Below are 71612 nucleotides of genomic sequence, written 5' to 3' on the forward strand. Positions count from 1 at the left end.
GCAAGTTGATTAATGTGTCCATGGCTGGGGAGAATGGTGGCAATCTCTTTCTGGACCAGAGCATGAACCAAGAGGCATAAAACATTCCCAAATAATTGTTTTATCTGTCAAAAGCCATCTTCTACTTCTCTGAGACCGTGGTTAGTCATCCTGGTGCCTGTTTTCCTACCCTGCCGCCGGAACTGCTTTTCTGCTTGTTTTGAACAGACTGTGACCAGTTCACCAAGGATTGGAACACGGCAGCAGTTGGTCTGAGAGGAGAGACTTGCAGTCACTGACTGTTACCCCACCCTCAGCATCCTCTGCAGAAAAGGAGAGGCAGGATCTCCAAGGTCATTCCCAGAAATTGTGCCTCTAAAAACAAGTATTAGTGGTCGTTAGACATCAGCTAGGCTCTCAGCATCCTCCTGGCCTTCAGAGAATTAGAATGGTTATGTTCGACGGGACTTGAGTGAGCATTTGGCTCACCTCCCTCATTGTGGAGATAAGGAAAGTTAACTTCATGGTAGGTGACAAGGTCCAGAGCTCTGCAGCTCAGCGAGTGGCCTCCCATTCCTCCTCCCCAGTGTGTTATGTCTTTCTCGCTCACTTTCACTCCAATTTCTCAAAGTCCTCCACTCAAAACGAAAAAAATGACAGAAGGCAGGGCTGAAGTTAACAAAATGAATAAAAGCATTCAGGGGAGAGCATGCACGGCACACTGCAGACTGAAGTGTACACGAAGGGAGGGTCCTCGGCTGTTCTACTTGTTCTTTCCAGGAAAAACTCCTAGGACAGTGGTCGGCAAACCGCGGCTCGCAAGCCACATGCGGCTCTTTGGCCCCTCGAGTGTTCTAACACCACTTCTTCAAAATAGATTCGCCCAGGCTGAAAACCGACTTCAGTGCATGGGCCACGAAGTTTCAATCGCACTCTATGTGCGCGCCCGCATGTGGTATTTTGTGGAAGAGCCACACTCAAGGGGCCAAAGAGCCGCATATGGCTCACGAGCCGCGGTTTGCCGACCACAGTCCTAGGAGACACGAGCTTTGCCATCTTTCTAAAGACAGGTGCATCCAGAGTATCCCAGTTCAGTGGGATACTCACTAAATATTACTAGTGATGCCCCAGTTCCTTCAAGACTAAATAAATACTAGTAAAATCTCAAAGTAAGAATTTAATAAAACTCCATCCAACTATCCTAAAGTAGGCATAAACTGTTTCACATGTCCTTTCTTTTTACAGATAAACTGAACTGAGGGTCGAGAGGTAACTGGCACAGGAATCTCTGGATTGTAAAGGACTTCAAGAGACTTATGGCACTATTTTTAAGTAATAGCCCCGTTTGATAGGTACACTATCCTAGGGTTGTGTACTTACATGATGTACACAGATCCCCAGCCAATATGTGTTGAATGAGTTAAAAATAAAGAGCAAAGAACAGGGCTTTGGAATCATAAGTATCCTGGTCCCATCATTCACTAGTTGGTGAACTTGGGCAAGTTTTTAATTTCTCTAAACTTCCGGTTCCTTATTCGTAAGATGCAGACTGAACCACCTCTTTTTCAGGATTGTTGTGAAGAGAAAATGGCATAATAAAAGCACTCAGTGAATGCCAGCTATTATTATTGTACCTGTGAATTAACACAAAACTTAGTAACATTGTGGCACTATGATTTTCTAGTCTTTTTCATGCAGTCCCATTTTGAGTTAGTTGCTTTGTGTAACTGCCCACTCTGGTGGATACTATTTGATCCCTAAGAGTGTTTAAGGAGAGGCAACAGTCAACAGTGGAGTGCATGCCAATTGTTTTATTTATGATGCCTATGTGATGACAAGGCCAGCCAGCGTTTGGCCCCCAGGAAGAAGCTTATGGCCCATCCATGTCATTACTCTACAACGCGGCGGAAAGACTGGACAGCTGGGGAAGCTGCACCCCATTCGATGGGCTTCCGGTACTCCTTCTTGTCCAGAAGGTACTGCCTGCCGCGATAGTTGGGTAGCTCGTAGAAAATCCAGGCACCCTCCAGCACCTTACAGGAGTGGACCTCTCGCATGTGAAACTGCTCCATGATGGAAGGACAGTCTTCAGTGGTTTCATACATCTGACCATTAAAATCACCTTTCTCAAAGATCTGAATCTTATACTGGCCTCCACTAGACTAAAAAACACAGAAGGAAACGAACAGTAAGCATTATGGAAATCACCAGCAGGTCACAGACTGAGAGAAGAGGATGGTTCAGAACCCACCCTCTTGAAATCTAGATGATCCGAACTCCCATCCCCACTGTGCATTGACTGAAATAGCTGACTTAAAAACTTAATTCCTTAAAATCCCCAAGAGGTAGCAAAAGGGCTATGGAAATAATTAGTGTATTCAGTCTTAAGATGAACTGACCTAAGATTTTACTTAAGCCTCCACAGCCAAAAAAGACAGCTTCCCATTAAGAAGTAGAAAAACCTCAAAATAAACTTTCAGGTAAAACGAAGTGTGGGGATAGGGAGAGCGCCACCAGGCTCACCAGATGAACAGCCCTGCAGGAGCCCAGGCGATCGTTGAGGCCCATCCAATGCTGGTATTCCGGGTACTCGCCCCGAGGTAAGATGTACATGTACCCAGCAAAGTTGGGCCTTTCATACACAGCCCAGGTGCCTCCTTCCACTCTAATGGAGTTGCAGCGATTCAGGTACATGTGGAAATCTGTACAGTCGCCATCACAGTCATAGTGGCGGCCTTGAAATTTTTTGTCTTCATAGAAAGTAATCTGAAGTACAGGGCAAACAAAGAGAACTGAGGAGTTGGGTGGCATCATTCATACATAAGATAAAAATTAAGAGCATACTCCCCACTTCAGAAATTCCTTCCTTCTCTGTTTTTGCTCTACCTCACCTTATAACATTTACCTTCTGACAGACAACTTTGGTTGTCAACAATAGGAATGAGTACTTTCTGAGGGCTTAACATAAAAAAACAAAAAGTGCTCTAATATAAGCTGGCAATTTCAGACTCCAGCTCACTGCTTCCTGCTTTGTGTTCCCACAGCTCACTGTACTTATCACATTACATAATAAATTATCTACTAATATGTCCATCTCTCCCATCAGACCTCCTAGTGGACTTCTTTCAAGGGTGAAGACCAAACCTCATTTGAGCTAAAAACCGCTGTGCCTGGCACTTGACAGACCCTCAATAAATGTTTGGTGAAGGCGAATGAGTGTAAATGCAGACATTCATTCTAGGTGAAATGGAAGAGACATAGGAAAAATAAACATAGACCTTAACTTTAGAGAACTTATTTTAGATGGATACAGAGCATGAAAATATACCATATTATTTTCTGTATTATTTTCTTGCCAAGAAAATTGTTGCAAAGTAACAAAATGTTCTGTTTTAAGCTCTTCCCCAGTTTCTAACAGAATGTTTGGGGCACCCCCTTGGATCTGTGATGGCCTTGGAAAACACGCAGCCCTGCAGAACTGGAAATGATAAACCTGGGCTCTCGAGCTGCAGCTCCATAATCAGCCCTACTACTACCTTAGTCAAGCCGTCTCTCGGCTCCAAGTTCCCATTTGTCAAATGAAAGGAATAGACTACATTGGATGCCCTGGCTGTGAAATAAAACTCAGAGCTTTTCTGGTTGAAATAGGGGATAGAGTTACCAGAAATAACCCAGGGTTTCATGAAACAGTGTCTGACAACCACTAGACCAAATGGGCTAGAATTCCTCAATCCAAGATCAATGCTAGGTTATCATTTAAAACTGAAATCACAGGCGTCATTGATTCAAGACGTTAATTCCCTGGCGTTATGCCGCCACCTTGTGACTATTTGCTCTATTGGATTAAAAGGAGAAAACCAGGAGGAGCAGAGCCAAGTAGTCTGGAGAGGATCTTCTAGGTGAGGCTTGAAGGATTAAGTAGGGGTTTTCTCCATAGGCCAGTGATGGCGAGCCTATGACACGCGTGTCAGCACTGACACGCGTAGCCATTTCTGATGACACGCGGCAACATGCCGAGGATGAAACATCTGCTGCTCCTGAGGATGAAAGATTTGCGACTAGAGTCTTGGAGTTAGTTTTTTCCTCAAAGTGACACACTACCCGAGTTATGCTCAGTTTTTTGGCGAAGTTTGACACACCAAGCTCAAAAGGTTGCCCATCGCTGCCATAGGCAAAGGAAAAAGGATAGCCTGTTCAAAGGAATAAAGGAGTGAGAGATTATGAGCCACTGTAGGGACCATTATATTAAGTATTTGTGAAGTATTAGGAAATAAAGGCAGAAAAGAGAAACAGGAACCATGCCAGAATCCCTTTGGCGATAATGTGGAAGATGTACCTGGAAATAGATGGTTATTATGGGCAAGGTAAGTGATGAGGGCCAATGGAAAAGTAATGGCAATGTGAATGATGATGAGAAAACAGGCAAAAGAAATTTAGGGTTTGGTGACTAATTAGATGTAGAGAATAAAGGCGAGAAGAAACCAAGAATGACTCACAAATGGACATAAAACCTCATTCTCTTCCACCCCATGTAGTTCTTTCTAGATGGTTCCCTACTAATAATTATTTCCTTCTATCTTAATCTCCCCTCTTTACCTTTCCCATTTCTTTCAACTCTTTTATTTCCTGTTCCCTAAAAGCTTCCTTCCCACCCCTAATCATCTACTTTATCTCCTTTCACACCCTCCCAAATTCATCTCTTCCAGCTCCCTTTCCCATTTTAGCGCAGCACATACTAGTATTTAAAGATACATGGTGCCCCTGTTTACAGATAAACAAAACAAAACAAAACCCAAACAAAATAAAATAGCAGCACCACTAGTCACTGGCTCTGTGACTTGAACAAGCCATTGACTCTCTCTGAGGCTCAGTCTTTTCATTTGTAAAACTGGATCCATCGTATCTACTGCACAGGATTGCTCTGAGGGTCCAATGGGATAATGTAGATAAAGCAATTAGTTTAATACCTAGTTCAAAATTGCCAATAAGCTTTTCCTATAGTTGTTACAGAAAAAATAAGTTAATTAACTTGCTTAAGGTCACTATCCAGTGACCAGTTAGTTGCAGGCAAGTGAGTGGACTGCAGTGCAAATTCCTGGTTAGTAATCTGTGGTTCATTTTATTTTACTTTATTTTCCCTTTTGCTGTCTTCCTACCTACACAGCTATCCCTGTTTGACAAACAGCATTTACTCTCTTAGAAACAGAACAAGACTGATCCTGAGTCTGAGGGGTTTTTCCCAAAACCTGTGGAAAGATCTTTAGAAAAATCAAGATAACATTTCTATGAATAGATAGACCCAAAGTCCTTAATTCAATTACCTTTGGTTTTCAGCCAACTAATCACAAGAGGCTTTGCAAGGGATATTTTATGGGAAATTAAGTTAGTATCATCTTTTTCCTTCATTGTTTCTCATATTTCTGCCCTCTGCACATGTGCCTAACATCAATATCTGAGAAGTTAAATATACGCAATATTCTACAAGGTCACCTTGCTGTCCAACCTCCCAGCAGAGCAGCTAACCATCCCAAGATTGAAACAAAGCACTGATGTTGCCATGGAACTATTACTGAGCTCCAGGACCAAGCTCACCTTTCAGGGAGACCTTCTAACTCTCAGGGCCCAGAGAATGTTGCAAATCTACTCACTTTCCATTTGTAGGTCTTGGTCAACTAATAAATAGAAGGTTTTGACTCTTGGGGGTGGGAGGGAAATCTGCAGAAAAGGCTAAGAAATGTGCAGAAGATTTGCCTAAAATTTCAAAATTCCTCTTGTTTTCATGTTGACTTTTTGAAAAATAGACTACTAATCCAAAGTGGCAGAAAGAAAAGTGTCTCAGGTATTCCAGAGGCAAGAATTTGCCAAGCCCTTAACTCCTCTGATTAAACTGCTAGCAAGATAGTAGGAAAGGGAGAATAAGAGAAAGAGATGCTGTCTTCTTTGGTCTAGCAAACAAAGGTTATTTAACTTAAGCAAAAGCCCAGCCACAAGAAATGAGAGAGCACACCATTACTACTTCGGAAATCTCTGAAAGCAGGGATGTTTTCATCTAAGGTGGTTTTGTACCTCAAGGTACATGGATATCTCTAGGCCTGCACATTCTCAGCGAGATGTGCTTGGCATATTATCAAGAAATTCAGAGCACTAAAGACACTGTCGCATTTTTCTCCTTCTGAATAACAAGTATGATTATTAGTTCTATTTTCCAAAAGGAAAATAATCAGGCACTAACCAGTTCTAGAACACATTAATAGGTGCTCTCTAAAATGATGTAATGGGTTTGAAAGTTTTCCAAGTAAAAAGTCAGGGAGGCAAATCAGGAACCAATGGCTTTGCTTTAGTCCCTGGTCAGTGGAAGAGCTAAAAAGAGAATGAAGGTACATTCCCTCATTCCTTAAGCCCTACCTCGGGATCAAATAGCCAGTTCAACAATTGTAAATCACATATTTAAAGGCAATTTTCTTAACTTAATAACCTCTTTATTTGGGGCAAAGGGTAAGAGTAACTGCTTGAATGAAGAGGATATGTAGGATTTAATTCTCTTGATTGTTCCATCTACCTTGGCCTTTTAAAATATTAATGGTTGAGCCTAAATTTCATAAAACAAAATTTTCATTGAATACCAAAAGCTTTCTACTTCACATAATCCTCTGATCAGCATTCCTATTCCTGTGGAAGTTCATGGAATATTAGTTGCTGGAAGATAGAAATCATGAAATTTACATGTTATATACTTGTACAGTATTCAACATAGCACCACACATACTGATAACCCCTTAACAAACTGTTTGATAATTCTGTTAGAGTAGAAAATATAATAAGTATTTCTTAATCTTCTCTCCCTATCCCAACCTTCTAAACACTATCATACTCACCTGCAGGGAAAGTAGATAAAGCTTTTCTATTATGTTTTTTTCAATGTATCATTAGGTAAAAAGAAAGCAGTTAGGCTAAAAATCAGCATGACCATTTACTTACCTTTGTTCCAGTTTTAGACATTTTTTGATGGGTTTCTCTAGCGCTGAAATCCAGGAATAGATTCAGAATTAGAGGCACAGAGACATTTATACTAGGCTGGTTTCAAGTCAAACATTTGCTTGGTCATGAGAATAGAATCCAAAAATTGAGTCAGTCATTCAGAAACTATTGATGGTTTCTAGAAAAACAATTGGGATTATGAAATAAAGGAAAGCTTCAGTACCCACTTTCATGCTTACCAAGCCTTGATGAACGGCAGACTTTGCTGAGTCAAGACACCAAAACTCAGCCAAAGTTTTTAGAATAAAAAATAAAAATGGCCCTCTTACCCAGCAAATTTGGTTTTCTAGAAAACAGCCACCTTGAAATCCCAAATATCTTATTTTTCTTCAATAAAACTTGCAGAAGATGAGTCACAAGGATAAACTCTATTTCTGAACAGCAGTGACATGTTGCAAAGCAACAAAATTTACATAGCTTAAAAGCAATGCATGATCTTGTTTGAATAAAAAAATCACAACAAAGGACATCTTTGTAACAATTAGCAAAAATTTTAATATAAACTGTAAATTAGATAATACTATAGTACCAATGTTAAACTTCTGAAATTTTATCATTGTACTATGACTAGCTAGGTAAGAGAATGTCTGTGTTTTTTATGAAGTACATGCTAATGTATTTAGGAGTAAAGGCCCCAGATGTCTGCAACCTACTCTCAAATCATTGAGCAAAAGAAAGTAATCTATATATATAAAAGACTAATATGCAAAATATCTCCGTGGGAGTTCTATTGCTCGCTATGATGTGCGCTGACCACCAGGGGGCAGTGCAGAATGAAGGAAGGCCCCGATTGGCCCTGATTGCCGGCCAGGCCTTAGGACCCCACCTGTGTACAAATTTCGTGCCCTGGGCCTCTAGTAATACTATATAAAGAGTGGTAGAGTGAATGTTGCAAAATGTTAACACTTGGTAAATCTAAGACAAAAAAATATGTAGGAATTCAGATTCTTACAACTGTTAAGTTGAAAATTTTTTAAACACACACACACACACACACACACACACAATTCTAATCCACAAGAAAGGGTGCTACATATGTAGCCTGACACAGAAAGCTACTACAGGGACTCTTGAATTTGCAAAGGTTTAGCTAAGCCAGGTGGCATTTCTCTGCAATATCATACTGGGACTTATTTAGAGAACATGTTGGCATTTAATATACCTCTGACTTTAAGAATGAGATTACATCTTATATATGCTAAAAAGACCACACACACACGAAAAAACCCCCACCTCCATTTTCTTTTCCTGGTCAAGTATATTTTTCTCAAAAGTCCAACTTCCTCATCTTTCTACTAACCAAGTATCCAACAAATATTTTTATAAATGAGATGCCCCAAGATACATTATGGCCAATTCAGAAAACGATAAATGTGCCTTGATATGAGAAACAAAATATTAAGTTATATGTGTAGTTTTGAGAATTTTATAAACTTTAAAGAAATTAATACCATTAATTTTATTAACCAATAGCAACTTACAAAATACACTTCTATTACTCCAGTGTTTATTTGATAACACTCTGATTGGTCACATTTCACCTTAAAATAAAAACTATGAAAACCTCAATTAGAATTAACAGAGTCTGAGGTTTAATTTTCATTTTAGAAATAAAAGATCAAGCCCTTTTTTTTATATAATTACTAATTAAATAGTCAATGAGCAGATAAAACAACATTTATCAGCAACCAGATTCATTTTACTAACTTGATAATTGTTTTACATTATCTTAAAGAACACAGCTTTCCCAATCAAATGTAAACTTTATTTTGATATCACAGAATAACATTGGGAATCTTTTTAAAAGTTAAAAGTGAAGCTTAACTTTTTATCAAAAGGAGAAAATTACTTTTTAGAGCTTTGTTTATTGAAAATCTGAAGCAAAAAATGAAAAATAAAGATTTTACAGTTTCATTAAGTTTCATACTTTAAGGACTAAAATGTCTTTGTATAAAACTATCTCTGCTATATTTATATACCAACAATCATACTTTCTTTCCAACTATTTTTTAAGAAAGTAGCTATTTCCTCTTAAATAGTTACAAAGAACTACAGAACTCTTAACACCAGAAAGGATGAAACCCTTTTATCAAATTAAAATGTGAAGTTAACTTTTAAATCTACATTCAATCACTGTAATATGAACATACATACAATGGGACTGACTTCATCAACTTTTCATTTTGGCATCACAAAGATGAATCTTCTGATATTCTATAAACAGTACATTTATATGGTAGTCATTTTACCTAAAATTCAACTGAAATGGTAATAAATGAGTATAGAATGGAAATCAAGGAAGAGAAAGCCCCAAAGTCATTTAAAGTAGCAAGAGCACCTTCCCAATGAATAGCTTCCATTCATGTTTCCAAGGCCCTGAAGATAAAAGAAAAATTAAAATTAACTGCATTTTCTATTGCCTTCCTGAAAATAATTAGGAAAAAAAACTTGTAATTATAAAATCACATAAATTTTCAAGGTCTGAGATTAATTAGGAGTAATAAAATACATAAAGTTTAAAGATAATTATATTCCTTTTTCTCTGAGGAACACATTAGTTCATAATAAAAAAAGAAATTCATACATAAAACCTTAAAAATTAGCAGGTTATGGGGATTAGTTTAAACTAAAATTTTACCCTGTTATAGTTCCCATCCTATATAATAAAAGGCTAATATGCAAATGACCAAACTGCAGAATGATGGGTCGCTATGACATGCACTGACCACCAGGGGCAGGAGCTGCCCCCTGGTGGTCAGTGCACTCCCCCTGTGGAAGTGCCACTCAGCCAGAAGCCGGGCTCACGGCTGACAAGCGCAGCAGCGATGGTGGGAGCCTCTCCCGCTTCCGCGGCAGCTCTAAGGACCCCTCGGGGTCCCGGACTGTGAGAGGGCGCAGGCCAGGCTGAGGGACGCCCCCCTCAGTGCATGAATGTTCTGCACTGGGCCTCTAGTTTCCTTATAATCTTCATAAGATTTCCAATTCTTTGTGTGTGTTTTTTTTTAATTTGGGGGATAGAGAGAAACTTCATCGATTGGCTGCCTTCTGCATGCTCCCTACAGGGGATGGAGCCCACAACCAGGGCATGTGCCATGACTGGGAATCGAACCAGTGACCTCTTGGTTCATGAATTGATACTTAACCACTGAGCAACACCAGCCAGGCAGATTTCCAATTCTCAATCTTAGCATTTACTAACTAAATATTGTAAAATTCCTTTTTAACAAAAATAACTTTTAAAAATGCAAACAATATATAAAGTAAACAATAAAGAATTAGTACACAGCTTTAGAAAATAGTTGAGCAGTTAGTCAAAAGTTAAACATATGACCTTCCACTCCTAGGTATATACCCAAGAAAAATAAAAACATTTCTGTACTAAAACTTATACACAAACGTTCATAGCAGCATTATTCATAATAGCTAAAAAGTGGAAACAACTCAAATGTCCATCAACTGATGAACAGATAAAGTGTGGTATAATCCATATAATGGAGTATTATTCAGTCATAAAAAGGAATGACATGCTACATGGATAAACCTTGAAAACATTATGCTAAGTGAAAAACACCAGTTATAAAGGCCACATGTTATATGACTTCATTTATAAGAAATGTCCAGAGTTGATAAATTAAGAAATATTACTGGTTGTCAAATACTGGGGGAAGAGAAGATATCCACAATTGGAGGAATAAGGAGTAACTTGTCTATGTGTATGGGGTTTATTTTTAGGGTGATGAAAATGTTCTGGATTTGTTAAAGGTGACGGTTGTACAAACTTGTGAATATAATAAAAGCTGCTAAATTTTTCACTTTAGAAAGGTGATTTTTATGTAAGTGAATTATAAATTATAGTTCAATAAAAATTTTTAAATGTTTTCCCACTCTAGACACCCAGTCTCATTTCTCAAAGACAACTACTGTTAATAATTTATTATCTTTTAGAAATTTTAAGGCATATAATTAGCATATAAATATGTGTGATAATCTTTTCCTTTTTTCAAACACACAAGGGAACATTTTACACACATAGTCATCCTACACCTCCCACCCCTGGCTCAGCGATCATTCAATATCAGCACATTCAGATATATCTCATCCTTTTTAAAGAGCATTCCATGACATGAATGCACCAGTTCATTAGGCATCAGTCCTCTATTGAGAAGCATGTGGGTTGTTTCCAGTCTACAGCTATTTCAAACAATGCTGCAATGAACATATTTTTTACAGAGATCTTTCCATACATGAGTGTATTTATAAGATAAATCTAAAAAGTGAAATTACTAAGTCAAAGAATACGTGTATTTTTAATTTTGATTTTGCCAAACTATCCTCCAAAGAGGTTGCACAAGTTTACACTTTCCCCAATGGTAAGTGAAATGTCTTGCCAGTGTTGCATATCATCAGTTTTTTATCGTTGCCAATTTGATAGATGAAAAATAGTATCCTATATTTCTTTAATTTTAAGTGAAAGTGAACATCTTTGTGCTTTGTATTTTTTCTATCTATTTATGTCCTTTGTTTTTCTATTGTCAATCTTTAAAATGGCAAAGTATACTAATGTCTATAAAAAGAATACTACATATTTGGATTAAATAATTTCCATTAAATTTGTCTCTATCCATCTTCTCCTCCATTGAATCTATGATCTCCTAGAGTTCAGAATTCAAATCTTCATTTGGATTAATTCTGGTAACTTATTAAAGCTCATGTGCAATGAACAAAGACCACCTAATTTATTAATCGGTTTGTGTGTGGAGTGATGGGAAAGAGGAAAGATATGTTATGAAGGTGGAATAAAATTCCTAAAGCTATGTATGGGGAAAGCAGTATCTTTGGACAGTACAAATTTTTCCAGGCAAGAGGCAAAAAAGACAAAACTTGGCTATTATGTTTGCCCATAATTCAATAGGTTCCACCTAAGTATTTTGTTGGTCTTCTCACTATAAACTGTGGCAAACATGGGTATGTAAAGGTCTGTATATGCTGATGGGAGTGGTGGAAAATTTTTGGCAACAGTTGGTAACAATATTCTGTGCAGTTTTTTTGTGTGTGTGCTTACAATATTTCCCCAAAGTAATCTGTTTTAAGTCGTCTGTATTATAAATGCCTACCAGTGTTTTGATGTAGGAGTCTTATCCTGCTGCTTGTTTGGAACCTGCTGCAGGGGGCACAAGGCTGTCCAGCTGTTGGAGATGTCCTGTATTAATCAACCACTCATAAAACTTATTCTCCACAAGCACCTGGAACTGCTTCCTTTGATCCCTAAAATTTCAGTTGAGAGCAAAAAGAATGTAAAAACACTAATTTATATTAATTTTACTCCGAGTGATTAGAAAACACGTTAATGGAATAAATGTTAAATTATTTCTAGTTACCCATTTGTTCTCTCCAAATAACTGTTCTGTTCAGTTCTGTACATTAGACCATCACCCTCCAAAATTAATTTAGTCAAATACAATGCCCTCCTTATAAAGAGTTATCAATAATTACATACTTTGTCCTACTGTGGTTATTTACTCAGATATTTACTGAGGACCAAGTAATGCTGCGTAGTGTTCTGACTCATGGGGATAAATGTGCAAAGGAGAAGAGACAAGGTTGCTGTCCAGGAGGGTCTGTACTGTACGACTCCAGAGGGCGTCATTCACAATGTATCTGTGTAGTCTATGTGCTTTATAGATATATATTCTAGTACGGAAGAAATAAAATAAATATATGATATGAACTTAAGTAGTTGTAAATGCCTTCAAGAAAAATACAGCAGAGTAAGGGAATGGAGAGTACTGAGAATGCTATTTTAGAAAAAGAATGAACAAAGAAAGCTTCTCTAAAATAACACTTAAGCAGAGGTATGAATGAAGTGATGGATTGAGCAAATAAATATCTGGATAAAACATTCCAGGCAGAGGAAACAAGAAGTGCAAAAGCTCTAAAGTGAGAGCATATTAACATGATCAAGATAAGAAAGAGAAGAGTAGCTTCTGACAACCAGGAGCTGGCTTAATACTATCAGTTAGGTCTTAATGTAGCTGTGTTGTTCGTTTGTTGAACATAAACAATTCCACAGAAGATCAACATTACACAAAACCACTCTGGGATGATAATAGATCAAGGCAAGAACTCGATCACTCCATAATCTTATCTCAGTCCAGACAAAAGACAAAACATTTTGTGGTCCAAACCACAAAAATAACCAAACATTACCCTTTCCTGGCTAATGAGTAATTGCTGCTTTTTTTTACAATTATAGTTTTAGCTCCACTTTATTCTTCCCGCCTTTAGTACAAAAATTATTAAGCCAAATCATAGAATCTCTTGCTTCCACATAGCATCCAACCCACAACAAAGCCTTGCTTCCTAGAACCCTCCCCCAAATCACCCAACACAAGTCAAAACCCAATAAGTTCTTTTTAACACCTGTTTCCTGAAATGAAACACAATTCTCTCCCTACTTGCAATGAGTAATAAGACCCAGCTTTGTTCTATATATCCATTCCTGGTGATCTTTGGTCCAAGGACAATGGCTAAGTGATAGCAAGAAGACTGTAGCATGGCAGAAGGGGAATAAATGAAGAAAAGAACAGCAGAAGATGAGGCAGGAGGGCTGGTAGTATAGTCAAGATTTTAGATTTTATTCCAGGTATAATGGGAAGTCATTAGAGGGGTCAGAGCAGAAAAATGATACTATCTAATAATTTTTAAAAGACCATGTTGGCAATTTGTTTCAAGTTGATCAATAACTCTTCTGTTTTCCTATATTCCCAAAGTTAAATTGAGTGCTTTTTCTTGTTTGTAGTGTTATCCTGGATCTTACCACCTGAATACACAATGATTCACAGTCAATGTTTATTAAACACTCACCACATGTACATGTGTATAAGCTTTTCATGTGTGCAAGGAAAATCTAGGCATATATATAATAGAAGCTTTCAAACAATAAAATTACCTTAAAAGGATGTTTTCCCAATTATCATTTTTATATAGCATCATTATAAGTATCTATTATATTACATACTAGAGGCCCGGTGCACAAATTCGTGCATGAGTGGGATCCGGCTGGTTCGCCCCATGGGGGCCCATTGGGCTGGGCCGGCGGGGGGTGGCGGGAGGAGCCGTAGGAAGTTGGCTGGCTGGCCCCAACCCTGATCAGGGTGTTGGGGGCCGATCAGGGGTAGGGCTGGCAGGAGGGAGTGGCTGATCGGGGCCCGGATCAGGCTGGTTGGCTGCTGCAGTGCACGTCATAGCCACCAGTCATTCTGCTCATTCTGCTCTTCTGGTCACTGGGCTTTTATATATATATATAGATTACATATCCTATATAATAAAAGCCTAATATGCTAAGTATCTGTCCGTTCAACCAGTCAAAGTATAATATGCTAATGATATGCTAAGGCCGCTCAACTGCTTGCTATGACGTGCACTTACCACCAGGGGGCAGACGTTCCAACCGGTAGGTTAGCTTGCTGCTGGGGTCCGGCCGATTGGGACTGAGTGGGACGGGCCAAACACGCCTTGGAGCCCTCCTGCGGTCCCTTCCCAGCTGGGAAACCTCCCACATCCCTCCCCGGCCCCAATCATGCACTGGTGGGGTCCCTCGGCCTGGCCTGTGCCCTCTTGCAATCCGGGACCCCTCAGGGGATGTTGGAGAGCTGGATTCGGCCTGATCCCACAGGCCAGGCTGAGGGACGCCACTGGTGCACAAATTTGTACACTGGGCCTCTAGTTATATAACACAATAGTTCCCAGAAAATAATAGACACTAAGAACCCAGGTTCTAGAATCAGGCTGACTAGTTGTGAATTCCAGCTCCTGTGTGACTTTGGGTAAATTACTTAATCTCTTTGTTTCTCAGTTTCTTTTTCTGTAATAGGGTATTGTTATAAAGAATAAAAGAGTTAATACATAGAAGGTGCTTAAAAATAACACTTGTTACATAGTAAGTGCTCAATACATATTACCTGCTATTATGGTCATCATTATTCTATGATATGAGACTGACTAGTTTGTAGTATTATCTTGGTGGCTCAATTTATGAGGCAAACCAGGTGGAATGTTTGCAAAAGATAGCAGCATTATCACAATGAATTCCCAGGTAAAGCATGAGTTCTATTAGTGATCTTTATATTTTTTGGCATGTAGCAACTGTGTATGGATATATTCAGGGTGGGGCAAAGTAGGGTTACAGTTGTGAGTATGCAAAACAATTTATTCTTATATTATTACTTATTCGTTATTGTATTATATTCCATAAAAACAACTATAAACCTACTTTTGCTCCACCCTGTATTTCTTTCCCTAATCCATATCATAAGAACGAAGCCATAAGAATGCATCCAGAAAATCCTATGGCTGGATCAAGTCTTTTTTTTTTTAATCCTCACCTGAGGATATGTTTGTTTTTTATTGATTCTAGAGGGAGAGAAAGGGAGAGAGAGAAAGCATGGATTAGGGAAAATTTTGACAAAAACTGGCATTAGTCCATGGACTAGCATAAGAAATAAGTCTGCAGTGTGGTGGACCCAGGAAATATGCATTTTTAACAAGCCCTTGGATGATTCTGATGCATGACCAAGCTTGAGAACCACCATCATAGTGTAGAAGAGTAAATTAAAAACTAAAACTAATCCATTTAAGTATAGGATTATGTGGCATATGCTATATATGATCTTTCATTCATATAAGTTTTATATCTGCCAATTAAACTTAAGCTTCTTTGAAAAGGGAAGTCTAATACTTGAGTATCCATTCACTCTCATCTCCCTAATCAAACTGTACCTGAAATACTGACCTGAAAATACAAGCCTTAACTAAAGACATGTTTTATATTTTTATTACTTTAGCACAGCTATAAATACATGCAGATTAATTTGCTTTCCATGGAATTTTACATAAAAGACAAAGTATTACTTGTAGAAAATACTTACTTTGTCAAACGAGCCTCCTTCACAGTTTTCTGCCAGATGTGTATTTTCTGTTCTCTATGACCCAGTGCTTTCTGATATGAAGATGGAAGACCCCCAGGTATCTCTGTTGTGTCCCCTTCCATTTCAAAGGGAATAATAAATACATAGAATTCACAAGGTGGTAAGAGTCGGAAGACACTTGTGTCTCTGTTCTCTCTGCACACAATCATTGGATTATCCCAATAGTTAGGCACCGTAGCAAGGCCAGTTTTGGCCATATGGTCCTCCAGCATTGGGTAATGGGTATGAAAAGGGGCAAAAGTTACTGTGTGGTTCCCAGAGAGAATGAGTGGGCGTGTAGGTGTCAAAATGTGAAAGATGCAGCCTGTTGTAGAAGAGATGGACAAACGATGACAAACGGCAATGACTTTAATGTTGTCACAGCTGTGGAGGTGAAGAGCAGTCTGTACAGGGCCAAGGACAAAGGTACTATTTCTGCATTTCTCAATTGTCACAGACCTGAAAAATAAAAAACTGAGGTAAATTCCTGTGAATGAGAATATGGTAAAAAATATTTGAATACAAAATTATTCTCTGATGGTAAAAAAGAGTTCAATTCTAGTCCAAAGAAAATGTCAAAATATCAGAACACTATGAAGACTGTGCTTACCGTAAGGGAGAGAGCAGATATATAAAAGATTCGTTGCAACGATGAATCTTTACATGTGCCCCCACCAGAGTATCTGAGCTCTTGGCCAGTGTCTGCTTGTAAACCTGGCTCATCACCACCATGCGATGCATCCTAGGGGCCACATGAGTATTACAAGCAATCTTAGCTCTTTTGGTCATCCCTTCAACTATTTAAGAAAAATATAAATGAGATAGTTTCAAATGAAAGAAAAACATCAACCATATGTTGTTATACATTTCTACATGTGTATATGTCTAAAATTAGATACATATAAGATTTTAAAAATGTTAGATCTGAGTATTGGGTAAAAAGGTGTTTGCTGTACTATTCTCTGTACTTTTCTGTATGTTTGCAGTATTTAATAAATTAAATTTTTATAAGGAATTTTAAAACTTATAATCCATTCAAGATTGCCTAGATAGAGCTAAGATATTTTTTATGTCTACCCTTCAAATTAAGTAATGTGTCTAAGGTCATATACTAGTAGCTTTGGAGAGCTGAGCCAACTCAAATATCTTCTTCTCTAAGAGACCTTAATTTATCATCCCTACCCTTAAATAATCTCTTTAAATTGCCATAACACTAATACTGAACCTCTCCTAAGTTATTTACCATATCATTTCATGAATTCTTTTTTGGTTTATATCTTTACTCCCAAGATCATACTGAAAACACATCTTCCTCTCAAACACAGTGCCTTGAACAAACTGACACTCAAAAAAATCTGTGCAGGTTGTCCTCCTAACACAGTCCCGCTATTATGGGACTGGCTTTTTAGACAGCACTTCCCTGCAAGCCATCAGGACACCCTTGTAAAGAATACTGGCTAAATGTGAAGTATGTTATTCTTTGTCTTTTAAAATAATTCTTATTACCTTATATTAGATAAATAATATGGTTGTTGTAGAAAAATTTTAAGTACAAGTGGCAAAAAAAGATAAAAATTACTTGTTAACCTACTATGTACCATTGTTAATATCTACACTAATAAAAGAGAAACATGCAAATTAACCATCACTTCGCTACACCAAGCCATGCCCACCAGCCAATCAGGAGCGAGTATGCAAATTAACCCAACCAAGATGGCAGCCAACCATGGAGCTGGAGCAAGCAGGGGGCTTGGGTTGCCCCGGCAATGGAGGAAGCCAAGCTTCCAGCCCGCCCTGGCTGGCCCTGGCCCCCACTCAAGGCTACCAAGTTTCAATTATAGAAGATAAATAAATCCCAACAAAAATGGTGGCAGCCACAGAACTGGAGCTAGCCGGAAGCTTGGGTTGCCCCCGGCGATGAAAGAAGCCAAGCTTCCTGCCCGCCTTGGCCTCCGCTCAAGGCTACAAAGTTTCAATTATAGAAGATAAATAAATCCTAGATACTTGCTTCCAGCTGACCCTGGCCTCCACTCAAGGAGGCGCTGGGAAAAAAAAAAAAAAAAGGAGGGGCTGGGACCTTGGGTCGCTGTGGGGTGATCAGGCCAGGATGGGACGGCAGGGGCCGTTGGGGGTAAGCAGACCAGCAGGGGGGCCAGCTGGGGGTGAGCAGGCTGCCAGTGGGGGTCAGTTGGAGGTGATCAGGACAGCGTGGGGGAGGGGCAGTTTGGAGTGAGCAGGCAAGCAGGGGAGCTGTTGGGGGTGAGCAGGACAGTGGGGAGGGAAAGTGGGGGCAAGCAGGCCAGCAGTTGGGGGTGATCAGGCTGGCAGGGGGGCATTTGGGGGCGAGCAGGCCAGTGGCGGGGGGGGCAGTTGGGGGCGAGCAGGCCGGCAGGCAGAGTGGTTAGGGGCAATCAGGCAGGCGAGCGGCTAGAGCCAGCAGTCCCGAATTGTGAGAGGGATGTCTGACTGCTGATTTAGGCCCGATCCCTGTAAACCAGCAGTAGAACATCCTTTGAGGGGTCCCAGATTGGAGAGGGTGCAGGCCGGGCTGAGGGACACTCCCCTCCCCCCCCCCCCCCCCCGTGCATGAATTTTGTGCACCAGGCCACTAGTCTATATAATAAAAGCCTAAGCAACCGTCATGATGCAACGACCAGAACAACTGGTCGCTATGATGCGCACTGACCACCAGGGGGTTGACACTCAATGCAGGAGCTGCTCTCTGGTGGTCAGTGTGCTCCCACAAGGGGAGTGCTGCTCAGTCAGAAGCTGAGCTCACGGCTGGCAAGTGCAGTGGCAGTGGCAGGAGCTTCTCCTGCCTCCGCCGCAGCACTAAGGAGCAGCGAGCCGAGTGGTAAGGAGCGAGGGGTCCTGGACTGCGAGAGGGCGCAGGCTGGGCTGAGGGACACCCCCCCACCCCAGTGCATGAATGTCGTGCAACAGGCCTCTAGTATAATCCTAAGAGGTTAGATATCCTTTTTTTCTACTAGTCTCTACTCTAACATTTAAAAATTTATTTGCACCTATATTCTTTCATCAACATTAAGAATTATGTAATATCTCCTATGTATTTATGGGAGACTTACATATCTGAGAGTCTTTGATATCATACTAAAGCAATAACTCAGTTGAATATAGAATTCTTAGATCACTATGTTTTTGCTCCATGTTCTGTAGTTGTTGATCAACCATTGTTTACATTATACAAAACTGGTTTTTTTCTTACATTTGTTGCACAGAACCTATTTTCTCTTTATCTTTAAAATTCAGAGATTATGAAAGTATATTCTAGGTGTTTTTTTCATTAATTTTGTCTGACATTTGCCTGAATATAGGCACTTACTTCTCTTAAAACTTATAACTGGGCCCCAAGAAGTCACATGGCACCTGAACCTATCCCTTTAACCATTGCTGGACTATTGAAAATAGATAACGAATGCAACCAAAGCCAGATTCTATGATAAATTTAAATTTCCAATTTAGAGATATCTAGTCTGCTTGTGTCTGTAGAGCTAAAAAGGACCTGTGGTTGTATAACTGCAGAATGGCCAAATTCTGCCATAGTGCATAATAGGAAAACCTGAAGCAAATGAACCTATGAGTATGAGAGGAAGAAAGAGTCGAAAAGAGAAAAGCAGAGCAAAAAGAGGACTAACTGAAGTTGGAGTTTCTGTTTACTAAAGTCAAAATGACCTGGACTAATAAATCCTGTGAGACTATTGCTGCCTTGAGAGAAAAAGACATATATTCAGAAGAAAAATGCTCCTCTTTTCGCTTTTATAGTAGCAATATTTTTTAGGTCTTCTACGTTAGATGTGTGATCATTAATACATCAGAAAACCCTAAGTTCTCTAAGTTGTCATTCAAATTTAATATAGATTAAAGTATTAAATACCTTGGTGAGCCCAAGCCAATTTCTTTCCAGACTTGAGGCAAGCAGAGGTACCAAATGGATTCGCAGTCAAACAGGCTCTCAACCAGGCTTCCAGCTTATGGAAAGAAAAGGTCTTAGAAATCTTTGAGAAGCCACTTTCTGCATGTAGTGGTTGCCACAGTGCAAGCTCATGAAGTGGGTATATCTTCCTGGTTCTCCTCACTGCACCTTCAATAAGAAAGCTGAGTGCCACCACAGCTTCTCTAGAGACTAGACTACTATTAGTCGAATGAGACGATGCAGTGAGTTGTTCTGGATCTAAAAGCAGCTCAAGGAGATCTGACAGATGATCATAGACAAACGTTTGGTGACTGTAATCATTCCAGTTCTAAAAAACATTAAAAAAAAACACTTAACAGAATAAAGAGATTCTATTAAGACCTGAAACTTTTATACTTCAGTTATTTTGTATTTCTACTTTGCCTCATCCTCAAAAAAGAATTTAAGGTGCCAAATAAACCTTGTAAGACTTTGTGTGTTTATGTGATAGGTATAAAGAGATTCTCTCTCCACCTTAACCAATTCAAAATACTAATAGTTAACCCTTAGTGTGTGCCAAGCACTAAGTATTACACAAAATTTAACATATTTAATCCTAACAACAATCTTAAAATAGCCCATTTTACAGATGAGGAAATAGAGATATAGAAAAGTTAAAAAGCCCTGGCTGGTATGGCTCAGTTGGCTGGAGCCATATACCCCATATACCAAAAGGTGGCAAGTTCAATTCCAGTCAGGCATATACCCAGGTTAAGAGTTCTATCTCCAGTTTAGGCACATGTGAGAGGCAACCAATCCATGTTTCTCTCTCACATCAATGTTTCTCTCCCTCCCTTCCTCTTTCTAAGACCAATGAAAAAATTTTTTAAATGTTAAAAAACTCACCCAAGGTCACACAGCTAGTAAATACTCTAAAAGTTTCAGATCAAACATAAAAATAACCACCTTGAAATCCATTCAATGAAGCATTGGGTTTCTTCAGTTACCTACTCAAATTACAAAATATTTTAAATTCCACTGGATGAAACAAGGCACTAATCTTACAGTAACTAAATTTGAGAGGCTATAACTTTGGGAATAAGCTTTGAGTTAGCAGATGTCCCAATGAAGTGGCTTACTCATTTGACAGATTTTTTTTGTGTGTGTGTGATACAAGCAGTGTTAAGTGATGAATTATAAAAACTGAATAAGACATAGTTCCTGCTCTCAAGGAACTCAGAGTCTATGAGTGAAAAGACAATATAAAAAAATAATCATAACACAATGAGATAAGACCTGTAGCAAAGATCTGTAAAGACGTTCTATGAGTATGAGAAAAATGAATTCCACTTGGGGAAAAAAAATCATAGTGGGTGCAATGTGAACAGATTCTTGATTGATGTTGTTAGGCAAACAGACAAGGAAAAAAGGCACTTGAGCATAGGAAACAGCATATGCCAAGGCCCATAGAAGTAAAATTACCTGCTGTGTTCAAAGAACGGGAAATTCTGGGTGAGGTGAAGAAAGCATGCTGGGAAGTGATAGGTTAAAAAAAAAAGTTAAAATACTAGCCAAGACCAATCATGAAAGGAGTTGTATAAAACATTAAGACATCTGTGCTTTATTTTGTGTGCCATGGACTTAAACCTATTTTCTCAATAGCTATACCATTTTTTTTTTCTTTTTCATAAACTCTCATTTGGATGCCAAAGGACATATCGAAGTAGGGCTATCCACAGCCTCACCTGTTCTTCCTCCCTTCTGTTGCATCCCCCTCCCCTATAGTAGGCACTGTGGTGGTTCCATAGAGTACAATACAAAAACGCCAATGACAATGAGAATTCACTGATGGAGTTTGTATAGAAGTGAGATATAATCCTTTTGCATTTGAGAAATTCCAGTATAGTGGGTGGACTGTAGACTAACAGCAGGGTGACAAAGTAGGACCTAATTATAGAAATTAAGCCCCCCCCCCCCCAAAGGGCATTAAGGCCTATATAAAAGGAAGAAAAGGGACAGACTTTTAAACAGTTATTTGGAGGCACAATCAGTAAGACGATAACTAAAGAGGTATGGGTGATGAGAGAGAGAACATGGGTGGCTGGTGGACTTTCACTGGCATGGGGAATACAAATTAATTCAAGAAAGGGTGATTGAACTGTAGGGACACACAATCATCTCCAAAACTGCATACAGGTAGGTCTCATCTGAACTATAACTGGAAAGCCATCTTGAACCTGGTTCTTTCTCAGGGGCCAGTGTTACTCTGCATGTCTGTTCCATTCTCTTCTTTTCCTCTGATTACCTCAGAGTTTCTAATCCCTCATAACTCCAGGTCAATCATGAATTTAATGACTATTCTGGTCCCAATGCCACATGAGCTGTCAACTGAAGCACCCATCACCAACTGGTTTTCTTTGGTTCCTGGGAATACTGATTAGGCCAGGTCATCATTTCGAATCAGACCAATTTTAAATACATACCAATGAATTGGCTACTCTAGTCAAGTGTCCATACCTGGTCTAATCAGTTGTTGGGAGAGGTCACACTATAGCACAAACTAGAATCACCACTTACTGGTGTGCAATAAATCTCAAGCTAATATATTACTGAATTCTCACAGCCATTAAGAAATAGGCATTATCACCCCCACTTGGAGAAGAGAAGCCTAGGAAAATTAACTGAATTGCCTAAAATCGTGTGATATTAAGTGGCAGAACCAGATTTTACTAGTAATACAGGCTACTTAGTTCAAAACACCATCTCTAAATGGTGCTCATTCAGCAGGCACTATGATCTCTATGGTGTGGAAATAGCAGGCAATGGTTGGCATCTCTAATACATCTGGACTTGCACATTCTGAATTTAAAGTAGAGATAGGGCATCTTATGTCAAGAGAGAAATCTAGAATGGAGAAAAACTTAGGACCACTGAGATATATGAAGTCCTGGGGAGAAAAGGAATTATGCTGAATAACTATGTCAAATGAGAAGACAAAATTTGCAGAATCCTAAGCAACAATGGCTTGTTAGGGCCAGAGGGAAAGAGGCTCATGAAAAGTGAGAAGAAGCGAAGCAGAACTAGGAGGCAATATCATCATGAAATATAAGAGTGAACAGATTTCTTTGAAAAAGGAGATTAATGAGCCTGCACACGATAAAAATATTGAGATCTACACTTAAGGTTTTAAAAAATACTTTTACATAAACAGATAAAAAACTTTTTTTATAAAAACAGAAAGAAGAAATAAGATTTTCTAAAATTCACAATGTGAGACAGTTAACCATTTGTACACCATAAGCGTCTATAAATGCAAGTGGCGGATCTTTTTAAATTAAATTCAAAATATCCTGGCAGTTACCTGGTTAAATTTAACTTCTAGAATATCACATCACAAATAATTACTTAAGCATGCTGCGCTTAAGTATACTTAAGCATATTACCTAAACATAAGATATTTTTAGAAATTTTTTCAGTAGATTTCAACAGACTATGTAAACACTCCACCTTTTTATTTATCCTTAGTCAAATAAGCAGATTCAAATTCATTAACATTTTCGAAAATGGGAATGCTAATAAGAGTACAGTGAATGATATGCCTGAAAAACGTGATTTTTGTGTCAATGAAGGAACTGAAGTCACTTCTCTATTTTAAGATTGCACACCTTGATTTTGTTTTATAATTTGGAAAAAAAAGTGAAAAGCAAAGCAAAACAAAACAAGTCAGAAAATCAATGGCTTTTATAAGTAATCACAACATAATTTTTAATGAAGGCAAACAATTTATCTTACAAACAATCTCCCTTTCAGAGAAAGACACCAAAATTAAACCGTACCTTATTATGACAACTGGATTTTTCAGTCAGGTCTGGAGATTGAGATCTGTTTCTGGGACTAGGCCACTCTTCTCCAATCAAAGATGTCCTCAGGGAGACTTTATTTAACTGTTGTATGTATAAGAAGAGCAGAAATTGTAGGGTGTCCACTGAAAGCTGTCCAAGAAAAAAAATAAATGATGAACACAGGTCCTAAAACCATATCAATCACTAGGTTTACAACTAAACAGACATAGTAAAAAAAATTCACAACAGTTTGCTGATCCTAGGAAGACAAATGTAGAAACATTGCTAGCATTTGCTATGTATGTCTCTCATATACAGATGTAGCAGTGTCTAAATCTAATTAAACTGGAGTCACCTTCTTGGAAAGCTGTGTAGCATCTATGGTCAGATATTCTCTCCCAAAACTTATGAAGAAAAATGAAATACATACTTTTTAAAAGTATATTATTGCAGAAGTTTAAAATTACAGTTAAAAAAACACCTTAGCAAAAATGAATAAATAGATTGATAGATAAAACAAAGGAAGACACAGAGGTCAGTTACCTAAGGCTAACATACAGACTTATTAAGAAAGTTTAGGATATCAGTGCAACATCTAAAATTGTATGTAATCTTTTTGTGCATGTACATTTTGTAGGGAGCAGGCCTCAGGTTTTCATCAAATTCTTAAAAGGATGTTTGTTTGACTTAAAAAAGCAACCAGGGCTGGTCTGATAGATGTTTATAAGTGATTTCTTATTTGAAGGGTGTGGTTTGAAACTCAGCTTTTGAAGCTCATGATTATCCTCATATATGCATTTCCATACACATACAGGAGAGGCAAAAAAGTAAAGTAATACACCTGGCTAAAAATACTTATGTTTACCCTGATTCCCAACCTGGCTAAAAATTGCTATTGCTAAGGAACTGAAGAAAAATCGAGGTGAGAGAGACACATTGACTGGTTGCCTCCCACACAAACCTGGACCCAGAAGCAAACCTGCAACCCAGGTATGTGCCCTTGACCGAGACCCTTCGGTGCATGGTGACACTAACCACTTAGCACCACCGGCCAGGGCAAACATTTTTTATTTTCCTAATTAAATTATCTGAGATAACTGTAGATTCACATGCAGTTGTAAGAACTCAAAGAGAAATCCCATGTACACTTTACCCAGTTTCCCATCTTGCAAAACTATAGTAAAATATTACAACTAGGATATTAACATTGATAGTCAAGATACAGAATACTTCCACCAATGCAGAATCCCTCATGTTGTCCTTTTATAGCCATACTCAATTCTCTCCCACTCTCACCCCCACTTCCTTAATCCCTGACAACCACTTATTTGTTCTCTATCTCTATAATTTTGTCATTTCAAGAATATTATATAAACAGAATCATATAGTATGTACACATGATGGACTGGCTTTTTAAAATCAGCATAATTCCCTAACTTTATATATATTTCCATTAACTATTTGTTATATTGTCATTATTCTTTCATATACCTCCTCCTCAGGGGACTACAAGATCCTTCTCTTTTTCATTTTTATATTCCTAATAAGAATAGAATGTGGCACATAGTAAGCACTCAAAAAATTTGGAGATTTTGTTCATCTCTGTGTCTACAGTATCCTCTACTAGGGCTAGCATATAGTAGGCACTCAATAAATGTTTGATTAATGAATATCGTAATGCCCTTCCCCTCTTGGTTGCTTGCCAAACTTCTTTTCAATCCTCAAAACCTTGCTTATATATTACCCTATGTGGCAAAGACTGGCTAGATGCTAACTAAATACCTTTTCTTTTCTTCCTGGGCACACAATTAGATGGCATTTCCCAGTCTACTTTCAAGCCTCCCCAAAACTCTCCCCCGAAAAAAGTAAAAATAGAAGAGAAAGATTGTGAGGTCCCAGTGGGGAAGGATGTGGCAAATCCTACCTAATAAAAGAGTAATATGCAAATTGACCATACCTTTGCTACACCCACAAGCCATGCCCACCAGCCACGCCCACCAGCCAATCAGAGCGAGTATGCAAATAAACCCAACCAAGATGGCTACAGCCACAGAGAGCAAGGTTTCCCAGGCAACGGAGGAAGCCAAGCTTTCCGCCTGCCCTTGCCGGCCTAAGCCTCCTCAAGCTACAAAGTTTCAATTATAGAAGGTAAACAAATCCAAACAGAAATGGCGGCAGCCACGGAGCTGGAGAGAGCAGGCCAGGGTTGCCCCCGGCAACGGAGGAAGCCAAGCTTTCCACCTGCCCTGGCTGGCCTAGGCCTCCACTTCAGGCTACAAAGTTTCAATTATAGAAGGTGAATTAACCCCAACAGAAATGGCTGCCGGCCACGGAGTGAGCAGGAGGCTTGGCTCTGCTCCAGGCTACAAAGTTTCAATTGTAGAAGGAAAATAAATTCCAGATACCAGGGCCTCTGCTTGGGTCGCCAGGGGGTGTGGCAGGCCTGCAAACCACCACAGGCCCCTCACTCAGGCCGCCCCACACCCCAAGGGAACCCCCATCCTGATCCAGGACACCCTTCAGGGCAAACTAGCTGGCCCCCATCTCTGCACCAGGCCTCTATCCTATCTAAGAAAAGAGTAATATGCAGATTGACCATCACTCCAACACACAATATGGCTGCCCCCATGTGGTCAAAGATCCTGCCCCCATGTGGATACAAGATGGCCACCACAAGATGGCCAGCAGGGGAGGGCAGTTGGGAGGCACCAGGCCTGCAAGGGAGGGCAGCTGAGAGGGACCAGGCCTGCAAGGGAGGGCAGTTAGGGGTGACCAGGCCGACAGAGGAGGGAAGTTGGGGGCAAACAGGCTGGCAGGGGAGCAGTTAGGCATCAATCAGGCTGGCAGCGGAGTGGTTAGGGGGTGATCAGGCTGGCAGGCAGAAGCGGTTAGGGTCAATCAGAAAGGCAGGCAGGCGAGCAGTTGGGAGCCAGCAGTCCTGGATTGTGAGAGGGATGTCCAACTGCCCGTTTAGGCCCAATCCCACCAGGATCGGGCCTAAACGGGCAGTCGGACATCCCTTGAGGGGTCCCAGATTGGAGAGGGTGTAGGCTGGCCTGAGGGACACCCCCCCCCAACCGTGCACGAATTTCGTGCACCGGGCCTCTAGTTGTATTATATTTGCAAATATTCACTTCCCTATCCTTCAAGAGGTTTATATGAACCATGGGATTTTCCTTACTTCCTGTGAGATAGTTTACTTGCCCCCTTCGTTGATTTTAGGCATGGACATAAGACAAAACTTTAGCCAATGGAATGAAAGTAGTCATAGTGTATGTTACACATGAGTTTCCTCCTTTGTTGCTCTTCCCTCTGTCACAAGAATAGAAGAGTTACCCAGAAGCTGTTTCTTCAGCGTGGGTCCTCAAATAAGAACAGAGAGCCAAGCCACAGCCTGGAAGAGAGCCATAGCTAAGATGTAGTCTACATGTAAAATAAGCAAGAAAAAAAAACCTTTGTTACTGTAAGCCACTAGAATGCCATTTTTGCTTGTTTGTTTTTAACTACTGTAAAGCTGACTAATATAATAATGGCTCCAAAAGATAGAAGAAGCCTGGGTCCCTGAGTCATTGCTTGGACAACAAAAGCCTAGAGATGCTGTGTCGCATAAATGAGAGATAAACTGTTATTGTGCAAGCCATTGAAATGCTGGATTGCTTGCTACTGTAACTAGCCCATTCTGATTAATATACTTTCTCTGTGAAGTCCTTCCTGATCATCAGAATCAATCATTCTCTTCTCTATTCTATTTCTGTATGTTATGTATACTTTTAATTATTGTACATTTCACACCATTAAATAGCACTTTTTTACATACCAGCTTTCCCTACTAGTCCATGAGCTCCATGAAGCCATGAAAGCAGAGATGCTGTTCTAATCTTTGAAGTCCAGCACATAGCAGATGATCACTTTAAAAGTCAGGTGGTTCATATCAGCACTCATTGACCTCAACATACTTTTTTTTAAAAGATGTTTTTATTGATTTCAGAGAGAGGAAGGGTGAAGAGAGAGATAGAAACATCAATGATGAGAGAGAATCATTGATCGGCTGCCTCCTGCACACTCCACACTGGGGACCGAGCCCCAACCCAGGCATGTGACCGGGAATCGAACTATGACCTCCTGGTTCATGGGTTGACGCTCAACCACTGAGCTACACCAACCGGGCCACCTTTTCAAGTCAATGAAAATATTTCCCTCTTTCAATTACAGGGTTCCTGTAACATTGCTTTGGAAGCAGGTGAATACGGATTGCTAACTAAGGACTAATTCATTAAGTACTGCCAAATTGGTTTTTAAAAACTTCAAAAACCCAAAGGGCCCTTTGGGATTACAATGGTCATTAACCTAAAAACCCCCACATACTATACAGCTAGTATATACATTAAAAATTTAAAAATAAAATACTTTAATTTAAAAATTAAAAGTTAAAAAGTTTATTTCCCAAAGTAATTAAACACACACATATATAAAGCCATACCTGATTTCTCTGCCTTTCGACTTCATCCTCAGATGTGCAGTTGGATAGAATCTCAGACCATTCCAGGCGCTCTTCCGCTGTCTTCACTGCAAGACTATCAAATATTTCAAAGTAAAGCCACGCCAGATCCTTAGCCAACTGCAGCTTCCCACATGCAATGTGCCTCCACGTTGACCAGTACAGGCGTGGGTAAGCTCCCTCTGTGGCCCGGGTTCGCACATAGGTGGATATCTTCCTGAGGTAGTGAAGACTGAACTTGGATGGAGGGGGGACCTGTAAGGCGCCCACTATAAAGGGTTCTGCTTTCACCCAGAGGAGAACTCCGGACTGATCCATATTATCTCTAAGGACATCTGTGTAAAAAGGCTTCTTTGCATACCTAGGAAACAAAATTTCTTCACAAATCGACTTGAAACAAAACTCCTTATACATTTTTTGTAAGGTGACCCCTATCCTGAACTGTTTTTAAATGTACTCTATCATTTTAAAAAGCAGATCTAGATCATCAAGAGCAGAATGGATTTATTTCAGTTCTCATTACAATCTATTTGAACAAGAAAAATTTTGTGATAAAACAAAATTATTTTATTTGAATTGTTCAAAGTGGTTGTTTTAGGAAGAGTGTATAAATGCATAAGGTATGAGTTGGAAGAAAAGAAAGAATGGGAAAAAGAGTCATCCTATCCCAAGAAATCTTGCTCTACCCTGAAGAGGAACACTAGTCAAAATTAAGGGAATAAAACTTCAGAGTCAAATCACTTACACATAAGGATGGTTGTTTAAAGATTTGAATGTGTTAGCTGACCATGTATATAAACTCAATATGAAGCACTAACACAAGATGGCACACAAGAATGCTCATGTAAATGTAGGTTGCTAAAATAGATCAAGGAGAGTTAAAGCTATTCTCGGTAAAAGGTATAACCTATCATGTTCAGGTGCAATATTTTTAGATTTTGTTTGTTGTTTCTTTGTTATAACAATATATGATTTTTATAGACTATTTATAAAGTATCTAAAAATAGAAAAGGAGAAAATCATCCACAGTCCCACCACCAAAGAAACTAGTTAATATTTCACTGTACTCACTTTTCTGTTTTTCTAGACTGGATGTTAATTTTGAATTTTTATAGTTGTGATAACACCATATACATAATTCCCAATTATTTTAAAAGCTTCATAACACTCTACATAAATGTACCCCAGCTTATTCAACTCTTCTGTCTCTAGACATTTAACAGGTTTAAAACTTTTCACAAAAACAAGATAGGCAAAATATTGATCTCTGTTAAAGATGGGTCATGAGCACATGGGGGTCATTTACCTAATCTACCGTTGTGTATGTTAAAAATTTCTTAAAAAGTTTAAATATTTTCTCTACCATAAATAATGCTACAATACCACCTTTCTGCATTAGGATTATTTCCCAAAGAAGATTTTCCGATGTGCAGTTGTGAAATGAAGTAACTGACATTTCTGAGGCTCCTGACATATAGTTCCATTGCTTTCCCAAATGATTGTATCAAGTTGTACCCTCACTTGGCCCGCGGTATTCTCTTCACTGAGTACTCTTTGCACTAAGTAACATCACTTTAAAAAACCTTCCTTATGTAACTGATGAAAAAAGTTTTGTTACTATATTTTGCATTTGATTCTAAGAAAATTGTGCTTCTTTGGGGAATGATATGTTCAAAAAATAACTGACATCAATTGATTGCTTACTATGTGCCAGCTAGATAGCATGCTAAATATTTTTCGCACTTCACCTGTTTTCATCTTCACAACCAGTTGGAGATTCGTATGATTATCCCATTTTTAGATGAAAAAAATAAATGGAGGCTTAAAAAAAAAATGGAGGCTTAGCAAAGTTAAGGGACTTATCCAAAGTCACATACTTAAATTGGCACAGTCCCGATTACAATTCAAGTCTGTCTGACTTGAGAACTGTGTTGCTTACAGTTGTACTTTAAGAACCCAGTTTTGAGGAAATCTCTGGAAAATGGAAGTGGAGCCAGAAGAGAAATACCAGAACGAATGGCTTTAGATGTGAGACCATATAAAGCCATGTTCCAAGTGAAGGAACATCGGAGCTGGAACCCAAAGGAAGGGCGTGAGAGGGTACATGGCAGCTGTTTTCGAAAATGACAATGGTCTGGCATCGTTCTGAATAAAACCAGACCATGAAAGTTACGTGAGGAAGACAGTTCCCCCCAGAATGGAGACAAGCTGCTCTGCGAGGTTCTGAGCTCCTGTGTCTCAAGTGTGCAGATCCTGGAGATGAACCTTCTATATTAAGTCCGGGACTCGAGAGGGCTAAATTCGTAAACATAAACTGTCATGATCATTGTTATTACTGATCAGAGCGTGCTGACTTTCCCAGCAGCTATGACCTGCCCACAGCTCTGTGGGCAACAGAGAACGTCCCAGTCCCGAGTGGAAAGGCTCGATACCAGAAAGCGGTGGGTCTGACCCCGGGTCCCAGCATCCAGGCGGCGTATTAGCCGCCGACAAACCTAAACTGGGGCTCTTTCCCGCTCCAAAAACTACCCCCGGGCGCGCTGGGATTAGGGTTTTTTCGGGTTGGGGAGATCAGAGGGTGGCCCCGGGCGGTCCTCGGGATGCTTCGCCGGCACCTCGGATCCGTCCGGGGTTGGAAGCGGCGTGGGCCGCCCGAGCGCTCCAACCACACTTCAGGACAGAGAAGACCCTGTAGACCGGGTCCGTAGACGACCGAGACCTGGTGAGTGCGAAGGCAGCCTCCCCATTTGGGGCCTGAAGCGTAACAGACCCCCACTCCCTCCCCGGCGCCGATCCTTGCGCCGTTACCTGCACAGGCGGGCTCCGCTCCGCCGCTCCTCGGTGCGCCGCCGCGCCCGCTCGCCGACCGGCCCGCCCCTCGCCCGCCGCCGCACACACCGCGCAAGCGCGAGGCCTCTCACCACCGAGAACCGGAGGACCATATTGCTAGAGCGGCCGACCACTGCTCACAGGTCAGGAAAATTTGGCGGAGGCTAGTAAGCTCCCTGGATGCTGGGGCCTGGAGCCATACCCGGCCGCTTTGTGTTATCGAGTCTTTCCACTCAGGGGACTAGGAAGTTTTCTGTTGCTTCACAGAACTGTGGGCAGGCAATAGCTGCTGGAAAGGTCACCACGCTTTGATCAGTAATAACAACGAGAATGACAGCTTACATGTTAGAGTGCTTACTTTAGGTGGCCACTGTGTCAAGCACTTTTATGTGTATTATCTCGGTTTTCCCATAGAACCCTTTGGGTTAAGTACATTTGCTTTATTGACGAGAAAATAGCGAGTAGAGGAGTGACTAATACACCCCTAAGGTCACACAACAAGACTCGAGCCAAGATACAAACCCAGGCCTTCATGAAGCTTTTTTGGATTCCACCCAGCAGTAGACATCGCTCCTTTTAAACCTCCATTTCATGATTTTTAGCCATTTCCTACTTGTGTAGTTCGTTTACGGCCTCTCTAGGTGTGGAAGATACAACGGTTTAAAAAAATGCATTTAGCTCCTCTTTTATGTAGCCTTTCTCCCCTAGTAGGCATCTTCCTGAAGGCATAACCTTACCTTTCTCTTAACTCTGTGTGAGTCAAGGAGTAAAGAGCAGGCTGCACCACTAGTAGCTCAGTGACCTGGAGCAGATTCTCTCTAGGCCTTTGTTTTCTGCAACAGCAATTATTTGTTGAGCACCACTGTGTGTCTTGGCATAGTGCTAGGCACTGGGATTATAGTAGTGAACAAAACAGTTAAGGTCCTTGTTTTCTTGGAGTGCATATTTTAATAGGGAGAGTAGATAATACATATTAAGGAAATCTGTGTTTAAAAAGGAGTCACCCATTTTAGGATCTTAGGGAAGAGGGTTTGAGGCAGAAAGAACAGAAATGAGTTTGGTGTATTCAAAAAAGAGAAAGGAAACCAGTTTTGCTGGAACATGATAAGGAGTATACTGACTGAGTGAGGGTATACAGATCATAATAGGTTTTCTTTGAAAAATTTTTTTCCAGCATTATTGAGACATATAAGGTTTTATAATTTACCATAACGAGTTGGAATTTTATTCTAAGTGCAATGAAAAGCGATTTGAGACCTCTAAGCAGGGGAATGATATGATCTGGTATGTTTGTAAGAAATCATGGCGGTGGAGTGGGCAGGAGGGAAAAGAAATATTAAGAGTGGAGGCAGGGAGACTAATTAGGAGGCGCTGGCCAGGTGAGGGATGATGTGACTTAGCCCAGAGAGGCAGTGGAGAGATTCGAATTATAGTTTAAAGGTAAACATTTGGATAGGGGATGCAACAGGAATTAAGGAACACAGAGTTTTGTACTGAACAACTAGGTGCTGCATTTACTGAGAGGAGCAAAAAGTAGGCGGGTGTATGGGTGGGTGGGATCAGAGTTATTATAACAAATAATAGTTATTCACTGAGTGCCTGGTTACTACGTGCCAGACGCTGTGCTAGACGGTTTAAAGATTCTCTACTATTAAAATGTCACAACACTGTTGGTAAAAAGATGTAAATAATCAAGCTTAGGCTCAGACTGGCGGGTAAGGGGCGTGCGTTTCTCACCGCTAAATGGTGGTGGAAGCTGAATCCTAAGTTCAGTCTGTCCGCCTGCACGGCCACTTCACAGTGAAACCGAGACCATTTTCTCCTGGGCTGTCAGGAGAAGGTAAAATAAGCTCAGCTAAACCAGACGTTCGCGTGACTGTTCCCCCGCCCATCACGCACTTGTCCCGCCGCCCCGCATCCAGCGAGTAGTTCCATATGAATGAAATTCCAGGACTGGTCACCGACTCAAACTTTCCTCCCGCCATTGGTCAGAGCTGGAGGAAAAGACTCGTGATTGGTGGAAAGTCAGAGGAGGCGGGCGGGGGGGAAACTTCTTATACCTTAGAAACGCTGTTTTGGCATTCATTTCTCCACCGCCCCTTTACGTAGTTTTCTTCGACTCGCAGGAGCCGGGGCTGAGCGGATTCCGGCGGCGGCGCGACTCTCTGACGTTCCCTCTTCCAATTGGCCAGGAGCTGTGGCTGCAGTCCCGAAGCCTAACTGGCCGCCCGCGCCGCCTCGAAGGTGAAGTGTATCGCGCTGATTGGCTGCGCGGAGCCGGCCGCGTGTGATGTCCCGAGCGGCGATTGGCTCTCACCTGCTGGGGGGCTTCTCTCACCCGGACTCGGGACTCCCGGGAAGTGGACTGGCTGGAGAGGGGGGCTCGCTTGCGTCGCTCCGGCCACCGCAGGAGACCCCGGCGTGAGGCGGTCTTTCAGGGCCCGGTGGGCTGGCGAGCCGACGCGGCGCCGGAGGAGACAGTGAGGAGTGTGTGTTGGACAGGGGCCGGCATAGAGGCTGGCACAGGGAAACCATGGCCCCGCAAAACCTGGGCACCTTCTGCCTGTTGCTGCTGTACCTCATCGGGACCGTGATCGCCGGGTGAGGAACGGGCACCCGCGCGGTACGGGGCCCGTGGGTCAGTCTTGGCTGGGACGAAGCTGGGAAGGACGAGGCGGGGGCATTGCTGTGGCGAGACAGTGGGGCGGAGGAATGGCTTGTGTGGACCAGGCTAGTAGGGTGGAGAGGAGAGCAATGGGTGACCCGAGGGAGAGGGGCTTCCATCCAAAGGCCCTGGAGAGCTAGACTGGTCCGGAGGGGTGGGAGTTGGATGCAGTGCCAAACACTGCGCGGGGGCGGGGGGCTGTTGGGCTGGAGGAGAGGAGCCTGCCGTGAGCCACTGGGGAGCTGACATTAAAGTGGGTGGGTCAGTGCCAGGCTGAGTGAGGAAGTGTGCCGAACAGGTAAGGAAGCCGTGCTGGGACTGAAGGAAGTTAAACTGAGTGCAGACCCTTGGGAAAGTCCTTGTACCGCTTCTGGAGATTTTTTGAGCCTAAGCTGTCATCTTGCCTCATTGTCTCTCTCCATGGTATATTTTTGAGAAGTTGAATGGTATTATGAGCGGGAAGAGTATTTCCCGCTACTACAACAGGTAGTAGACTAGGATCCTAGCCTCCCCACCCACACCCCACTTATGAATTATGTGACCTTGAAGGAACCACCTGAATTCACATCCGTAAGTTGAGGATACTAATGTGCCTCCTGTAGGAAGGGAGTAGGACCACCTAAACTCTTGAGGATCCTTCCAGCCTTTCAGATCCGTGATCCTCTATGCCTGCTGACCACAGGATATTACATGCCAGGCTTATATTTTAGAATGTGGGGAATAGTAAGGCCTTAGCTTCTATCAATTAATAGGTTGCACTAAATGGAGCAAGTACTACCTAGCAAAGCTTTAAAATGTAAGTGCTTGTTATTCTCTTAAAGGCTCCCCCCACCCCGTGCATATATGCTTAAACTTTGTCATTTTTTTCTTGTAAAACACCTTAAATTTTAAAAGAATTTAACTCCTAGGAAATACTTTATTGTTTTTGTTAGTACTTTTTACACTTACTAGTAAAGCACTAAAGTACACTAAAGTATTTAAACAAAGTATCAGTATAAATATTTAATACTGTAGCTTTTTAAAAAAATATATATTTTATTGATTTTTTACAGAGAGGAAGAGAGAGGGATAGAGAGTTAGAAACATCGATCAGCTGCCTCTTGCACACCCCCTACTGGGGATGTGCCCGCAACCGAGGTACATGCTCTTGACCAGAATCGAACCTGGGACCCTTGAGTCCGCAGGCCGACGCTCTATCCACTGAGCCAAACCGGTTTCGGCCAATACTGTAGCTTTTTACTTCAGGCTTTCATAAAGGAGTCTCTTGGGCACTGTGATACTGATGCTGAATTATGCTGCCTATCTTTTCCCTATATTTTCCTGAGCTGTTACTTAACCATTTTTATATTAAGTATATGTTAAGTAAGCTTTATTCTTTATCCAGTTAACTCTTTTGTTATTAATTTTAGTGAACCTTTTTATTTAGTTAGTTATTGTCTCAAGAGATATAAAGTTTTTGCAGATTTTTGGGGCCAAAGATAAAGCACCTAATTAATCCTCATGTAACCCTTTATGGGTGATAATTTTTAAAACTATGTTAAATGATTTTCCTGAAATGTGACTAAAAGCTTATGAAATCGTTTTTATTTTTAAATTAAATTTATTGGGGTGACATTGGTTATTAAGGTTATATAAGTTTCAAGTGTACAATTCAATGATACATCATCTGTATATTGCGTTGTGTGCCCACCACCCAAAGTCAAATCTTCTGTAATATAGCACCTGAGTCTTGGTACCCCAATGCATGTTTCCCCCCACTACATTATAAAATTTACCATCACTGCTACATTACTGTGTCTATTGTGAACAACTTTCTCATCTCCTTTGTTGACAGAATGCATTTTCAGAATAACTTCTGGTGGTTAAAGTGATTCTGGCTAAACGAATTGATTTTTGTGAGCATGCTTATTTATTCATTTCATTCAATGAATTAAAAAAATATTTTTATTGATTTGATTTCAGAGAGGAAGAGAGAGGGAGAGAGAGAAACAGCAACAATGAGAGAGACTCACTCATCAGGCCCCATACTGGGTATTCCCCTGACCAGGAACCAAACCGTAACCTCCTGATTCATAAGTTGATGCTCAACTACTGAGCCAAGCCGGCCAGGCTCATTCAGTGGATATTTACAGATGTCTTCTATGGGCTGGCTACATTCCCTGCTCTGAAAGTTTATTATAGTTTCAGTCTATCTTCCCATTGGCCCTTCTTGCAAAGATTTCCTTTGTAATTAATTGGTTCCAGCATAGTCTCTTGCAAAGAGGTCTGTGGATCTCTAACTTATCTTTTTTTAAAATTTTTTTTTATTGTTTAAAGTATTACATATAGTAGTACATATATCTCCTGTGGATCTCTACCTTATCTTGATACCCAGCTCATGCCATATGCATGTTTTCAGCTGCTGTGATTTACAAGATCCTGCATATGGGCTTTAGCAACTGTCTATAATTAAGACTTGACTTAGACAAACTAATATAACTATTAGCAATGACTGCAAGATTGATATTTTCTCTTTCAGCAAAAAACACCACATCATACATCTAAATGGGTGTTATTCTCTTTTCTTATTTGGGCTTTGGCTTAACCTGTATATTAACCTCTGAAGTTAACTTCAGTCACTTCATCTTTAGCATTCTTACAGTTGTACTGTTAATTGGAACATTTATGTGATGCAGTCATTTTGAGTAAAGAAAATTATCCATTGAGATTGTTATTTGATCTTCAGAAACAGTCAAATGTCTTTTGAAGTCAGTAACAGGAAAAGGTTATTGGTTGGCAATAACATGTAAATGTAAAGTAAGAAAATGGTTTTCTTGACTGACAGTAGTTCTAAGAGAAGAATGCCACAGATATTTTGAATAATTATAGTAATGCTCAAAAAGTAGATAACCTCTCACTGTAATTACTTCAATATATAACACTCATTACAAATTCTGGTGTGTTCTCTTTTTAGTTATTATTTTGTATGTGTATGTATCACATGTATACCTTCACTTTCCTGCCCCTTTGCTCACAGGCAGAAAAAAAATGTCACTTTTAAAAATGTATTACATAACTCTGTAATGAAGTATCCTCTACCCACTCCCCAGGAGAGATTTCTATAAGATCTTGGGGGTGCCTCGCAGTGCCTCTATAAAGGATATTAAAAAGGCCTACAGGAAACTGGCCCTGCAGCTTCATCCTGACCGGAACCCTGATGATCCACGAGCTCAGGAGAAATTCCAGGATCTGGGTGCTGCTTATGAGGTGAGTCAGGAAAAAGGATAATGTATTAATAAAACCCTGCATATGGGCGTTAGCAACATTCTATAATTAAGACACAGAAAAAACTTTCAAGCCATTTCTTTTTAAAAATAGGCTATAAATAAAACTTTAATGTTTATAAATGTCATTTCCTGCCTTTTTTATATTAATATTTGTTTTATTAAGGAGAGTAATGTTGAAAAAGATGATTGATGATTGAAATAAAAGTTAGATTGATGAGTGAATGAATAGATTAATCACCAAGCAACCAATGAATCAGTTTGGGAGCTGGAGCTAGAAACAAACCATCTAAATGAAGATCACAAATCCACATGCCTATATGGACTAGATAAGTAGCATACAGGGCAGTTATAAGATAAAGCATCACAGTGGATATTCTGCCTCCAATATTGGGAATCAATAGGGATTGAGCAGAACTGTGACAAACTGAAGCCTTCTTGCTGCATTTCAAGGGAGCAGCTGTTATTCAGTCCTATTCAGTTTTTGCCATTTACAAATGCAAACACTGCTACCACATAATTTAATGTTTTAAGAAAAGTGGAAATCCAGATGTTTAAAGTAAATTCTCCTAGTTGGTCCGATGGTTGTGGGTTATTGTTAAGCTAAAATAAATTCTCCTGATTGTAAAATGTTGGTAATTAATTCAATTTTAAAAATTTTATTCATGCAAATCAAACAAAACAACTATAGTTTGAATTTGCAACCTCTAATCTAGAAGTCAAAACACTTTCAGTGTACTATCTCATTCACTCTTCACTAGGACACTATGAAAATATAGTAGAACTGGACATATTCTTATTCCTATTTTCATTTTTAACAATACTGAGGAATATTTACTGAATGTATAATAAATCATTTACTATTTAAAAAAAACTTATACACAGAACCTTTCAACACTATGGTGAAAAAATTTACAAATAAGCTTTGATAATCTTTCATCTACACTAATAAAAGAGAAAGATGCAAATTGACCATACCTTCGAGACGCCCACCAGCCAATCAGGAATGAGTTTGCAAATTAACCCAACAAAGATGATGGGTTACTTTGCATACACAGGCGCAGGGGGGCAGTGTGGGAAGGCGGAAAGGTGGCTCTGGCCTGAGCGAAGGCAGTGCTGGCAGCCAGGGGAAGGAAGGCCCATTCTTGCACGAATCTTTGTTTATCGGGCCTCTAGTCTATTAATATAGGAGTTAGCTATTTTGTATGTGTTGCAATTCATCTTCCCTCTAAAAATAGAATAATAGATCTGTGGTTTTATTTATTTCCAGCTTTATTGAGGTGTAATTGACAAATAAAATTGTAATATCTTTAAAGTGTTCATCATAATGATTTTGTTTCTAATCCTCTCCCGAGGATAATTTCATCAATTTTTAGAGAGAGTGGAAGAGAGAGGGAAAGACAGAGGGAAATATCGATGTGAGGGAAACATCAATTGGTTGCCTCCTGTACGTTCCCTGACCAAGGCCCAGACCAGGGAGGAGCGTGCAACCAAGGTACGAAGTATGTGCCCTTGACCAGAATCGAACCCGGGACCCTTCAGTCCGAAGGCCAATATTCTATCCACTGAGCCAAACTGGCTAGGGCCATCATAATGATTTAGTATACGTATACATTGTGAAAAGATACCACCCATCTAGTTAACACATCCATCACTTCACATATTTATCGTTTTTTGTGAGAATATTTCAGTTCTGCTTTCTTAGCACATTTCAATTATACAATAGAGTGTTATCAACTCTAGTCATAGTCACCATTTCCATTTCTAAAAGGGCACAGAAAAAAAATTAACTCCAAACATCATGGAGCTAAAACTTCTGAATTCAAGTTAAATCTCTGAATGGTTAGAAGGCTAGAAACAAATCTGAAAAATATGTTAGAAGTGGAAAAAACCAAAAGGAAGGGATCCCAAGGCTTCCTAGATTAAAGAAGTGAATGAACTAAAATAGAGACTTATACCCAGGTAAAGCCTAGAACTAGTGGGTCCCCCCTTTCTTCTCTAGGCACCTTCAGGGATCCTATAGGACTGAAATCTCTAACTTCAGGCTCTCAAACTTGAGAGGGTTGGTGTACTCTTACATTATATGTAACATTTTTCTGTCTTGTTAATAATATGAAGTCCATATTTTTGCACTATATTTCCCATGAATATTCCCATTATTTGCTAGGAACCCAATACTCAAAAATGAATTTACCATGCTCTTTAAAGAATCTTTCATGTTCTTTAGCCATAACCTAGGCAGGTTCATTCATGAGATTGCAGTTTATTTAACTCTTAAGAGCCTTTATAAGTCACAAGTTCATTTTTTTGGGGGGGTCTCATTTACTTGATTGCTTTTGTTTCTTAAATAAATTAGAGTTGTAAGGCTAAAGAGTCTTTTGTAACACAAATCTGTCTTCACTGAGCTGGGACTACTACATTTTAATTAGTTGACACTTTGTGGCTTGATTGGCCAATCAACTAACCTTTTTTATTTCTGTTAGAAATAAGATAGTTTCCAAGATCATAGAATTAAATTGCATTCCTTAGACAGAAAACAGTAAGTAATGGTAATAGATAACTTTAAGGGTAGTTTTGAGGGAGTTATTTTAGAAGCCTCTGATGTCCAAAAAGAAACTGATTAAAATATAGTCTTTGGGGTTTTTGAAATGGTGTTTCTTATAGATCCAATTGTAGTGTTCATTTCTTTTTCAAGACAACATCAGAGAAGTAGACTTGAAAGTGGAAATCCAAATTGCATAATAATAATAGATGTGGGTTTTTGGTGTGTGTTTTTAAGTTAACTGTCAATTTCTTCTTCTCCAACGTAGCTACTTTTTTTTTTTTTTTCCCTTAGGATATTTACCAAAGCATTCCTTCCTCTCACCTGGTCTATCATAGTGGCTTTAGTCAAATACTCTAGTCACTTCTGGACTAACCCATTTGTCTTTACTTTTAAGATTGCTCACTTTCACATACACTCAAATTCTTTTCATTCTTCTAAATATATCTTAAATGTTAGTAGATGTTTGCTGGGCCTCTTGCACATCATTTAGGCTTTGAGCCAAATGTGTGTCCTGTTTACATATGGCAATCAGATTCCTTTTCTTTTGCTGAGTCAACTTCCACATTTATTCCGAACCTCTTCTCCTGAGCCAACACAAGTATGGATTTGCAATAACTTTCTCCTTCACTTGCTGTTTAAATAGGAGTTTAAAATATCAGAGAAAAAGTATTCACTTATTTAATTTTCAAAGGTGTATGTGTGCAGGTACTTCAGATTGCTCTAAATAGATGGGAAGCTTTTTTTGGAACAAAAATTCTGAAGAGTACAGAAGCTTACTTTGTTTTTACTTACTTTGGTATTATGTGTGGAGTGGGCCCAATGAGAAAGCATATACCTTTAACCGTGCATGTAGTTTTCTAAAACCTTTAAAACTCTAAAGAGTCTTTTCAAACTGTGAAATTGACCTTGAGCAACCTTTACAGAGCAGTGTCCTTTTTTACTCTGCAAAGCAAACACAGGAAGTTATGAACTTAAACGTATACATGGCAGACAGCATTCTTCCATAAATGGATTTCTATATACCCCCCAAAATGAAAAAGGAAATGTGAAAAGATAGCAGTTTAGGCCTTTTTGGAGAGTCTATCATTTTATTCCCTTGATTTGCCAATCTTTTAATCTGTGTGGTCGGGGGAGAGAGATGTATATACATGTAGGGCTGAGCAAGTTTTAAGGTTGTCCTAATTTACTGTTTCTAGCACTAATGAGAGTCTGTCATAGTTATATCCTAGTTTATAGTTAGGGAATAATAACACATAGTGGTCCATAGCATAAGCACTGGGAGGTAAAACAGGAATTTATCTCACCTCTTTTCTGTTACTACCCTCACTTTCATAACCACATCATTAATCTCAGGTGTTATTTTTATGTGATTAGGTGAGCTTAAATTAAAAACATGAATTGAGAGGATCCCCACCCCAAATTCATAGTCTGTGATGGGAGAGAGGGAAGGGAGACTGGTCCCTAAAGGAAAATATGGATTCTGTTTCCAGGAGACTTGATCATGAACCATGAAGGGGAGAGGGTGAGGTAGCCCACTGGGTTACCATCCTCACTTGCCTGAAGTGGAAACAGAGGTGAAGTAACTGGTGGAAGGTCACATAGTGACCCAAGGGTGTCAGGTTTCCAGACTTCCTTCAGACAGCACTACGGCCAACAATTGACAAATGTGGCCCCTGCAGAGTGGGAGTTGTTTGCATTCCCTGGAAATAGCCCAGAGAAACTGCCCTTTTGCAAGCCCCATCTCAGAAGTCCATACTTCTTCAGATATGAGAAAGTAAGGCCTGGGAAGAAGAGGAACTTGAATCTCAATGTGGGGACAGCATCCCTGCACTTGGAAGAGCCAGAGTTGGGCTTTGAATGTAGGCTGCCTGTCCCCAAACATTGCCCCTTTTCTCCAGCCAGAGATGGCCGAAACAACCCAGCTTACTTCCCTCAGCCACCCCAGCTCCAAATTCTTTGCCTTTGAGTCACTCCTTCAGGACTTTTTTTAGATACATGCCCTCTCCTCAGGCATTCACTCAACAATCCTGTAAAACAACAACAAGAAACAAACATGAATTTAGCAATCTGGAAGTTACAAAATGAATGATGCATCATGTAATTTAGTCTACTAAAGAAAACTTTATAAACATGCCTTAATGCTATATATGATTAAAAACTACATTCACTAAAATCTTAGACACAGTATTAGAGTTTTAAAAAACCATAAATGTGAATGCACCTTATCTGAACATTACCAACTCATGATCTTTTTTGTCCCCAGGTTCTGTCAGATAGTGAGAAACGGAAACAGTATGATACTTATGGTGAAGAGGGATTAAAAGAGGGTCATCAGAGCTCCCATGGAGACATTTTTTCACAGTATGTAATTTACCCATCTGCAAAGTAGTAGCGTCAGAGAATGGATCACTTAGTGATTATGAAAGAATTATCCTTGCTAACTTGTTCAGAAGCTTTTGATGAAGAGTATAACTCAACTGATCCTTGACCAAAAGGTCAATCATCATCCCCCTGTGAGAATGTCCTCTTCCATTTTCACAAAGCTCCAGAAAAGACAGGTAGCACTGAAAGGGCTGTCCATCTAGCCAACTGTATCAGTCAAATCACCCTGACAGTGTTGGGGGGACACATAAATGTTGGAAACCAGTTTGTCCTCATCTCCTTGCTGTCTTAGCATTTGCAAACCATTTAACTAGCAAAGTTATTCTTGTAACAGAGAGAGAGAGAGAGAGGGAGGGAGAGAGAGAGATTCCTACTCCCATACCTACAGCTACCTCTCTTTCATCCTGTCAACACGAGTGGGACAGTTACGATAACCAGCATTTAGGGACGGAATTGGGGTAGAGGCTCTTTATCTCCTGCTGTGAGGTGGCTTTCTGGAAATGCTAAGTGGTTGGAATAGTAAACACCTTTCCTTCCCACTAGCTGAACCCCTCTTTGTTGATGATGTCCTATAATAGGAAATCTTAACCTAGGATTTCAAGTCAAGTTATGAACAAAAAATGTTTGAATATGCATTTCTATGGGGAGAGGGTTTATTGTTTCCTTCAGATTCTCAAAGGGTTTTGTGAACCCTTCTCCAAAAGAAGTAAAAGTCACTGTCTCATACAATAGTGTTTGGGGTGACAGTAGATTTTTAGGACTTGTGAAGATGTGTGAGTAATGTGGTTAGGAAATCCTTTTCTTCCCCAGGGTTGATTTGGGTTTAGTCTGCTAGGAAAGTGTCCCATTCCTCTTGGTTGTTAGAAGTGATCCCTAGGGATGCCAAGACAGAAAAACGTTTGTTTGTACCTCTCCACCCCCACTCCCCAAATCCTCCCTCTCTGCTTTTATTTAAGATTCAGTAATCCATTCACCAAGACTGGTTGGCAGGGGGGAGTTTTATAGTTGTCATTGTCACTGTGCTAACATCTGAGGCTTAATAATACCAAAAATTAACATTAAGATGAGCACACTTACACAGTTGAAGGTCACTGTTTGTATTGATCTCAAAGTGATGCTTCTGTTACAAAAATTAATTTTGGTCTTGTAGAGATCAGAACTTACTTTTCCTTAAGGCTGATGGCTTTTCAGTTTATTTAATTATGTACCCAAGATATTTGTACAGAGTAGTTGCTTTCACAAAAGTTAGTTTCTAAAAAGCATATAAAGTGAACATTACAAATGTGCAGAATTACCATTAAGTTCATTATTACATGGTTTATATATACTATATACCCTTTCTCAATAAGCTCATTATATCTTGATATTCCTCAATATTGAAACATTATTTCATTGATTAAGCCCAACTGAATTCATTTGTATAACTATATATTTGCATTATACTATATGTCTGGACAATACTATATTAAAAAGTAATTTTTTTGTGGTGGGGCAATATAGTTGATATTGTATAAATTAAAAATTGTATATAATGTGTAACTCCAAAGTACCAGTATTTAAAACGTCTTTAGTTTTATACAATATGTTGGTAGGACACAGTATTTTATGAATGTGAAGAAAACTGAATCATTGTAAGGCATGAACTCTGATTTCTTTTCCTGTTAACTTTACACTTATCTACAGCTTCTTTGGAGATTTTGGTTTCATGTTTGGAGGAACCCCTCGTCAGCAAGACAGAAATATTCCCAGAGGAAGTGATATTATTGTAGATCTAGAAGTCACTTTGGAGGAAGTATATGCAGGAAATTTTGTGGAAGTAAGTATTCCCATTGGGTATTCACATTGACTCACAAAACTTGTTCTTTTGACTAAAACCAAGGGGTTTCTGGGTACCTCCTCTGCCTAAAAAGGGGTGGGAGAGTGACTAGATATGTAGAGTTGCATTAATCATAATCTTTGGTTCATGATACACTGTTATGTCATGAACTCATCACCCAGCCCAAGAACGAAATAAAACAATACCACCACTTACATCTACCTACGCACTACTTCCCTATTATGTTCCCTGCCTCCCTTCAAAGGTAGCTGCTAACCTAAATTTTGTCTTTATTATTTCCTTGCCATTCTTATCTGTTGTATTATATATATGAACTAAAGGCCCGTTGCACGAAGATTCGTGCAATAGGCCTTCCTTCCCTTGGCTGCTGGCACTGGTTTTCCTCCGGCACCTGGGACCCAGGCCTTCGCTCCAGCCACAGCGGAGAAGTCAAGCCTTCTCTGCTCCTGCTGCAGCGAGGCTTGGCTTCTCTGCTTGGCCGCAGCGGAGAAGCCAAGCCTCCTCAGTCTTCAGTCTTCGCTCAGGCTGGAGCCTTCAGTCTTCGCTCTGTGCCTGCGTATGCAAATTAACTCGTCATCTTTTGTTGGGTTAATTTGCATACTTACTCCTGATTGGCTGGTGGGCATCATGGAGGTATGGTCAATTTGCATCTTTCTCTTTTATTAGTGTAGACATCTGGTTAATATATTATTTATTTTCATTGTTTTTTACTTTGTAAAAATGGTATCATACTGTACATCATACTCTGGTACTGGCTTTTTTCATCCATGTTGTTACTTTTAGCTGTAAGTCTGCTGAGTAGAATTTATCGCAGTGTATTGACCACAAAGTATCAATAGGCACATAGGTTATTTCCAGTTTATTTCAATTTCAGTGTTTTTATGAATATATATATATATATATCTTGAGGTACATATGAGCAAGAATTTCTCTTGGATGGTTATAAGTAATAGTGGAATTGCTGGGTAATATGAACCAGCATTCACTTGTACAAGATAATACCATATTGTTTTTTCAGTTGCTTAGTACCAACATTTCCACCTGCAGTTTACACTGAGTGGCCAGGTTATTATGATCTCTGAATGCATAATAATCTGGCCACTCAATATATATATAATTAGAGGCCCGGTGCATGAATTTGTGCATGGGTGGGGTCTGGCCAGGCTGGCCAGGGGGAGGGGCCATGGGCAGTTGGCCGGCCTGCCTGCTGGTCAAACTCCTGGTCGAGGGGACAATTTGCATATTAGCCTTTTATTATATAGGATATACACTGAATGTCCAGATTATTATGCGTTCAGAGATCATAATAATCTGGCCACTCAGTGTATAAAAGATTCTATGATCTGCCCACCTCTCCAATATTTTGAATTATTAGACTTCTCAGTTTTCACCCATTAAATGGGTATACAATGTTACCTTTTTGTGGTCTTAATTTGCAGTTTTGATTAGTAATTAGGATAACCATCTTCATGTGTTTATTGGCCATATTTTTTCCTTTCTTACAAAATGCCCACTCATGTCTTTTGTCCATTTTTCTTTTGCCCTGTTCTCATTGATTTATAGGAAAAGTTTATTCTTACTACTAATCCTTTGTTGGCTGTATGTGATACAAATGTATCCTTTCAGTTTGTCTTTTCATTATATTGAAGATTTATCTAAATCAGTGATGGCGAACCTATGACACGCGTGTCAGTGCTGACACGCGTAGCCATTTCTGATGACACGCGGCTGCATGTCGAGGATGAAACATTTGCTGCTCCTGCGGATGAAACATTTGTGACTAGAGTCTTGGAGTTAGTTTTTTCCTCAAAGTGACACACTACCCGAGTTATGCTCAGTTTTTTGGCAAAGTTTGACACACCAAGCTCAAAAGGTTGCCCATCACTGATCTAAATGAACAGAAATAATTTTAATGTGGTAAATTTATCAGTGTTTTCTTTTATAGTTAATTTTTATGTTTTATTTAAGAAATTATTCTTTGCCTTAAAATCAGAAAGCAATTTTCTACTAAAAACTTCGGGATCTTTTAATTTGAGATTATTCATTTCTTTAATTCTGGAAAATTTACCTATACTATATTTTTAGATATTTAATTCCTTGGCACATTTACTTCTTTCTGCTGTTAACTTTCTTTTAAATATTAAATATTTCTACTTCTTTATCTTTCCCTGCTTCCTTCTAGGAGAGACCCTTATGGTCTCCCAGCTCACTACTTTAATCTTCAGTTATGTCCATTCTACTAATACCCCATCAGCTGTGTTTTTATTTCAACTCATATTTTTATACATAACTAGAGGCCTGGTGCATGAAATTCATGCATGGGTTAGGTCCCTAGTCCTGGCTGGCGATCAGGTTCCCCGCCTCCCCACCTCCTCCTTCCCTTGCCACCTGCGGCCCGCCACCTCCTCCCCCTCTCCTTTCCTCACTGCTGGCATCCACCACCACCGACTCCCAGTTCCCCGTCCCAGCCTGGGGCCCGGCCCTGATCGGGCGATCAGGACCTGCCAGCCAGGGGAAGGACTGGGAGGTTGGCTGGCAGGGGGTAGGGGCCAACCACTGCCGTGGCAGGTGGGCAGCAAGCCGATTGGGGCCTGCCAGTGGCGGGGAGAGGGACGAGGGGAGGGACCCGGGAGGTTGGCTGCTGGCCACCAGGGAGGGAGCCGGTCCTCAGCCCCCCCTGGGAAAGGGGCCATGTCCGCTGCCACCCACCCCTGGTTCCCTGTCCCAGCTCAGGAGCCCCGCCCCAATCAAGTAGTCGGGGCCTGCCAGCCGGTGGGAAAGACCAGGAGGTTGGCCAGCAGTCCCCATTGGCAATCAGGGCCTGTGGGCTGGGGCAGCTCCTGCATTGAGTGTCTGCCCCCGGTGGTTAGTGCATGTCATAGCAACTGGTCGTTCCGTCGTATGGTCGTTTAGGCTTTTATATATATGCTAGAGGCCTGGTGCACAAAATCGTGCATGGGGGTGGAGGGTCCCCTCAGCCCAGCCTGCACCCTCTCCTATCTGGGACCCCTCGGGGGATGTTCCTGTGGGATCGGGCCTAAACCGGCAGTCAGACATCCCTCTCACAATCCTGGACTGCTGGCTCCTAATCGCTCACATTCCTGCCCGCCTGATCGCCCCTAAATGCCCCCCCCCTGCTTGCCTGGTCACCTCTAACTGCCCCCCGCTGCTGGCCAGGTCACCCCCAACTGCCCCCTCCCTGCCAGCCTGGTCCCTCCTAACTGCCCCCCCCACCAGCCTGGTCACCCCATATTGCCCCCCCTGCTGGCCTGGTCGCCTCCACCTCCCCGCCCCCCCGCCAGCCTAGTTGCCCCTAACTGCACCCCCTGCCAGCCTGGTCGCCTCCAACTGCCACCCCCTGGCCACCTAGTCACTCCTCACTGCCCCCCTGCCAGCCTAATTGCCCCCAACTGTCCTCCCTACTGGCCTGGTTGCCCCCAACTGCCCCCTCCATGCCGGCCTGCTCATCCCCAACTTCCCCCCTCTGTCGGCCTTGTTGCCCCTCACTGCCCCCCCTGCCAGCCTAATGGCCCCCAACTGCCTCCCCTGCCGGCCTGGCTGCCCCCAACTGCCCCCCCCCCACACCGGCCGCATTGCCTCTTACTGCCCCCCCTGCTGGCCTGGTCTCCCCCAACTGCCCCCCCCCCTGCAGGCCTGGTCACCCCACGCAGCCTGCTTGTTCAGTTGTTTGGTCGTCCCTAACTAACCCCCCTGCTGGCCTGGTCGTAGGCAGCCATCTTATGAGGGTGTGAGGGTCAGTTTGCATATCACCTCTTTATTATATATGACTAGAGCCCGGTGCATGAAATTTGTGCACGGGAGTTCGGGTCCCTCAGCCTGGCCTGCACTCTCTCACAATCCGGGACCCCTCGGGGGATGTCCGACTGCCAATTTAGGCCCGACCCCACAGGGATAGTGCCTAAACCGGCAGTCGGACATCCTCTCGCAATCTGGGACCGCTGGCTCCTAACTGCTCGCCTGCCTGCCTGCCTGCCTGATTGCCCCTAACCATGCTGCATGCCTGCCTGATTGCCCCTAACTCCTCACCTGCCTGCCTGATCTCCCCTAACTGCTTGCCTGCCTGCTAGATCGCCCCTAACTGCTCACCTGCCTGCCTGATCGCCCCTAACTGCTCACCTGCCTGCCTGATCGCCCCTAACTGCCTCACCTGCCTGCCTGATCGCCCCTAACTGCCTCTGCCTGCCTTCCTGATTGCCCCTAACTGCTCACCTGACTGCCTGATTGCCCCTAACCACCTCTGCCTCAGCCCCTGCCGCCACGGCTTTGTCCAGAATGACGTGGAAGGTTGTTTGGCTGTCCGGTTTCATTAGCATATTACGCTTTTATTATTATAGATAGATATTTACACTTTTTTCTTACTCTATTTCATTTTTATACTGTCTTTCTTTATCTCCTTAAGTATTATCATGCTTATATTAGCTTCTTAGGCTGACTTCTCTAATAGATTTGTTTAAAATACATGTGTTATCCAGTTTGTTATTTTGGGGGCAGTATGGTAGATGGTTGGAGTCCTCAGGTCTCTAGTTGTTTTAGCTTTTGAGCTCATATGCACCCTGTGGGTATCAATACCTCTCTTCCCTTATAGAGCATACTAGTGACCCGGTGCATGAAATTCGTGCACATTAAAAGGGGATTAATTAGAGGAAATAATTTAATATTGCTATTTGCCCTTTCTCTATAATAGAAGTGTCAGAGATGAAAGAAAATTAGTAAATGTATATGAAAACCTTCCTCCTATCAGAGTCTGGGGCACACCACGGGACACAGAGTCAAGTCCCCGCCAACCCACGTGCACCTCGAAATTGTGCGAGACTCAGACCTGGCCAGCCCCATCTCTATCAAGTCCTTCAGGGTGGGGGGGCACAGCCTCAGGTCCCACGTCAAGCCCCGCTGGGCAGGGGGCGCATCCTCAGGTTCCCTGTCAAGCCCCGCCAGGTGGGGGGCTGCAGCCTCAGGTCCCCCATCAAGCCTCGCTGGGCAGGGGCACGGCCTGAGTTCCCCCGACCCAGCACTGAAGGTGCACCTTGAGGTCCCCCGTCAAGCCCTGCTGGGTGGGGGGCATGCACTGAGGTCCCCTGTCAAGCCCAGCCAGGCAGGGGGGTGCAGCCTCAGGTCCCCTGGCCCAGTGCTGGGGTGGGGGTGCAGTCTTAGGTCCCCTAGCCTGGTGCCGGAGTGGGGGGCGCAGCCTGCAGTCCCCTGTCAAGCCGCACCAGGTCGGGGGTATGGCCTGAGGTCCCCTGGCCTGGTGCTGGGGCGGGAGGAGCAGTCTGAGGTCCCCTAGCCCAGCACCAGAACAGGAAACACACCTTGAGATTCCCTATTAAGCCCTGCTGGGCGGGGGGGTGCAGCCTAAGGTCTCCTGTCAAGCCCCACCTGGTGGGGGGCACGGCCTGAGGTGGCACAGCCTGAGGTACCCCGGCCTGGCGCTGGGGCGGGGGAAGCAGCCTTAGGTCCCCTAGCCCAGCACCAGGATGGGAAGCGCACCTTGAGGTCCCCTGTCAAGCCCTGCTGGGTGGGGGACACAGCCTGAGGTCCCCTGTCAAGCCCCATGGGGACAGGGCAGGGCATAGCCTCAGGTCCCTGCTGATTGCTCGTTTAGGCTCCTTATGGGAACTTGGCCTCAGATGTGAGTGCAACCATCTTTGTGATGGAGTGATGGTCAATTAGCATATTCCCTCTTTATTAGATAGGATTAGGGCAAGCATTTATAGTGGTTTTACCTGTGTTTTGTTTTCTTGGAGTTTATGTTTGATGTCTGGGTTCTACTGTTTCTTAGGGAGGAGAGGGCCTGTCCTGAGGCAGTTCAGGAAGGAGGCAAGAGCAGAACTTCAACATTCTCTAACTGCCCAGATAGCTCCTGTTACCCTTATACATACCAGTTCAAAGAAGCATTCTATCTCTGGAGTTTTCTCACATATTTTGTATTATTATTGTTTCCTGAAATTCATATTTTTGGAGGATTTTCTGTTTGTTTGTTTTGAGGGAGGGGGAGAGAGAAAGAAAGAAAGAGAGAGAGAGACAGAGACAGAGACAGAGACAGAGACATTGATTGGTTACCTCCCATACAATGTACCCCGACCGGGGATTGAACCCACAACCTGGGTATATGCCCCTGACCCGGAATCGAATCTGCATCCCTTCAATGCATGGGACAGCACTCCAACCAACTGAGTCACACCAGCCAGGACTGGAATTCATGTTTTCTTATAGTTTCACATGGTGATTTTGGAGAAGATAGCAGTATTTATGCATATGTGCCATCTTGACAGGAAGCATGTTCTTAGTTGTGGCTTTTGCTCTGAATAGTTGAAAGAAGAGGACTAGGCATTACAGAAGATGCAACTGGCTTGTAATACTGTTCTTCAGTCTGAAGAATGGGAGAAAAGGGAATTCAAAATATGTGGGTCATCTCTCCTGAAACAGGATAGCTTGTTCAGGTGGGAGAAAAGAAGTGAGCCTAGTTAATACCCATGTTCCCTTCCAGTCCTGTTGTCTGTAGTCATCTCTAATACAGAGTACATCACTTTTTGCAGTTAGTGTGTTTTTAAAGTAATTCTTTGTAATGTAATTATTATGAAGGATGTAAGTGGCCATGCTATTTAAATGACCCAATAGTGAATTCTTTTTTTTATAATACTTTTAAAAAATATTTTTTATTAATTTCAGAGAGGAAGGGAGAGAGAGAGAAACATGAATGATGAGAGAGAGTCATTGATCTGCTGCCTCCTGCACCCCCCACACTGGGGATCGAGCCCACAACCCAGGCATGTGCCCTTGACCAGAATCGAACCTGGGACCCTGCAGTTCATGGGCTGACGCTCTATATCCATTGAGCCAAACCAGCTAGCTAGGGTGTGAATTTTTTTTTTTTTAAGAAAAAATTATTTTGAGAGAACATAGTGGTTAAAAACATGGACTTTGGAGCTAGGTTGCCTGGTTTAGAATCCCGGCTCTGCCATGATTTAGTTATGTGACCTTGGTCATGTTACTGAACCTTTGTGTACTTTCATCACTTCCTCTGTAAAATAGAAATAATAACAGTACCTACTCAGGAGGTTGTTGTGAGGATTAAATGAGTTCCTATATGTAAAAGCAATTAGAGCATTGCTTCGCATATAGTAAGTGCTGTAAAGTATTTGCTCTAGTTACTATTATTGTTATTTATTCTGTTGACCTGGGCTTTCAGGGATTTTTCTGCAAGCATTTGTGTCACCTGCTACGTGAGCAAAGGTGACTAATTAAATAGGTAAAACCAAGAGTACATTTTTCCATTTAAATTAGGTTCCACGTAATTTAGAGGATCAGAATGTTTGATTGCAATCAAGTACAAAGTGTTAAAGTATCTGAATTGAAATAGCACTGGAAGCAGCCCTAGACTGAGTTGCCTGAAACAAGGAATTGTTTTCATTAAGTTAATCAGAGCTAATCCTCTGGTGGTAGCCATGTACCAGCTCTTCAAGGCTGTGGTTGTTCTTCAGGGGTATGCTTTACACAGCTCAGATTTCTATGAGATAGTAATTCTGTGAAATACTTTAACTCAGCAGTATTTAAGTGTGGCTTATAAATGCTGATATGTTACACATTATTTTTCTGTTCTTTCTTTTTTTTGTTTGTTTAATCCTCACCAGAGTATCTTTTTACATTGATTTTTTAAAAGAATGGAAGGGAGGGAGGAAGAAGCAGGGGTTGTGGGGCCGGGGGGAAGGTGAGGGAGAAGAGAGAGAGAAACATCGATGTGAGAACACATCAATTGATTGCATGCACCCTGACCAGGGACAGGGCTGAACCACAACCGCTGTACATGCCTTTGGGAATCAGACCTGAGACCCTTCGGTCCTCAGGCCAATGCTCTAACCATTGATCCAAACCAGCCAGGGCTGTTCCTTCTTACTTCCTTTTCTCTTCTCCAACTTTAGAATGTGAGTCATTTAAATATCTGAATGTTTCATTTCTGTTTGGGTCTGATTTGTATCTCCTGAAATACTTCTCTCAGCTCAGGTCTCCCTGAGGGATAGCTACCAGAGAAGGGGAAGTTCCAGCCCTGGCACACGTGCAGAGAGAGCCCTGGCCAGTTCAGGAAGCCGAAGTCTGTTTCATGTGAGAGAGAAGCTAATGTTGTTTATGCACTTCTTAGGTAGTTAGAAACAAACCTGTGGCAAGACAGGCTCCTGGCAAACGAAAATGCAACTGTCGGCAAGAGATGCGGACCACCCAGCTGGGCCCAGGGCGCTTCCAGATGACCCAGGAGGTGGTCTGCGATGAGTGCCCTAATGTCAAGTAAGTGACATTTGTTCTACCAAGAGACACTTTAATCATCTTGTTTGTCTAATAAAATGCTAATGGTCCATTCCTAGATTTTTTTTCTCTCCCTACCCTTACTCTTCTCTCTCTCGTGTTCTGACAGTGGATAGATAGAACAAAGAAATAGTACATTTTTATTTTTCCCAAAAGTACTTCTTTTAAATATCTTCCTTTATGTTTCTGAACTAATGAGCAGTGGCCTGTATTTCTGAATATGCCTGATAAATGTTTGATGTTTCGTTTTTTCCTACTTGGAATATTAGAGCAATATTATATGTCTAGCAGACATTTCAGATTAGAGAAGTGCTATTTGCTGATTGTGTTATAAATACAACTATTTAATTGAACCTTAAAATGTGTATATCAGAACTAGGTCAGCTATTTGTGGGATCAGGAAAAAACTCAGACAGGATAAACTCTCCTGCTGGATTCCTAATAACATGACCCTGCCCTTCCAGATGCAAATGTATGTAAGTGGGAGTAGTTTTCTCTGTGATGGATCACACAGTTCAGAGTAATCAGCCCATTGCAGTTGCAGTGATTGTCTACTAGATAGTAATCTTTTTCCTGTTTTGGCAAGTGGATATAAATAGATGTCAGCTGGCCTTCTCAATTAGAGATACAGGAGAGTCTTCCAAGAAAAAGCTCTGATAGAATAGATAAAACTTTAATTATTTGTACTGGGGGTTTGGCTTGTATTTTCTTTCCTTGCTTTCATTTTAAATTCTCTTTGTTTCAGACTAGTGAATGAAGAACGAACACTGGAGGTAGAAATAGAGCCTGGGGTGAGAGATGCCATGGAGTATCCCTTTATTGGAGAAGGTAAAATATTGGTGTTGATGTTTTATTATCATGACTTTCTGCTCTGTCTGCTTGTGAGTGCCTCCCATTCTCACCTCACTCCATATTCTTAATGGCCACATAGTAAATGCACGTATTATTTCTACCACTCTTTAGTGAGTTTAGGGTACAAAAAGCCTGTTGTGACCATCATGGTTGGACACCGTAAGTCTTAGCATTACTCTTTACCCTTTGAATATCATGTGCAAAAGTTACTAACCAGTAGCCTAAGTTATATCAAATTTTAGGGTGTTCAGATCTTAATGGATTAATTTTAACTCAGCAAGATATGTAACTTTGGTTGGTATTAAGGTACTCTGAGACCTTACCTTTGGGGTTAAATTTAAAACTCTAAAAGGAAAAAAATACTTTAAGACTTCAAGTTCAAGAAATCAATGAATCATTGTCTGTTTAGGAAATATGTTGTTACCTACTAGTATTGCTGTGCCTGAGGTCCAGGTGATCTTGACTAATTATTTGAAACTTGGTATAACCAGGTTGAGACACTGCTCTCACAGATAGATTTGATAATCGACACCTTAGGTAGAGGTTTTAAATAGATTTGCAGTGTCAGGCATGTGTGGCTCACAGTCGGCTCGAATCTTTTCTGACCAGGTGAGCCTCATGTGGACGGAGAACCAGGAGACTTACGGTTCCGAATCAAAGTTGTCAAGTAAGTAGTCTAATTTTAGAGGCTTTCCCTTCAGTGCCTGCTTTTCAGATGCATTAGATTATAGAAATATGGGTAGTCACCAGGGCACTTCCAGACTTTCTCCTCTGTTTAATGTCTGTCACACCCTCAGTGGTTACTTGTAACTATAACAATACTGAAGATTTTGGTTTGAGGCCTAGGATTTGACCTTGTTATATATTTACTCAGAGCCTACAAATTCAAAAGGTGTTAGAAGAAAATAATAAGACAAGTAAGGAGCTGTTAAAGAGAAGCAGACTAGAATGGGAAGTGGAGGAGACCTGAGGTGTAATTGATCAAAGGCCCCATCCAAAGGCTCTTCCTTTACATAATGTTATTATTTCTCTCCTGTTACCATTTTGGAAAACAGTGATTCCTTTGCTTCTAAGGATTCTTTGAAACAAGGTTTGCACCTAAATATGGAGAAATGGGCACCCACCTCCTAGGGCTTTTCCCTCACAGCACTCTTTAAACATTTTTTTTACTGATTTTTAGAGAGAGGAAGGGATAGGGATAGAGAGAAACATCAATAAGAGAGGAACATCATGGATTGACTGCCTCTGCACACCCCTTACTGGGGATTGAGTCCGCAACCCAGGCATGTGCCCCGACCTGGAATCAAACCAGGAATTCTTGATTCCTGGATCAGTGCTCAACCACTGAGCCATACTGGCCAGGCCACAGCACTCTTTAATTTCCTCGATCTTTCCCCCCCTTGTCTTTTTTTTGTTTTTTGTTAAATATATATATATATATATATATATATATATATATATTATTGATTTCAGGATTTCAGAGAGGAAAGGTGAGGGAAAGAGAAAGAGAAACATCAATGATGAGAGAGAATCATTGATTGGCTGCCTCCTGCACGCCCTCTACTGGGGATCGAACCCACAACCCCAGGCACGTGCCCTTGACTGGAATCAAACCCGGGACCCTTCAGTCCACAGGCTGACACTATCCACTAAGCCAAACCAGCTAGGGCCTTCCCCACTCCCCGCCTTGTCTTTCTCATTACTTCCCAGGGAACCTGGAACATGTACTTTTCCCTAAATAAACCTGGTATCAAGTCCTTGTATTTCTCAAAATTCCCTCTTGCCCTATCCTCACCCTCCCTCTTGCCCACCTTCTCTGCATCTCTAGGACTGACCTGGCCTTGGGAGCCCATCTCTGGAAACCTCTCCAGACTCATTCCTGATGCCCGTCTCCCCAGCCCCCACTGCTGGAAGTTGTCTTTCTCGCCTTTTCCATAATCTGGTTACTTGTACTTTTATTTACATTCGTTGGCTTCTACTGATTGTAAGCTCCTTAAGAGTAGGGTTCAATAAATCTTACAGACTTCATAGATTAATATTACACACAAAAGAATATCTAATAAATGCTTATTGTTTAAATGAGTGATATTCATCATTTTTCAAAATGTTCTAGAAAGTTTTTGAACTCTTCCCAAAGAAAGATGAAAGTCAGTGATTTTTACCTTATTTTGTTTCTAGGCACCCAATATTTGAAAGGAGAGGAGATGATTTATACACAAATGTGACAATCTCACTAGTTGAGTCTCTGGTGGGCTTTGATATGGATATTACTCACTTGGATGGTCACAAGGTAAACAAACCAATTTTCCTGCTTCCTGCCTGACCTCTTAAAGCTTTCATGTAGGTGGTTTTGAGTTTTGTCAGCTACTTTGATCATTTAAGACCACGGGACTTCTTATTCCTTGTGCCGCCTCCTGTCCTCACTCTACTGCCCAACATCTGGGCATTTCAGCTCCTCAGTTGATTGCACGCCTATGTTAGTCTTATCCTTATAGTCTCCATGGGCAGAGCCTTATTACTTTATTGTTTGTGTTTGGTTTTTCTTTTTCTTTTGAAAGCCTTCTCTTTCTTTGGCTCCTCGTGTCCTAATGAGTTTCCCTGGCCCCTCATCCTTTCTGCCTCCTCTGAGGTGTGACATGAGCTTTGAGCACCTGTGATCACGAGAAGTGATGCTATACTTCAGGAGTACCAGTCCTACTCTGGTTCATTAGCTTTTGATTTCCAGGTACACATTTCCCGGGATAAGATCACCAGACCAGGAGCCAAGCTATGGAAGAAAGGGGAAGGGCTCCCCAACTTTGACAACAACAACATTAAGGGCTCTTTGATAATCACTTTTGATGTGGATTTTCCTAAAGAACAGTTAACAGAGGAAGCAAGAGAAGGTGAGGGGTGTAATGTGTATGACTGTTTGTATGTTGTAAGGGGTATAAGAATAAGATGGTTAAAGAAGATAGTCAATAAGACAAAAACCTCCAGTGACATCAGACATCAACCACTAATACTAGTGAACACAAGAATAGGAATGAACATGCCTTTCTGTAAAGGCAATATTAACAACTAGTGGCCTGGTGCACAAAATTTGTGCACTTGGTGGGGGGGGGGGGGGCTCCCCAAGCCTGGCCTGTGCTCTGTCACAGTGTGGGAGCCCTGCAATCCATCACCCCAAAGAGATAGGCCCCGCCCACCCATCTGGGGCTCCCTGATGGATTGCCCCAAAAAGGTAGGCTGGAGCCAGGGGTCCCAACTCCACACCCCGTGGAGCTGCGAGATCCCCAGGCCTTGCCGCGTGGAGCCTAGGGACCCCCAAGGCCTTGCCGCAGAAACCTCTGCCGGGCCCCATCCCCAGCTGGGCCGCACGGAGACTTCTGCTGGGGCCCACCCCCGTCCCCAATGCTGCAAGTCCCCGCCCACCCACGCCTGCCTCCTGCTGATCGGTTCTTACACATGAGGGTGTCCCAACCATTTGCATATTACCCTTTTATTAGTATAGATTCTTCTGTAACAGGGTTACCAAAGGCCGTGTAAGCTGGCCTTTGAAACCTGGGGAGTGATAGGTTGTTTGGATGTGGGGGTGTGAAATAGAATCACTTAAAACAAATGAGCAGGACCAAACTGTTAAAGGAGAGATGTGGATTAGAGGCTTAGGGGTGATGTCTGCGATGCCTGGTTGAGAAGAGGGCCCAGTTGGTGGATCCTAAATAAAAGGAAGAAGGTGAAAGGTCAAAACTGGGAAGAGGACAAAGATGAAGGAATGGAAGATAACTGAAGAGATTATTGTTTGTGGGGATCCACATGTGATGAAGTTGGACATTGTGGTTATTAGTTTAATTCACATCATGGTGGTCATAAGGCCCTTTGTGAGCCTCCACATGAAACATGCTCTTTATACTCCAGGGAAGTCACATTTTTATTAATGGAGCTATATTTCTTCATTCTTCAGGTATCAAACAGCTACTGAAACAGGGATCAGTGCAGAAGGTATACAATGGACTGCAAGGATATTAAGAGTGAATAAAATTGGACTTTGTTTAAAATAAGTGAATCAGCGATATTTATTATCTGCGAGATTTTTTTTGAGTTTGCTTTGTTTTTATTTTCAATATGCAAGTTTGGTTTAATTTTTTTCTTCTAATGATCATCATGAAATGAATAAGAAGGCTTAGGAATTTGTCCATTTTTGTTCAGAAAAGAATGACCAGCAAAAGGTTTAATAATACCTCTCCCTTTGGGGATTTAATGTCTGGTGCTGCCACCCAAGTTTCAAGAATTAAAGCTGCAACAGGACTCCAGGAGCAAAAGAAACACAATATAAAGGGTTGGAGTTAATTGGTAGCTATTTCATTGAAAATACCAACTGGAGAAGTCTGTTTTTAAATACATTTTGTTGTAAATTTTTCTTGACTCCTGTCTCTTGTTGGTTTGGCTATGCTATTGTCTTTTCCATCTCCGTTTTGGTCATTTTCCCTTCATCTGCCAGTTTTCCTCCTTGGTGCCAGTGTGTTGGGCTGTCCTCTAGTCAAGCAAGATGGATGCATAAACCTGCAAACAGTGATACAGACCCAGTCCCCATACCCATCTTCTAGGAGTTTGAAGAAACTGAATAATAGGTTAGAGATTAGGGTAGGTGAATCAAGGTTACACAAAGATCTCATTGTCCTTGAGAAAGTTACTTCCTCACTTAATTTGGGAATAATAAAATCTGATATGGATACTTTTCTGTTTAGAAGGCGCTTTCATATATTGATCTCAGTGTAGTTCCAGCAGCCTTTGGTTGTGGGGCAGCCAATGCCTTTTCATTACATTTTTCCTCTTTTACAACAATGAGTGGAAAGGGTGAAAAAAAATGGGATCTCAGTTGACCTGAGGATTAAAAAGCCTTTGGTTTGTGTTAAGAACGAGGATTACCACTGGCTCTAGAAAATGAATGTTAAGAGGAATTGCAAATTACACCTGCCTCTCCTGATGATACGTGACCCCCTTCACTTATCTGCATTACATAGTCATGTCACACTCTACATCTACTATTGGGACTCCTTGCCTCAGCTAGAGTGTTTCAATGCCATTGAATGATTTCTGTTGCAATGAGTGGAGCTGCCTTGGAGCCATCAGTGTAGTCCCAGCAGCCTCCCATCTTTGGCTGTGGGGCAGCCAATGTCTTTTCATTGCATTTTGCTCCTGTTTTACAAAAATGAGTGGAAAGGGTGAAAAAAAGGCAATTTCATCAATTTAGAGAAGTTAAGAATAAGGTGAAAAGCAGTATACGTCTAGCATCAATCACTCTTTGGACTTGAGTATTTCAACTCTGTTTTCACTTGTGGAGAAAATGACTAAAATTAAAAGGCTTACTTTAAATACTGAAAAATCTACCTTAGAAATGAAATGAAACCACATCTATATATATAAAAGCCTAATATGCAAAGTGTCCCCTCGGGAGTTTGACTAGGAGACAAGGAGTTTGATCGCTCGCTATGATGTGCACTTACCACCAGGGGGCAGTGCGGAGCGAAGGGAGGACCCGGCTGGCAGCTGGAAGGCCCCGATTGGACCTGATTGCTGGCCAGGCCTAGGGACCCTACCAGGGCATGAATTTTGTGTACCGGGCCTCTAGTAAATACATATGTAAGTTAGTGGACTTTTTGTACATGTACTATTCATTACATACTGAGTCGCCCTAGTTGAGCATTTCATAGAAATAATCATCTACATTTCTCATACGTATTGTAGCCCAGGAGAGCTCTTGACCATTACTTGCACTTGCTGATCTCCTTTTTTCCCAAGATTTTTGCAAGTCAGTCAGTCATATAGTAAGCTAGTGTTACTAGTCTTGCTAGAAAGACCCCATAGAGATAATGCTCTTGCTATAAATAAGAATGTTAATGAGGCTTTGTCACTCCTGTTTATTCATGCTGCAGGCTGCCATGATTTAATGAGTTATAAAAATATTATCTCATTAATTAACTCCAAGCTTCAGTTCACCCTAAGTGCTTTCTGTGAAGCACATTGTAATGTGGAAGGATTTGTATCAAAGTTCCACAGATTTTCTTGTAGTAAAGAAAACCATAGTAACAACATGGTGCTGATGGAGATGATGTAAAGATCATAAAACCATACTCCAAAGCCCAAGCTCGTTGCACTGTGGTACAACTGCATCCCCAGAAGTTATTGCTGTCAAAAATGGAGTGGTGGTCCCTGAGGCAGCAAGCTCCCTACCTACCACATGGACCAAAGATACCTGTCCAGGAATGTTGCAGCAGGGCCTCCTGGGCTTGGGAGGGTGGAATAGTCAATAGGAAAGTTCCCTTCAAGCCAGAAGCTTCTGATTGTTACAGTTTTCAAGTGAAGGACTGTGAAAACCTGTTCTTTTCTCACTCGGTAAAAAAAAAAAAAATGCTGAGTGCTTACTCTGGGCCAGTTCTGTTCAAGTGCTTTATATGGATGAGCTCATGTCTATGGAAGAGGGACTGTTATCCTCAATTTACAGTTGAGGAAATAGTTTTCAAGCAGTGGTGCCAGTATTTGAACCCAGGCAGTCTGCTCCATAGAATGTACTCTCCACTGCCATGAATTCATGACTTCTACTTAGAAAAAATAAATTCTGTGTAAACAGGATTTTAGATGGTGATGGTGGGAGAATAGATAATAGTGTCTTTGGTCCTGAAGGGAAAAATGTCATTCCAGTGAGAGGTAATTAAGCAGAAAGGGTTGGCCTGGAATCAGACTCAATCTCTGTGACAACTGGGAAATAGGAATAATAAAGGGTGATATGTTTTAACCTGAACTTCTGTGCATTTTTTAAAAAAATATATTTTTACTCGCCGAAACCGGTTTGGCTCAGTGGATAGAGCGTCGGCCTGCGGACTCAAGGGTCCCAGGTTCGATTCCGGTCAAGGGCATGTACCTTGGTTGCGGGCACATCCCCAGTAGGGGGTGTGCAAGAGGCAGCTGATCGATGTTTCTAACTCTCTATCCCTATCTCTTTCTCTCTGTAAAAAATCAATAAAATATATTTAAAAAAATATATATATATATATATATTTATTTTTTTTTTTACTGATTTTTTACAGAGAGGAAGAGAGAGGGATAGAGAGTTAGAAACTTGGATCAGCTGCCTCTTGCACACCCCCTACTGGGGATGTGCCCGCAACCAAGGTACATGCCCTTGACCGGAATCGAACCTGGGACCCTTGAGTCCGCAGGCCGACGTTCTATCCACTAAGCCAAACCGGTTTCGGCAACTTCTGTGCATTTCTAATGCATTTGGGCTACTCATTTGATTTGTTTACTTCCTAGTCCTCAGTTGGACTTACTATTGGTCAGATTGCCAGGTTCCTGAATCCTGGTTGGGTGTTGGTGCTTAGAAGTCACTGTTTTTGGAAAAGGAAACAATATGGAAACTTAAAACCAATTTCAAAAGTTGCATTGGTTGCTATTAGAAATGAGAATGGAATGAGGATTTTATTGTCTTCTTTGAAAAATAGATAAGTGCTTTCAACATCTACCCTGAACAAAAAGGCATATACAAGGATGCAGAAGATAAGCAGAGAATAAAAAACAGTTTGGTAAGTGTTCATTTTGAAAAAAATTCTAGTCTTTCAGTCACCGAAATTGTACCAGTACTGATGAGCAAGGGGTGAATACGGGTCACAGCAGTTGGCACCAATACACTTTCTACGGTGATTGATATGTCTAGGGCCCAGACCCTTTTTCTTCCCACTAAAAGAAATCAACACTTAGGAGTGGTATAACTTTAGGCAGAGTGCCTCTACTAATGCAGCCCGTCTGAGAACCACATACCTGGAGGGCAGTCTGGAGTGTCAATAAAAATCATCTGAAGCTGCATTGTCCAATACAGTAGTCATTGAGCACTTAAAATGTGACTAGTGCAAATTGAGGTACTATGAGCATAAAATACATGCTAGGTTTTGAATACAGAAAAAAAGTGAAAAAGATATCAATGTTTGATAACATGTTGAAATTATAGTATTCTGGATATGGTTGGTAAAATATATTAAAATAAGATACATTATTAAAATTCACCTGAGTCTTTTTTGTTCTTGTTTTTACTTTTTAAAATGTGGCCTGTCCAACCAGCATGGCTCAGTAGTTGAGCAACAACCTATGAACAAGGAGGTCAAGGCATATGCCTGGGTTGCAGGCTCAATCCCCAGTGTGGGGCATGCAGGAGGCAGTTAATCAACGATTCTCTCTCATCATTGATGTTTCTCCCTTCCTCTCTGAAAGAAATAAAAATATATTTTAAAATATTATAATGTGGCTACCAAAAAATTGAAAATAGCTGTAGCTCACATTCTATTTCTATTGATAGCACTGCTACCAATGATAATTTCATATGTTGATTACATGTTGAAATTATAGTATTCTGGATATGGTTGGTAAAATATATATTTAAAAGGCTAAGTGTCTGTCCATCTGACCGGTCACTATGATGCACACTGACCACCAGGGCGCAGATACTCAATGCAGGAGCTGCTGTGATGCTCCTTGGCCATTTAAAAATAAACGGAACAATGGACCTGGCGCTGACAAACCAACACTCTGCTTCCCCCAAGTGGGACACAGGCCCTGCCACCACCCTGGAGCAACACCCCACCAAATCACAGCCAATGCTGCCAAGACCCCATGGCGCAAAATGCAGCCCACAGCCCAGGCCAGAAATAGTCGCTGTGGGCACTGGGTAATGACATCAAGTAGCAACGTCTGGCTTCCTCTCCCTAGCAACTAGCCTTCTTGCAGTTTCTTCAGCCCAGGAACCCTACTTGCTTTATAGCCAGGTGTAAACATTTTACAGTTTAACCAAATGTTTGTGAAGCATTTTCCCGTGTCTCATTTGATCCTCACAGAAGTCCTGAAGTAGGTAGATAGGAGACTTGGTAGAAACCTATTTTCTTTTCATTAGCAAGATGCGAATAGTGATATTAAAACATTTCTTCCAATTAATTTCCTTTCAATATGCATGAATAGTGCATCAGGACACTAGTATTATAATAAGATACATTATTAAAATTCACCTGAATCTTTTTTGTTCTTGTTTTTGCTTTTTTAAATGTGGCTGAGCACCTGTAAGTCACTCCTCAATGTGGGAGAGATGGACCGGGACTTTGGGATGAAGTCCCTATTCAATTACCTATCATTCAATTTAGTCCAATGGTCCAGACTGTTGAGATGTTTTGGGATCCCTACTCAATCAGCCAATATTTTGTCTGTGCTTTTCCACTTGATTTGATCTACCCTCTCATTTGGCTGAGACATCAAGATTTTCATCCAAACAATGAATAAAAGTGCTGGTCAAAGAGTTGAAAGCCCACTCTTGGATTTTGCCACTAAAAGCCTGTCTCCAGGGCAAAGTCATATCAACCTCCATGGAAAGAACTAATTTTTGTATCTGGCCATATTACTTTATTGTGCCTACAAGGATATGTATGCTGAGATGCTTGCTGAAATCCAGTCATACAACAGCCTGTTAGGAAATGAGATATATCAACATAACAGTCTTTCTGAGCCCTTACTGGGTCCCAGGGATCAGCACTTTCACATCTAGGTGCTTACAAGTGATGCCTAATGTGGCTGTCATGCTCTTACCTTTTAGAAAAATTGTCCATCTCCCAGTATTTTGGTATGAACACTCCCAGCACTAGGGGTCCCCACTCATCCCTGATGGCTTGGGACTTGTTTGTTTCCAGTGTTAGCACTGGAAGCCCCACATCCTGGAAACCCGTAGGGAAACCAGGACAGTTGGTCACCCTGAGATCCACATTGAAGAGGCCTCTTGCATGGAAACCCCTGCAGCTCATCCTCTCTAATAAAATGGTAATATGCAAATTAACCATCACTCCGCTACATACGCCACACCCACCAGCCAAGCCATGCCCACCAGCCAATCAGGGCGAGTATGCAAATTAACCCCAATCCAAGATGGCTACAGCCACAGAGAGCAAGGTTTCCCAGGTAACAGAGCAAGCCAAGCTTTCCATAGCCGTTGCAGGCCTAAGCCTCCACTCAAGCTACAAAGTTTCAATTATAGAAGGTAAACAAGTTCAAACAAATGGCGGCAGAATGGAGCTTGAGAGAGCAGGCCAGGGTTGCCGGCGGCAACAGGGGAAGCAAAGCTTTCCGCACACCCTGGCCGGGCTCACCCGCTTAAGGCTACAAAGTTTCAATTGTAGAAGGTGAATTAACTGCCACAGAGATGGCTGCCGCCCCGGAGGGAGCAGCAGGCTTGGCTCCGCTCCAGGCTACAAAGTTTCAATTGTAGAAGGAAAATAAATTCCAGATACCAGGGCCTCCCCTTCAGTTGCCAAGGGGCATGGCCGGCCTGTAAACCACCACAGGCCCCTCGCTTAGGCCGCCCCACGCCCCAAGGGAACCCTACCCTGATCTGGGACACCCTTCAGGGCAAACCAGCTGGCCCCCACCCGTGCACCAGGCCTCTATCCTATCTAATAAAAGAGTAATATACAGATTGATCATCACTGCAACACACAATATAGCTGCCCCCATGTGGTCAAAGATCCTGCCCCCATGTGGACACAAGATGGCCACCACAAGATGGCCAGCAGGGGAGGGCAGTTGGGAGGCACCCGGCCTGCAAGGGAGGGCAGTTGAGAGGGACCAGGCTTGCAAGGGAGGGCAGTTGGAGGTGATTAACCCTGCAGGAGAGGGCAGTTAGGGGTGACCAGGCCGGCAGAGGAGGGAAGTTGGGGGCAAATAGGCTGGCAGGGGAGCAGTTAAGCATCAACCAGGCTGGCAGTGGAGTGGTTAGGGGGTGATCAGGCTGGCAGGCAGAAGCGGTTAGGGGCAATCAGGAAGGCAGGCAGGCAAGCAGTTGGGAGTCAGCAGTCCTGGATTGTGAGAGGGATGTCCGACTGCCCGTTTAGGCCCGATCCCAGGGAGAGGGTACAGGCTGGGCTGAGGGACAACCCCCCGCCGTGCACGAATTTCGTGCACTGGGCTTCTAGTCCTATATAATAAAAGGCTAATATGCAAATGGACTGAACGGCAGAACAACCAGTTGCTATAATGCACACTGACCACCAGGGGGCAGATGCTGAATGCAGGAGCTGCCCCCTGGTGGTCAGTGCTCTCCCACAGGGGGAGTGCTGCTCAGCCAGAAGCCAGGCTCATGGCTGGTGAGCACAGCAGTGAAGGCGGGAGCCGCTCCGTGGCAGTTGGACATTCCCCGAGGGCTTCCGGACTGCGAAAGGGCACGGGTTGGGCTGAGGGACACCCCTTCCCCCCCCATACACAAATTTTGTGCACCAGGCCTCTAGTGTCATTTATAATTGTCAAGGGCAAGTGCAGAGCGATGGCTGAGGGGACTGGAAGGGCTAGAACCAGGCCTAGTTCTGAGAATGTTCCACGGAGGAGGAGTCCATGGGAAGTATGCATGAACAACGAGAGGGTCAAGGTGCAGCTATTATGGGGGGAGTGTGTGCAGGGGCAAGCCAGCCCAGGTGTTCCTTCCAGGCTGGTTCACAGATTGGCATGTGTTAAAGGCAACATTCCCTTCTGGACATTTATGTCAGTGAACGGGGAGAATTTGTGTTTTGGTAAAAGTTGTATATGCACCTCCTCCTTTATATTGAAGATTATGGGAATTATTGCATGTACTGACGATATGAGTAAAATGTAAACTTATAGAATTATCTTTCATTTCAGTTTTTTATTTTACTGAATAACTATCCACTCATACTAAGAATATAGGCTACTTACATGGTTCTGGGCTTAAAGTCCTCTAAAAATACCTTTTAAACAATTTTTTTCCCCTGATTGTATGTTGGTTCAATTCTCCTACCTTTGTTTGTTTGAATCTCTTTGTATTTCTCTTTGTTTTTGTTTGTTGTGTGATTATTTGTTTTGTGAGTCTTCAGCCAGCCATTTTTTTAAAGAAACACCTTAGAGGGAAGCAGGGGAGGGTGGGTGGGAAGAGATCAACCAATGGACTTGTATGCATATATGACAGTGGGGTGGTGAGGACCTGGGGGGGTAAGGGGGGAGGATGGGAGCGGGCTGCAAGAGGTTAATGGGGGGAGGGGGGAGGACCTATGTAATATTTTCAACACTAAAGATTAAAAAGGAAACATTAAGGGCTTTCATTTTCCCTAACACAATGCATTGGTTGTTCCTGTAGCGGTGATATTATTCCATTTCAGAATTCCAGCCACCCTGACTACTGACAGCAGGCAACGGCCAGCTGGCTGGTGTCAGAGTCCCATCACAGCTGAGCTTTCAGGCTCCAATTGCACAAACATTCCAGAGGGAAAGCTGAGCACCTGCAAGGAACATTTTTTTTTTTAGAATGTTGCTTTATTTCCATGAGAGGGCGATGTCTACCGTGGAGGGGAAGGGGCTGTGGTTGTATAAAGAGTCATGTATGGAACTGCCACTGCCATGTTTCCAGTTAGTTCTAGAGTCATTTTAACTCTCACTTACGGATTGGCCACTCATGCCTGCCCCTCCCCACAAGACTGAGGCAGGCGCTCTGTGCACACTCGGAAAAGCCCACAGTTTCTCGTGCAGAGAGGGAGTGGGCAAGATTACAGCAAGGGGAGAGCTCAGCTCAGCTGTGGAAGACATTACAAGCTGCATTTTGGTACAAAGACCATTAGGAACAACTGCAGACTTCTTCAAAAGGAAATAGAAGAGGAAAATAAAATACTCTATTGATTTATTACACATTTCTTTTTTTTTTTTTTAGGTAAGTAATTTATTTTTATTTTTTTGACATTTTTTTTATTGAGGTATTATATGTGTACATATCTTACCATTGCCCCCCCACCCCACACCCATACATGCCCTCACCCCCCAAAGTTTTGTGTCCATTGTTTATGCTTATATGCATGCATACAAGTCCTTCGTTTGATTTCTTATCTCCCCCACCTCTCCCTAACTTTCCCCCTGTAATTTGAAAGTCTGTTTGATGTTTTACTGTCTCTGTATCTATCTTTTTGTTCATCAGTTTATAATGTTCTTTATTATCCATAAATGAGTGAGATCATGTGGTATTATTACACATTTCTTAAGTAGCCGCTATGTCCATGAAGTTTGGAGGCCCTGGGGGACCAAGGGTACCCAGAGCTCAGCCCCTGGCTTGTTCCCCACTGACCCCTACGCTCTGACTCCTTCCCATCGCAGAGATCATGGGGAACTTTCCAATCAACTTGGGGATCCAAGAAGGAGGGGCTGTCATCGCTGGTCCAGTGTTTGATGAAGATGGTTCTTGTTCATGAGAAGACCCTTCCTAATGATGTGCTGGGTCCAGTGTTGAGCCCTTTCCTCCACTCCTGGCGCACGGCCTCCATCATCTTCTCCCTCCACCTTCACACACCTTCTTTGGAATGTTATTGTGTCCCTCAACTATACACGGCTCAGAGCTAGGCCATCACCAGCTAAAGCAGGAGAGCTGCAGCATAGCAGCCCCTGCAAACTCGCTCTGAAAGACGACTTCTTCCTGGTTCGTGAATTTACCTGAATGGAAAGTGTAGAACCATAGGAAATTTAAATCAGACTTACTAAAATATTTAGCAAATTATCTTAACTGAGGAAAAAAAATTAAGCAGTTGAGATAGTTCCAAAAAACCAAGGTCTGACAGCCACCATGACTGTGACCCTATTTCCAGAGTAGCAGACTCCCTGGCTTTACCCTTCTGCACCCCCAATAAGTGAAAGAGGTGTGTGAGGGAGAGAGAGAGAAAAAGAGAGAGAGGGAGAGGGCTCTCCTCCTGGGGTTACGGCTGTTCCCCTCACTATAGCAGGAAAACTGGCCTCAGAGTTAGGCGATGCCATCGGAGTGACAGAGCAAAGGAGGAACTGCGGCTTCGAGGTGGGTTAGATTCCTACTCAGCGGTGAGGCTCAGGGTAACCTGCCTGGGGTGGGGAGAGAGCAGCTGACATGTCACAAAGTGGCACTCAGGCAGCATTTCATGTTAGCCCGAGGAAACATCCATCATTCATATCACAGAAAGGCAAGTGCTGATGGGAATTGGGGCCTGCACCCCACAGGTATCCACTCTAGGTCACCCTGTACCCCTCCTGCCTCAGGCTCCCTGGTCAGCGTCTCCCTGGTTCTGTAGGCTTACCTGTGAGCTCATGGACAGAGGACTTAGGATTAACAAACTGACTTTGAACTTATATTTCATTACATCAGAAAGTAAATAAACCTTGAACTGTTAGTTTTGGATTTTTTACAAAAAGATAATGCTGCCATTCCCTTTCTCTACACTAACCTGACTGACTATATGTGGCCTCTGATGCTTTAAGCTTTCCTGGGTTATCATTTCCTTTTCCTTTCTAAATGTGATGTTCCCACATTTCTTTGGGTTAAATGTCATATTCTCTGTTCACTTCTCAAAAAATACTGTGTTTACCTATTCACACTGGGTTTTCTAACAGCAATCAAATGGCACAGGGACCATGAGAGCACCACTGTCTTCTGTGGGCACCACTGGCTTCCCGGGCATGGCTGCCTGGCCCTGGGAACTGCCACCTGAGCCTTGGCCTGGCACCACCCTGACTGCTGGACACTGTCCTCCCCTGACCCGCTGACGCCATGGCACACCCAGGGCCATACTGGGTTCTGTGCAGACCTTGGGAGAAGGTCTCTTTGCTCTTGTGTGTTAGAGGCTGTCAGTGGCATCAAAACAGAAACTTCCTAAGGTCCCTCCTGACAGACCCTCTTTAGTTCTTTCTCACAACAGGACTCGGGTAACGAGTTCAAGGCAGAGCCAAGCCAGGAGACAAATCTGAGTGACAGACACTGTTTTGTGGTTTCCTCGACCACAGAGGAGGCTTTAGTACCAGGCAGGCCTGTGGGTCCTGGCTCTGTCCCAAGAAGATGGGTTCTGCCCCAGAAGGCTCCCCACCCCTCCTGCAGGTCTGTCCTGGTGATCCGTCCCACTAGTCTGCAGACATGCAGAAACCCAGCCCAGGAGGAGGCTGAGGCTCTGAGACGACCCAGGACCTGCTAGCTATGTAACTGTCCCATTTGATTCAGGTGAGAGAGCTCCAACTTGAAGAAGCCCTGGGACATTTACACTGGAAAAGTCAGAACATGCTGATCCAGTGGCAAGTTTCATATTTATGCAAATCAATATAAACAAAATGTTCATGATCCATGTTGTTAATAGAAGTAAATCTTAAACACAACTGTTAGGACAATAAGGTTGAGAACAGAGATTGTGAGATGATGAAAAGTGGCCTTTTACTTTTATTGTCTCTCATCTGAGTCAACAGGGTATGACTACAGGTAATTTTATAAGTGCCAAAGCTCGCACTGTTTTATGGACCACTCCTGCTGGGGGAAACCCACCACTGTGGAGTGCAGTGGGGGCCATGGCAATGTGGGGTAGTAGGCAGAGGACAGGATACGGACCCTGATTGGCATTCCGCCTCCACCATGTGTCTGCTGTGCAAATACCTCCATGGAACTTGCATTATAAAAGATAGAGAGTAAATTAGACTATGGGGATTCCTGATTGAATGTTTTCTTGGTCAGTATTTGATCTCTTATTTGACCTCTTTAAGTATTTTCAGTTTTATTTAAATATCCATGCTTTTCAATTGAAATTTTCTATTTGATTCTTGGTTAAATCTGGCTCTCCCTGCCCCTGTCTCGGTTTGCAGTTTCTATGAATAACATGGCTAAATTTAATTTATTAGTTGGTCAGGCACCTAGGAGAATTGCACTTGGAGGAAAGGACTATGAAAGGCCTTGAGAAGACTGTCCCTAAAAGGTCAGCTGAACTTGGCACTGCCCTGGAACAGCCCTTGTGAATTGCTCAGGAACAGAGCTCCTCATTTATAAGGATTTCTTCCCATTCCCTGAACACAGTCCATAATTTTTCACCAATTATCCCTTCCAACCAGAAAACTATACTCTTATGTCTACCTGTCTAAATCTTGCCATTCCTCAGGGGAAAATTCAACATGCATCCTCATCTATGATGCCTTCTTCCCTCTCCCCTGCCCACCCTCAGCTGGGAATGCTTCTCCCCTTCTCCCATGAAGGCCTATAGCATGTGGTTCCTCTTATGTACCACAGATGATTAACAGAAGTGCTGCATGATTTCATGGTTCAATGCAAAATGAAGATGCAAGGGTCCTTGTTTTAAAAATGTTAAGGACAGCCTAAGTGCCCATCAACAGATGAATGGATTAAAAAACTGTGGTATGTCTACACAATGGAATACTATGCTGCTGTAAAAAAGAAGGAACTCTTATCATTTGCAACAGCATGGATGGACCTAGAGAGTATTATGCTAAGCCAAATAAGTCAGTCAGAGAAAGATAAGTATCACATGATCTCACTCATATGTAGGATATAATGATCAACATAAACTGATGAACAAAAATAGAGCCAGAGTAATAGAAGCATCGAATACACCGTCCAACCTAAAAGGGAAGGTGTGGGGAAGTTTAAGACATCAACCAAAGGACTTGTATCCACAGCAGAAAGATGGCGACCGGCAGGAAGGTAGGGAGAGAGAGAGTGTGAGTGAGGAACCCATAGAGGAGAGTGTAGATGTGTGTGGTGTGTGTGTGTGTGTATGAGATAGGGTCAGTTAGATTCTGCAGGTCTTCCAAGGGGCTCCCGAACAGGGCAGCCCTAGACGGCGGAGCCTCGCGCACAAAGCGGACACTTCTCGGCGGCTGGTGCGGACGCAGAGACCACGCCATCTTGGGAAACAGAGCTGCCCGAGACTCGGATCCTGGCTTCTGACACAAACCAGGACCCTGCAGCCACTGGGGACAGAGAACTGCTATCACAGCTTCAGACAAACAAACAAGAATCCAGACTTCCCGGCAGATTTCCGTGAGTCAAAGAGCCTATCCCCCTCATAGTAACTGATAGACCCGCCCCTCCCCCAAGCTGCTGAGCGCCCACAGGCGTGTGGAAAGCGCCATAGTAACTGATAGACGCGCCCCTCGCCCAAGCTGCTCACAGGCGCGCACACAGACAGCGCCATAGTAACTGATAGAACCGCCCCTGGCCCAAGCTGCCGAGCTTTGCGCAGGGACGCGCTCCCTCTTAGGGAATTTGGCGCGTGCTCGCGCACGGGACAGAAGCAGCTCTCCCTCGGGGAAATCTGTCAGTGCGCACAGAGGGCTCCCCTTCGGGGAATTTGGGGGAATTTGGCTCGCGGGGCACAGCTCCCCCCTCGGAGATTCTTAAAAGCGTGCACAGAGGGGCTTCCCTTTGGGGAATTTGGCGCGCAGGACGGACTCCGCCCCCCTTCTGGGACTTTGGGAGAGTGCACTGAGCCGGCTCACCTTCAGGTTTTTAAGAATGTGCGCTCTAGCCGGTTTGGCTCAGTAGAGAGAGCACACACAGGACGCAGCCCCACTTCAGGGAATTTGGCACGCCGGACACAGCTGCCTGGGATCCCTGACTCACAGCGCATTCACACTAAGAGCCAGCGACCCCAATTGTTGGTGCGTGCACACACAGGGACCCTGATTCTCAACGAGAAACCGCACAAGGCAACAGAGACTTTGACACTCGAGTCTTGGTGCAGACACAGGGAAACTCTGACTCCTGGCACATGCTAAGGATCTCATTCTCGGCACATACCAACAGTGTGGTGCAGACAGGGCCCCTGATTCTAAATGTGCACACAAGACCACACGGAACACTGGGGACACTGATCCTGGGCAAGTTTGGTTCCCACCAACCAAAGACAGTCACACGTCCTAGTGTCAGAGAACTTCAGTGAAACTAGGGTGGAGCGAAGTCCCCACAGCACACGGCCCAGGTCCACGCAAACAGAAGCTTGAGCTTTCTGGTAATAGCCAGAATGGGGAAACGAAATAACTCACAGAGGAAAGAAAATGTGGAGTCGCCAAGAAAGGAAATTAGTGAAAATGAAGCTTGCAACATGACCGAAAAGGAGTTCAGAGTAATGGTCATGGAATTTATACATCGGATGGATGAGAAAATCAACAACTTATGCAAGAATCAGGAAGAAATGAAAAGTGATATAGCTACAATCAAAAACACCATGGAAAGTTTCAACAGTAGATTACAAGAAGCAGAGGACCGAATTAGTGAGTTAGAAGATCAGGTACAGAAACAAGCTCAAGCTGAACAGCAATTGGAGAAAAAAATTAAAAAGCAGGAGGAAAGCCTAAGGGAGCTTCGGGACAACATGAAACGAAGTAACATGCGTATAATAGGGCTGCCAGAAGGACAAGAAGAGCAGCAGGGATTAGAAAATCTATTTGAAGAAATAATGACAGAAAACTTCCCGGATATGGGAAAGATAAAAGTTACGCAAGTAAAGAGAGTCCCAAGCAGGATCAACCCCAAAAGACCCACACCAAGACATGTCATAATTTCAATGGCTAATATAAATGATAAAGAGAGAATCCTAAAGGCGGCAAGAGAGAGACAGAGAGTTACCTACAAAGGAACACCCATCAGATTGTCAAATGATTACTCATCAGAAACACAACAAGCTAGAAGTGAATGGAAGGAGGTATACAAAGTGTTGCAAAGCAAAGGACTGAATCCAAGAATACTATATCCAGCAAGACTATCAATCAAAATTGAAGGGGAAATCAGGAGCTTTGCAGACAAAAAAAGCCTCAGGGAGTTTATCACCACCAAACCAGCAATGCAAGAATTGCTAAAGGGAATACTGTAAAAAGAAGAAATAAACAGGTAAGAAG

The 71612-nt window shown here is 42.1% G+C and overlaps 3 protein-coding genes across 7 annotated transcripts; 1 reads left to right on the forward strand and 2 right to left on the reverse strand.

Annotated features, from left to right (window-relative positions):
• Positions 1–1782: 1782 nt before the first annotated feature.
• Positions 1783–12222, reverse strand: CRYGS (crystallin gamma S). Of its 2 annotated transcripts, XM_079766958.1 has the most exons (4): positions 12132–12222; positions 6958–7000; positions 2503–2745; positions 1783–2141 (listed from the first exon to the last, which is right to left on the reverse strand). In XM_079766958.1, exons 2-4 carry the CDS (start codon positions 6976–6978, stop codon positions 1869–1871), a joined length of 537 nt encoding a protein of 178 aa, XP_079623084.1. In that variant the 5' UTR covers positions 6979–7000; positions 12132–12222; the 3' UTR covers positions 1783–1868. The 2 variants fall into 2 exon arrangements, with proteins under 2 accessions (XP_079623084.1, XP_079623083.1); XM_079766957.1 differs by lacking the exons at positions 6958–7000; positions 12132–12222 and having other exon boundaries at positions 2503–6947.
• Positions 6974–31108, reverse strand: TBCCD1 (TBCC domain containing 1). 4 transcript variants are annotated; one of them, XR_013813332.1, is made up of 9 exons: positions 31045–31108; positions 28219–28597; positions 23733–23888; positions 19879–20245; positions 16594–16780; positions 15945–16442; positions 12132–12282; positions 9356–9393; positions 7030–7135 (listed from the first exon to the last, which is right to left on the reverse strand). XR_013813332.1 is itself a non-coding variant. In XM_079766954.1 (8 exons), the coding sequence occupies exons 2-7, from the start codon at positions 28552–28554 to the stop codon at positions 12153–12155; spliced, it is 1674 nt and encodes a 557-aa protein (XP_079623080.1). In that variant the 5' UTR covers positions 28555–28597; positions 31045–31108; the 3' UTR covers positions 6995–9393; positions 12132–12152. The 4 variants fall into 4 exon arrangements, 3 of the variants coding, with proteins under 3 accessions (XP_079623082.1, XP_079623080.1, XP_079623081.1); XM_079766954.1 differs by having other exon boundaries at positions 6995–9393; XM_079766955.1 differs by lacking the exon at positions 9356–9393 and having other exon boundaries at positions 7013–7135.
• A 2265-nt stretch (positions 31109–33373) lies between these two features.
• Positions 33374–57329, forward strand: DNAJB11 (DnaJ heat shock protein family (Hsp40) member B11). Its single transcript, XM_079767322.1, has 10 exons — positions 33374–33666; positions 36820–36976; positions 41802–41899; positions 43604–43736; positions 51913–52055; positions 52819–52901; positions 53535–53592; positions 55104–55215; positions 55651–55810; positions 56869–57329. The coding sequence occupies exons 1-10, from the start codon at positions 33599–33601 to the stop codon at positions 56931–56933; spliced, it is 1077 nt and encodes a 358-aa protein (XP_079623448.1). The 5' UTR covers positions 33374–33598; the 3' UTR covers positions 56934–57329.
• The last annotated feature ends 14283 nt before the right edge of the window (positions 57330–71612 follow it).

Source organism: Cnephaeus nilssonii, assembly GCF_951640355.1.
Source record: "Cnephaeus nilssonii genome assembly, chromosome: 3".
NCBI classification, from domain to species: Eukaryota; Metazoa; Chordata; class Mammalia; order Chiroptera; family Vespertilionidae; genus Cnephaeus; species Cnephaeus nilssonii.

Coding starts and splice junctions, on each gene's coding strand:
- TBCCD1 (XM_079766954.1), bottom strand. CDS start 28,554: ATGGATCAGTCCGGAGTTCTCCTCTGGGTGAAAGCAGAACCCTTTATA. Junction 20,246..23,732: donor AATCCAGTTGTCATAATAAG/GTACGGTTTAAT, acceptor AATGTTTTTTAG/AACTGGAATGATTACAGTCA. Junction 12,283..15,944: donor AAGGAGGCTCGTTTGACAAA/GTAAGTATTTTC, acceptor CTGAAATTTTAG/GGATCAAAGGAAGCAGTTCC.
- DNAJB11 (XM_079767322.1), top strand. CDS start 33,599: ATGGCCCCGCAAAACCTGGGCACCTTCTGCCTGTTGCTGCTGTACCTC. Junction 33,667..36,819: donor ATCGGGACCGTGATCGCCGG/GTGAGGAACGGG, acceptor CCCACTCCCCAG/GAGAGATTTCTATAAGATCT. Junction 53,593..55,103: donor TTCCGAATCAAAGTTGTCAA/GTAAGTAGTCTA, acceptor TTTTGTTTCTAG/GCACCCAATATTTGAAAGGA.
- CRYGS (XM_079766957.1), bottom strand. CDS start 2,793: ATGATGCCACCCAACTCCTCAGTTCTCTTTGTTTGCCCTGTACTTCAG. Junction 2,142..2,502: donor CCTGCAGGGCTGTTCATCTG/GTGAGCCTGGTG, acceptor TGTGTTTTTTAG/TCTAGTGGAGGCCAGTATAA.